At 35.9% G+C, this 72089-nt stretch overlaps 2 protein-coding genes and 1 long non-coding RNA gene across 5 annotated transcripts; 2 read left to right on the top strand and 1 right to left on the bottom strand.

The window, feature by feature from the left end:
• Positions 1-35258: 35258 nt before the first annotated feature.
• On the top strand, positions 35259-36462 carry LOC145108468 (uncharacterized). The gene has a single exon (XM_079045493.1). The coding sequence runs from the start codon at positions 35402-35404 to the stop codon at positions 36305-36307; it is 906 nt and encodes a 301-aa protein (XP_078901619.1). The 5' UTR covers positions 35259-35401; the 3' UTR covers positions 36308-36462.
• Positions 36463-45587: 9125 nt separating this feature from the next.
• On the bottom strand, positions 45588-47322 carry LOC145168898 (uncharacterized). The gene is made up of 2 exons (XR_013742161.1): positions 47150-47322; positions 45588-46616 (listed from the first exon to the last, which is right to left on the bottom strand). It is a non-coding gene; the product is annotated as an uncharacterized LOC145168898 (long non-coding RNA).
• Positions 47323-48729: 1407 nt separating this feature from the next.
• Positions 48730-53301, top strand: LOC145108467 (uncharacterized). Of its 3 annotated transcripts, XM_079045491.1 has the most exons (10): positions 48730-49177; positions 49267-49353; positions 49446-49676; positions 50088-50254; positions 51174-51313; positions 51396-51533; positions 51636-51763; positions 51962-52061; positions 52146-52302; positions 52984-53301. In XM_079045491.1, exons 2-6 carry the CDS (start codon positions 49299-49301, stop codon positions 51451-51453), a joined length of 651 nt encoding a protein of 216 aa, XP_078901617.1. In that variant the 5' UTR covers positions 48730-49177; positions 49267-49298; the 3' UTR covers positions 51454-51533; positions 51636-51763; positions 51962-52061; positions 52146-52302; positions 52984-53301. The 3 variants fall into 3 exon arrangements, with proteins under 3 accessions (XP_078901617.1, XP_078901616.1, XP_078901618.1); XM_079045490.1 differs by having other exon boundaries at positions 52146-53301; XM_079045492.1 differs by adding an exon at positions 50526-50689 and having other exon boundaries at positions 48731-49177; positions 51174-51533; positions 52146-53301.
• Positions 53302-72089: the final 18788 nt, after the last annotated feature.

The following is a 72089-nucleotide window of genomic DNA, read 5'->3' as shown; positions in this document are numbered from 1 at the left end:
ACATATGCAAATCTGTCTCTCTGCATCTTCTATCTATGTTATTCTTTCTACCTGTTAGCCATATGTTGTCTCCTTTGCGTGATTAATAATCCGACCTGGTACACAGCATATGCAACCTTCTGCTTCTCAATCCCTCTGAAATTCTAGTTAGTCATATGTTTCACCCTCTGCGTGATTGGAAGAGATCCGACCTGGGTGTACAGCATATGCACTCTAAATCAATTCTCTCTCCTAATAATTGTCTGTTCACCTAAAGTAAGGAGTATCTCGGAAGTTCTTGATTATTGGGGTATATCAGGAAGCGGGAAACACGTTCTAGTACAACTAAAATTGAACAATTATAGATTATCTGTAGATCTTGCTGCTCAACTTAGGTGGACAACAATATCCTTGGTCGTCGTCGGATGAATGGTCCTTAGGAAGTTTTATCTAGGAACATAGGATCAACTTGTCTTGTCACTTATAGCATGTCCAAAATTTGTCACAATTTTTCGTGTTTAAGTGGACCACAATACCGGCGATCGACCAGATATATTCATGAAGGGGGAGGTACCGATGAACGGATTAAGGCTGTCTAACAACTTTGATCCCAAATTTTTTTGTTTTTGTTAAATTTGTTCATAGTTTTTCTCTATGCACAAATTTAGGGGGAGTATTAAAAATCAAACAAAAATCAGAAAATTCAAAAATCAAACAAAATTCATAAAATTCAAAAATCAAACAAAAATCAGAAAATTAAAAAAAACAAACAAAAAATCAGAAAATTAAAAAAAAATTAGTGCTACCTCTATTTTATTACTTGTTCAGAAAAATCAAAAAACAAATTTCAAAAATATTGTGTGCTAACCTTGTTTTAGTTTTGTTTTTATCTTTTTGTTTTGTTTGTCTTGAAAAGTGAATCCAGGTGTAGATGAGACTCGTGGAGACTGTATTGAAAATTTCTGAGCCGAGGCTTCATCCGTGAGCATCGAAGAATTCTCATTCGAAGGAGCAAGAAATGAAGATTATTCTTTTGACATTCAATGTTTCAACCCCAGAAGCAAGGTGAAGCTGCACTTGAAGATTATGTGACAGATTGCATTGAACCCTCCTCAATCAATTTGCTGCTATCTATGTACCTGCTGAAGTGATCCAGAAGATTATTTCTCTCTGTTAGTTCTCTCTGAAGATTCTCAAGCTGAAAGCGCTATCTTTCAAGAATCAGTACATGAAGCTTCCTCACCCAATGTGCGTTCAATGTCAAATCTTGAAGAAAAGCCCAACTGCTCCAGATGAAGTCATTCATTGAAGATTCATCAAGATCATCTTGACGTTGTGAAGAATTTGAAGATAATAGCTGAAGCCAAGCTCCCAATGAAGATTGAAAAGAAGTGCCAGCTACTTTTTAGGGGGGGCTTGTTGGGTCAATTAGAAAAGAAAGCTATAAACCAAGGGGGAGATTGTTGGGTCAAAAATATGGTTTATACTTTGCTTTTCTAAGCATTTATTGTTTTTATTATTTGGGCCGAAAATAGTATAGGATTAATTGTAGCTTGGACCCAAAACCCATGTGTTTTCGGTCTAGCATTGGATTATTTGTATTTTGGGCTTGGCCTTAGGTCCATATATATATATATATATATATATATATATATATATATATATATATATATATATATATATATATATAGGGTGAGGAGTGCATGTGAGGGTAAGAGCCAAGGAGCTTAAGTGTGTGTATTCTAAGGTGTGAGAGAATATCGAGAAAGAAGAAAGTGTGTGTGAATCTTGTGTATTGTTCATCATTCCAATCTTGAATACATCATAGATTCATCTTCTTCTTCTCCTTCTATTCTATTAGATCTGAAATCATATGTTTGATTAGGATTCCGCACCATCAAACGGATATGATTCATACACAAGCAGATTTAGGGACTTTCATCATTATATTTACACATAAATGTTTTCTTAGAATATTCTAAAGTTCAAAGAATCTTTCAAGTGTTGAAACTTGGAAACTCCTCATCATCCCTTCAAATCACCCAGCAAGTTAATCAAGGTGAGCTTCATACCCCACCTTTTTCTATGTTTTTATTGTTTTTGGGGAGAATACAAGTCAAATCATGTCTAAATCCTTGGATAATTGCATGTATTTGTATGTTTAGTGTGTGAGTTGAAATATTATTATTTTATTTTGATCTTCATAAACGTGAAACTTCACAGATTTCATGGAAATTAGAAAAATATTTAAAAATCACCACATAAAGAATACTTTGTATACAAAAAGAGTCTCTCAAGGTTTTTGGGTGTGTCCAATATACCCCCTTATTCCATATCTCTATATCTAGAAATAAAAAGTTGCTAAAATAGACCTTATAAGTTGTCACTATTTCTAGAATCTTCAAAGTTTGGAACTTTATGCCCTATCAATGACTTCTTGCAAACTGTTAGGGAGCATTTTATGAATATTTAATATAAATATTTGTGCCAAGAAAATGTACGATCCGAACCTTTATGACAGAAATATTTGTGTGTCATAAAGCTTCTGTCATAACCCACACAAGTCTAAGTTGTATACAAATCATAACTTGGTATTTTCCGACAAATTGAGCCGCACTTAGTATTTTATAATGGAAAAAGGGTTGTTTGCCGGCTACGATTATATTGGGTCAATTTGATAAATATTCAAAGTGGAATGATTTCAACAAACGAAATGAACGACACGAACTATCTAGTTACAAATACAACTAATATTATTTATTAGTAAATAATTGATTTCAACAATTTACTCAGAAAACTGTTGGTATTCTAGTCAGACAAATCTTCACAGTACATATATTTCCATATAATAGTGTACGCTGAAAGTCCTGTAAGAGTTATAACCAGAGTCTCCTGGAGGGGGAACGGGAATTTGTGTATAGATCTATACGTGGTTGACACCCCGCACCTTCGTTGTTTGCTACAGCTAGACCGGCCAGTCTAGGGTGACAAATGTCTTAAACAAAACCGACGCCTGAAGAACATCATAACAGGCACTCCTCCATATTAGTATCGTTATAACGACTCACTAGAATATATCAGAAATGTATTTGTACAGATTTCACTTCTGGTTACAAACAATTATGTTTTGGTTTGTTCAAATGAAACTTTTCTATACAAGTGTTACGGATTTCAAAGCTACTATTTTTATATATCAGAAAATATAGGATTTTCTGGAGAAACAATCACATACGACTTTCGAAACCGACTAACTAAGACACACATGCAACTATACTCGAGTTGAAACAAGACATACAACTATTTGATAAGAAAATATTGGATTTTCTGGATTTCTAAACTATCGTCAAGTTTTATACAAAAATGCTTATGAAGTCACGAACATATTTTATGGAGACGCTTTTCAAACGACTTGTATTCTCAGGAAACCAATAAGCAGGTTGTGGATCGCAGACTCAAGATTATTTTGCTATATTTTGGATTTGTTTACTGATGTCTCTTTTGTGTAAAATTTGATAACATGAACATGATGTAAAACAACGTAAGCTTGCTATATTTATGTATGATGTTTGGATTTGCTATGTTTCAAGTATATACAATTGTTATGATACTGCACGATGACGTCACCCGCCTCCGGACGTTTCCGCCGTTCTGGTCCGGGGGTGTGACACAACTTGATAGTGGGGCCAACACCTCTTGAAGTGTATCTCTTGGTTTGAATGTTGGGTTTTTGATCTCTCTATTTTTGGACATCATACTTTTGGTTTTTAGGCTGGTTTGAACCTTTTTGAACATGTTTTCTTACTTCTGAATTGCTGTTTTGGTTTGGATATCTTACCCTTTGTGTTTTTATTTCTTTTTTTGATCTATGTTTTTGTTGTATTGATAGGCTCGAAGACAAGTTTTCTATAGATTCTCTTTTTCTTTTTACTCTCTATTCTTCTTAGGGCCAATACTAGTATGCGTTGTGCCCCAAATTTATAAGTAATTCAAGGTACTCTTTGTTGGGTTTTGTTCAAGTCAGAGCCTATTCGCTTTGGGACCGATTGTCGTTATGAATAAAGGTCAAGGCATTGGCCTCCAAAATCCACGAAGGTCAAAGCCAAGGGTTTTGGAACCATTTGTCTTTTTAGATAAAGGTCAAGGAATTGGTCTCCAGACTCTAGGAAGTTCAAATGCGTGGGCTTTAGAACCATTTTCCGTTTTAGAAAAGGTCAAGGTATTGGCCTTCTGACTTGAAGCAGGTCCAGCCATGCGATTTGGAGCCATTTTCCGTTTTAAATAAAGGTTGAGGCATTAGCCTCCAGACTCTAGGAAAGTCAAAGCTTGGAGCTTTGGAACTGTTTGTTGTTTTAGATAAAGGTCGAGGTATTGGCCTTCAAAGTCTTGGTAGGTCAAAGCCAGGGGCTTTGGAACCATTTTTCTTTTTAGATAAGGGTCGAGGAATTGGCCTCCAGACACTAGGCATATCAAAGCCTGGGGCTTTATAACCATTTTTTGTTTTATATAAAGGTCAAGGCATTAGCCTCCACAATCTAGGCATCTCAAACCCAGTGGATTTGGGACCATTTTCTATTTTAACACGTGTAGTTTCATAAGTATTCACTTTATTATTTAAAATGAAAATGTTTGCATTGGATGCATATTGTAAGGAGAATGTGATTAGTCCACTCTTGGTTACATGCTTTTAAACTTAAAATACAAACAACTTTAAGGTCACACCCTATGATATGATGACTCAAACACATCACACTCATCAATGTTGAGGTTCGAAGGTTGTGAGATGTAGAAATTATCTTTGTTACTTGTAATGTCGAAATTTTGGATTGTATGTTTATTTTAAGGAGTACTTTTGTAACGAAGCTTAGATGTCGAAGTCCTTATACTTTTTGTGCTTTAAGTTTTCCCTATAAATATGGGAAGGATACTTTAGAGGTTAAGAACTTTTCTGATTGTAATCGTATTCTCTTTCAACCTCTTGTATTCAATTGATCAAGCAATATAACGTGCCAAAACAGATGATATTTAGATTTCTTGTTCTAAATCATTTCTAACTCTGATTTTTTTTTTATTTACTCGATTCAATCGGATCTACATTTGGTATCAGAGTAGGAATCAAATTGTTTTGATCTGATTTTCTTCTGTTTGAAAAGCTTTTTGAATCTAATTCTAGATTCAAAAGTTTCCACACTTTTGATCCTGAAAATTTTTGTAGATCTTCAGTTCTGATTTGATTCTGCATTTCGATTGATAAATCGAGTGTTCGGTGTTCATTTGATGTTTGATTCGTCTTGTTAATCTCAAATTTCACAATCTTTGATCTAATTTGTCCGTACATCAATGGCGAACTTCAACATGAATACTATGACATCTTTCTCGCATTTGCTAGGATTTTCAACAAAAATTCCTATGCTTATTCCAGAGTATTATGATCAATGGGTTGATGGAAAGGAGGATTACTTGAATGGAATCGATGAAGAGTTATGGAAGTGCATTACTGATGATGTTCATCCACATTCATCTGTTTAAAGCATTGGTAGTTCTGCATCAACTCAAAGTTTTACTGAACAAACTGAAAGGCTACAGAAGAATGAGAAAAGATGCATGAGAGAGCATGGTGGAGCTCTTCCTCCTGTGGTGTATACATATGTTCGAACTTGCAAAACATCAAAAGAAATCTGGAATACACTGAAGGAAGAGTACCAGGGTAGTGAGAAGACCAAAATTTGTTCAGTCAAGCAATGTCTGATTGAATTAAGGGAGTTTAAGCATAAATATGGTGAATCGATCGAATTATATTATGATCGTCTGAACAAGCTCATCTACAAGTGTAATAGGTATGGAATTACCAAATCAGATATGGAATACAACCTTACTTTCATAATGGGGCTTCGCAAGGAGTGGAGGAATGTGAGTTTGATGATGAAGACACAACAAACCTTCGATTTTTTGACTCTTAATGATCTTTACAATCTGATAAAAGCTCACAAAACTGAAGTAAATGAAATATCTGAAGAGTCAAAAATCAATATGGGAGGTCCATTAGCGTTGGTTTCGAAAGTATCGGGAAGAGTAGGTGAGATGGAAGCTACTAAGAAGGAAAGCTCTGAAGACGAAGGTCTTATCGTCAACTGTGATGATGAAGCGGTGATTTTTTACTCCAACAACAGAGTAAAGAAGTTTTATAAGAAGCCATTCAATGGAGATGTCGAAGTTTTATAAGAAGCCATTAAATGAGACTCTTAAGATGCATGGGGCTTTCCAAGGCTCCAAAATCAGTCCCTTTCTGTCTTATAATCCCTTAAAGACCTTGGATCTGAAGTCTTAGCCCCCAACCATTCTTGCACTCATGATTGGTTACCAAGAATGGCTCCTAAAAGCCATAAATCACCCCAAAAAGGGATCTAAAACATGAAAGAACAAGGTATCAGCTTTATACCTCTAGAGAACTGCAGTGGGTGCACAAACTCGAACTCCTCTGGCCTCCTCTTGATTCCTCAAGCCTTTCTCTTCCTTCTTATGTACCAAAATCACCAAAAACCACCATAAAGGCCTTAGATCTTAACACAAATGATTAGGGTTTCAGTAGGACGTGTTCTGGGAGCAATAGGGACGAAGGGAGGCTGAATGAGATGCTTAAATAGGGTGCAAACCCTCAATTTTAGGGTTTCACTTAAACAGTACCTACTCGCCGAGTCCGTCTCCCGACTCGTCGAGTAGGTCACTTAAACTTCCCGCGGATCCCATCTCTACTCGACAAGTTGAGCCACCAACTCTTCGAGTCCCAGAGAAAAATAAAATTTGAATTAAAGACATACCAGGGATCGGGTGCTACACTCACCTTACTTTCTTCTTTATAATTTTATGATTCAGCGTATGAAAGCAGCCGCTGATGAGAATTCAAAAAATTTGTTTTGTCCCGTGATGTATTACACACACCTACCCTTTCTCTCCTAAAAAATCTTCTATTAAAAGAGTTGATGATTCACTGTATTAACCATACACATATGAAACTTCAACACTATATGCCGATGGGTACATTTCATATCGGAATGTATTACACACATCATCCTACTCTCACGTTGTATTCTTCTAATAAAATAAGCTGATGATTCAACATATGAAACCATATGCTAATGGGGCTTCAGACTACTATGTTAGTAAATGATGTTTCAAACCCATTCTATCAGGAGACATCACAATCTCACTACATTGTCAGTTGAAACTTTGGTACGCTGGTAGTATTATTCCGATATGCTGACTGCTTTCGCTGATATTTCATGTTGCTGACACTTTGTCTTACTCAATCACTTATCTCAATGGTAAGTTTTGGATGACTATTAAAGATTTGAAATAATTCCTAGAAATATAAGTTTTTTACGGTACCGCTTTCTCCAATCATGATTACGTAAAAGGAAGAACATTCAAGTATAAATTAGGAGAACTCTTTCTCTCTCTCTCTTAGGTCACTTTTACAATTTATTCAAGCAGTCAAATTCCTCCCAAAAAAATCTCTTGATCATCGTCTTCCTTAAGTCTTCATCATGTCGAAGGTTCTCCATGTATTTTCTCTTGGTGCTAATGTGGTTAAAGTCCCTCATGCTAATGATACTCAGATTGTCATTTAAGCAAACAATGTTGCATTCTTCGATGTTATCCCAATTCAGTATAAGAACTCATGGATTAAAGTCTTCATCAACTATGTCAAAAACGGCCCAGTTCGCTATGCTTTCGCTGATTTCCTAGAGCATTCTACCCTAAGCAAGTATGTGAGTTCTAGTATTCTTTCTCTGTTGATTCTAAGGATCAAACCATTAATGGAAATATCAGAGATGGTCATTCTAGGGTTACTATCAATGTTGCATCTTTTTATACTGCTCTTCGTCTTTCTCACTCAGAAAACTATACTAAACCCCTATCTGGAGAAACGTGCAAGGCTTTTCGTTTAAGATTGGGGTATAACTTCTCTCTTCAGGGAACTTCTCATGATTTAACCAAATACAGCCTACATCAATTCTATTGTGCAAGATGGAAGTATTTATACAGAGTAATTGGAAAATGTCTTGGACATAAGACGGGAAGCCTAGATTAGTTAAACCTATTTGAGCAACGAATCTTGTTTGCCATGGATTGCAACAAAAGACTAGATTTTTCTCAACTATTCTTTGATCAATTGGTTGAGTGTGTCACTGGGAACAAGAAGCCAACATACATTCCTTATCCTCATTGGCTTACTCTAATTTTTTCTTGTAATGGAGAAGGTTACAATGTCAATCATGGAGTCTCCATAACAATTCCAACTCTTTCATCAGAGATTATCAATGTTGGTCGCTCTGATGGTGATATGCATCTTACCTGGAGTATCGAGAATTGGATTAAATCCATATGTTGATGAAACCTATGAATCTGAAGCAGAATATAATGAAGAAATCAATGAACATGATGTTGATTATGCTGATGATGAAGATAGTGAGTTAGACGATGATGTGGGAGAAGCCTCTGTTCAGGGAATGACTAATTCTCCTCCAAAACTGAATTAACACATTCGCTTCTCCTCAATTTCTACTTCACCAACAACCCTCCTTGCAAAATATTTAGTCCAACATGGATCATCTCCACCTCAAGTGGAATCTATTGATCCAATAATTCAAGATGTGAATTCTCCAAGATCAGCGTCTCTTTCTCCTCAACCTGCAAATGTTTCTCCAATGCCGATTCATACTTTTGCTACCTTTCAAGGGGAATCTAGCTCCAACTTTCAAACAACGGTGCTCTCCCAACTCTCCCTCCTAGTCAAGATGACTCAGTCTCTTGGAAAAAGGCTGAATAAGGTTGAAAGTGATGTAAACGATCAATATCTTTGGTCAACAATGATGATGATGTATTCATTGGAGACATTCCTCTTGCCTCTCCAGGTGATGATCAACTTCCTCCATCACCACCCATAAATAATCCTTACCCATCATCATGCGAAAATAATCAATCTACTTCACCATCAATGAATCCTCCTCCTTGAACCCCCTCTCCACCTCATGACACTCCTCCCCAAACTGATGATGTCAAAAAGGGGAGAATAATTCATCACAGACTGATCAGTCTTAATCTAAATGAATAAGGGAGGATAATCAAAATTAAATGGTGGGTAATTAAGAAAAACGGTTGTTTTTCAGTCCGAGGTAATGAATGATGCACAACCCATTCCAAATTCTAATGATCAGTCTGAGAATGATGAGTATGAAGGGTTTCTTAACTTCGATTTTATGGCACAAACCACAGTTCCTTTAAGTATTATTTACCCCGATCCATATTCTAAGGGGAGATTCCTCGAGAAATTAACATCGACATTGAGTCTAAAAATGATCAGCTCAATTCTAGAAAAATAAAGGCTTCACTCTCAGGAAGAGCAAATAATGTTGAAGTTGGAAGTTCCTCAGCCACTGGTGACTCTTCAGCTTATCCTCCCAAGAAATTCTAGTTAATAGTTGATTTGGAAGATTTAGCTTTAGATTGGGGAATGATTATTGAGGAGGTCAGATAAATTATGTTGGAACATAATGCAATGGTTAGAACAAGAAGAGATGGATGTCGAACTATCATGCTTGTTCAAACCCTTGCATCTACTGATGCTCATGAGACAAATATGATAGAACATGAAAAGTGATCCTTGTGCAATCTGAAGGGGAGAAAAGTCTGAGATGATGAGTTCCGAAATACTGACTATTCCGAAGAAGAAGACTAGTCAGAGATGCATCTTAGTGATAGAATGTTTCTAAGCCTGTAATGAGCATTTATTGTTCCAAGTACTATTTTGTTATATTCTCATTGTTTGATAGCATAGTACATGATACAATATCATCATAAGAGGCTATGTTGGTCTATTGATCTTCATATGTCTGATAGTCCACACTTACTTTTTTAGTTGGTATTTTAGTTACTCCTTGGCTATTTTAGGAGTAGTTACCTTTGAATTAAGAAAGTGGAACATACATTTTTTTCACATCAATCTAGAATTATTCAGTCAATCATTCTCTCTTACATTATTATTGTTCTTATATTGCTTTACATTGTTTATACTTAATCTTTTTATAATTTTGAGCACTTTGTTGAATCTCTTAATTCTGATACAAGAATGGTTTACCAGACTTGACTAGATCCTTATTATTAGCAGACATTGATCTTAAGTTAATTCAAGGATTATATTCTCAAACCTTGTATGTGCACCCTCATTAGCATTCACAATTAGTATCAGAGCCTAATTGGTTTTCGTATTAATCCATTAGAACATATTATAGTTAGTTGAAGATTACCTTGGTATCTCAATCATTTCTGTGTTCAGGATAAAAGTTCTTGTAGATACCACTCTAGCTCTAATATCCTATCTTCAACGGCTGCTTCTAATTAATCTCAACAACTGTACTCAATGCAAATAGAAAATTGTGTGGGTTGCCTAACGTGTGCCCCACTTCTAGTTGTTCAAGAGTAAGATCACTGGAAAGCTAGAATGGAGATATTTTTACTCTGTAAAGAAAAAGGTGAATAAATATGGAGATCAGTGAAAGAAGGTCCTCATGCTCCAGCAAGATAAGTGGTTAGAGATGTTGTTTCCAATCTCATGGGTCAAGAAGAATCTCAACTATCACCACCGACTGCATCAGACATTGAGAAGCTTCATGCAGATCAAATCGCCTTCTCTGAAATGGTGTTTGGTGTACCTCCGTCTATCTTTAAGCACAATAAGTTGTGAAAATATGCTAAGGAGATTTGGGATACACTACAAGATTTGTTTGAAGGTTCAGAGAACATGAAGGATAAGTATTTAACATCTGTTGTAAATGACTTTGACACTTTCACTAAAAATCATGGTGAATATGTAGCTTCCGCATCAAATCAGTACAGGATCGTGGTGATCAGCATGACGACACATGGAGTAGTCCGAACTCCACTTGAGTACAACCTCAAGTTCATAAACAACTTTGGAAAAGAATGGGTCAATTTGAAGTCATGTCTTCAGATTAACAGATCTCTAAAGAAACTAAAGCTCTATCAGTTATTTGACGAACTGGAAGGTTACGAATCTAACCTTGCTCAAATGTTGAGAGAACTTTGTAGAGGTCCTCTCGCTTTAGTTAGTTCAGTGAAACCACTGATTCCGAACCCATCAGCCTTGGATCCTTTTGGATTCATCCCACCTATTCCATTTGTTCAACCTACACCACTTGTTGCACCAACCTCTCCAGTTCCAAACTATCCATTTGAATAAAACCTTGATCTAGATTGTGATGATTCTAAACCTCATTTCCAACATGATTTTGCACTTCTATCCATGAAGTACAGATACCCATGGAATCCCAGTCAAAGGCCTTCTCAAAACTGATTTAATCTCTTCATCAAAGCAATCCTCAACCCTATCCTAAACCCACTAAAAATCCACCTGCATACCGACCCAACATTCCGAATCACACTTTGGAACCTCAGGAAGTTCTGAACTCAGTCAAACCGAAGGTTTTATCTCACAAATTAATGGGTTTTGAGCATTCTAACACTCCTATGGTGTACATGCAACCCTAGAAACCTTGGATCTATGTTTGCTCTAAATACATGCAAATTTGATTTTCCAAGGTTTACTTCCTATCTAGCATGTCATGGGGAACTTGTAATTCAAATTCAAGTAGAATAACATACCTTTTAGAAGCTTGGATTCCTTGATGACTTTGTGAGCCTTGCACCCCAAATGTGATGCCTCAAATGCTTCACACAACACCACAATTCTTGGAATAACCTTGAGAGAATTACACTATACTCAAAAATCGGCTAGCTCTCTTACTTGCTTGTAGTAGTGTCGATTTTGCCTGCATAAGGAGTCTTTATATAGTTGTGACACAAGTAGGGTTACACCATGTAAACCCTAATTGTCATGGCTTTCCATATTCCATGATCCATGGGTTTGTAACCTCCATGGACTATCCATGGAGCACCTTATGGGTTTTAATCCAATCCATACAAACCATGGATCATTAGCCCATTATACAAGAATAGATTATTTACACAATCAAACCCATATATTTAATTAGTCTCTCTTTGATCACTTATTCAATTCAATATTAATTCTTTGATCAATACTAAACAAATACTATTATTAATATATTAGTACTAATAATACTATTAATAAACCTTAAGTGTCCTTTCTCTCATTTTGGTCTATCCAAGTATTACAATGCCATGCAACCTGTAACATCCAGATTTTCAGGGATATTATTGTGTATGTTAATCTTGAGATTGAAGGAGAGACTCGACGAGTAGAGGGTCCAACTCGTCGCGTCGAATCGAGTTGCTCGCGTGGATTTAATGAATGGACTCGACGAGTCAGAGGAGGGACTCGCCGAGTAGGTACTGGGCAGAGAAACCCTAATTTCCCGGGTTTGGGACCTATTTAAAGGCACTTATAGCCTCATTTGCGACTACCCTTCCTTGAGAGAAAACCCTAAACATACATAGAGAGCCATGAGAGTCTTGGAAGCTAAAACTTGGAGTAGACTAGTGCATCTCTTGAGGAGAAGAGGAGATCATCCAACAAGGAAGCTAGAGAATCAGTGGATCTGGTGTAACTTCGTGCAAGGGCTTGAGTAAGAGGTAAAAGCTTGCACCTTTCTTTTTATTTTGCTTAGATCTTGTTGCTATGGCAGATTAGGGTTTCTTCCACCATTGTTGGGACTTTGAATGCATCAGGTCCCTTTTGAGGTCTAGATTTCAGATCTGGACTCTGTGAGGTCCAGAGAGTCCAAAGATTATAGCTTTATTTAGTCATATAAGAGTTATTGTGGTTAATTGTAACGCCCGCAGATCCGGGCTAGTCAATTTAGAGGCAATAAGTGTCGAAAATGAATTTTCGACAAAATATTATTTAATCTTAACCAAGTTGTAGAATATGTCTCAAGGGTTCCGTACACATAAATAACACCGGAATCCGAGTTATAACGAAGAAGTTATGACCCGTCGAAGTTTTACGGCAAAACCGGCATGGCACCGGGAGACGTAAATAGTGAATTTACGATAGAGGACTTTTTAGCCTTAGTGATCTAAACAAATATTTTAGTATACGTTAAACCGAGAACATACAAAAAGAAGAACTCCCAAATCTGACTTCGTATGAGGAAGTTATGAATTTTCTAAGATTTGGCATAGCAGTGCACGACCCAAAACTCGAACTTTAGTTCGAGCGGTTTTTGGCTTACGCGACCTAAATGAGAGTTAAAGGTCTCATTAATAGGAACTCAACGGTAAAAAGACAGACGAAAACGGAGTCCGTATGAAGGAGATACGAATTTTTCGCGGTTATTTAACAGTCTAATCTCCTCCTACTGTTAAATTTAAGATCGGTCGAGAATTAGCCGATGGAGTCTAAATGAAAGTTGTAGATCTTGTTTTTACCTATGTGTGGAAAAAAAGAACGTCGAAAACAGAGCTCGTATGCGAACGTTACGAGGTTTAGAAGTCGGCAGGGTGCTGCTGCAAAAGGGGTGACGTGGCTGAATATGGGCCAAGGCTTTCTCCCCAAGAAAATCCATCAGGTGATGACACATGGCACTGACTCGGCGAGTCAGTGAACCGACTCGGTGAGTCCATCAGGATTTCACCCTTTAAATAAAAGTGACGGGTTTCATTCCTTCTCACACATTTCCTCTTCCACTTTCTCTCTATATACTCTCTCTCTCTCTAGCCCCCAACCCCCCCCCCCTAAGCCTAGGTAAACCCCCTAGCACCCGAAGGAAGCCCCGACGCTCCAAAAGCCCCGAGAAAAGAGCCTTTCGGCTCAGAAACGCTGCTCCAGCGAAGCCCGGTTTTGAGAAAAACCTGCTGTTTTGTCAAGGGAAAATTGTTTCGAGATAACGAAGTGTTGTCCGAGTACCGAGTCACCACCATATCAGGTGAGTGCATACTTAGTTTCATCTTCCACATAGATATGAAGTATTTTATATAAATTACATGCTATGTGTACATATTATCTGTGTACTTGTTATCTATGTTAGATGAACGATTTTATACATGTTTTAAATGATTTGAACTGTATATGTATTTTATATCTACGAATATGTTGGGTAAAACATGGGTAGATGAACGAGGAGGGATGAAAGAGGATATAAGTAAACATTGGCGACTATGAGACTTAGTGCCTAGACCCTGGCGACTATGAGACTTAGTGCCTAGACCCTGGCGACTATGAGACTTAGTGCTTAAACCCTGGCGACTATGGGACATAGTGCCTGTTGTATAAACCCTGGCGACTATGAGACTTAGTGCCTAAACCCTGGCGACTATGTGACGTAGTGCCTGTTGTATAAACCATGGCGACTATGCGACTTAGTGCCTATTGAGTAAACCCTGGCAACGATGGATTTCGTGTCGATTCCCTTGGACGATCCTTAGGAATGAATGAATGAGGAATAGCTAATTCTTAGGGTAGATCCTTAAGAGTAAAGAAGATAATGGGGACGGGTAATTGGGTTGATTGTTTGATGTTAATAATTATATTATTGTGGGTTGAAAACCCTATATACTCACCAGGTTTCCCAACCTGACCCACTCGACAAGCTTATTTGTATCACAGGTGTCGATATGAAGCTACTTTACACTGAGGGATTTAAAAGAGATGTAGATCACTAGTGATAATGAATGTAAGTTATGTTTATGCTTATGTTTCTGTATTGACGATGGCATCCCAATGTTTTAAAACGAATAAAAATACATTTCTTCGGAAATGCTTTGATAACGTATTTATCATGTTTTTCTGGGAACAAATTCCGCAACATTTTTATTAAAAGAGGTACTCTGATTTTTATAAAGCATAAACAAAATCGGTCTTTTCTGGCCGTGAAATAGGGGATGTCACAGTTGGTATCAGAGCATTAGTTTAAGCGAACTAGGAATAAGGATTTATTTCTAGACTTAAACTTAGAATGCTAAGCGATGATAGTGAGGAGTGTGTCTAGTATATTTAGATAATACACCTTAATAGACAAAAGCACTAGCTTATTTAGGGAAGATGCCTAAAATGCTTTTCTGTGCTAACTGATTTATGATGTTAAATGATGTTATTATTTGATCGGATCTATGGTCTATTACCGACCGGATCTAGAAACTTTATGTGTTCATATTTCTAAACGTTTAAATACGGTATTAGAACTGGCATGTAACTTTTCGAAGTAATAAGGAGGATTATGCGTCTAAATCTTCTCTATCTATATTCTCGTCTCGATGTGCTGAACGCATGCTTCCGTAAATGTAACGTCATGGTGAAGGCTCGTAGCAAATTGAGTAAATGGAGGAAATGAAAAGGATTATGATAGAGAATGACACTTATCGGAAGATATCGTAAGAGTGGTATCTTGCCTTTAGAATATGTATGATAAAATAACAGTGTGTTTAGGAGAGTACGGTACGTCCGAAGTACCCCTTCGATTGGCGGGATGATGGAACGATTGGCATAAGTCCTGAAGTTGTCCCATCGTATGGCATTTCCACCACCAACCAAGTTGAAGCAGAATTGATGATTGAAGATACGAGTGGAAGAAGTCCTAGTAGAGTCTAGGGAAAATTATATGATTGTTTGGACACATCTGCATGTGTTAAAATTGTTTTTTGTGATGATGACTTGGAGAACTGCGAAACAATACTTGGGACGAGTATGAGTATGTGTGAAAGGTAGTAGATGCATACACTACCGGAAGCACAGGACTCACACTTGGATCAGGGAAAGTCACAAGGTTACCAAGAAGCTAGTAATTGATTCTGTTTTATTCAAGTATGTCGTTACCATCATTTCGATAATGACTAAGAAGATGATTGTTATTCCGACCCTAGTGGTCATATCAAATTGAGTCTGACTACGCTGAAGATGTAATGTGGTTCAGAGAACCATGTTCGATGTAGCACCTGACATAAGTCGGAAGATTGAAATAAAAGATAATCAAAACGATCAGTAGAGGTATCGCGAAAAGTTGCTTGTAGCTAGAAGTGCTACCTTTTAAGATGTGATTATATCACATTAGAACATGAAGGAAGGTATAGTCTGTTCTAGAATTTGACTCTAAGAGACCTGAGTCTAAGCATTTCAACATACAATGATACGTGATTAGAATATGACACATCGGTCCATGTTAGTAATGAAAGAACTTATCTTAAGATTGTTAAGAAGAAGAAAGAGTCTCCAATAAGAGCCGAGATTGTGACAGGAAGGTCATGAATGAAAGCCTGGTACGAGACAGAGTGCGGGTGCAAGATCAAGCACTGCCTGCAGTCAAGAAGTCGAACAGTCAGATACTCGAAGCATATAGGTTACTGTTATTACCTAGGATGAAGAGATAACATATGGAATCATTATATAGCGTTGTTTTGTTGATGATTCCGGGACGAAATCGTCCTAAGTGGGAGATAGTTGTAACGCCCGCAGATCCGGGCTAGTCAATTTAGAGGCAGTAATTGTCGAAAACGACTTTTTGACAAAATATTATTTAATCTTAACCAAGTTGTAGAATATGTCTCAAGGGTTCTGTACATATAAAGAACGCCGGAATCCGAGTTATAACGAAGAAGTTATGACCCGTCGAAGTTTTACGGCAAAACCGGCACGGCACCGGGAGACGTAAATAGTGAATTTACGATACAGGACTTTTTACCCTTAGTGATCTAAACAAAAGTTGTAGTATACGTTAAACCGAGAACATACAAAAAAGAACGCCCAAATCTGACTTCGTATGAGGAAGTTATGAATTTTCTAAGATTTGGCATAGCAGTGCACGGCCCGTAACTCGAATTTTAGTTCGAGCGGTTTTTGGGTAAACCCTGGCGACTATGCGACCTAAATGAGAGTTGAAGGTCTCATTAATAGGAACTCAACGGTAAAAAGACAGACGAAAACGGAGTCCGTATGAAGGAGATACGAATTTTTCGCGGTCATTTAACAGTCTAATCTCCTCCTACTGTTAAATTTAAGATCGGTCGAGAATTAGCCGATGGAGTCTAAATGAAAGTTGTAGATCTTGTTTTTACGTACGCGTGGAAAAAAACGGAGCTCGTATGCGAAAGTTACGGGGTTTAGAAGTCGGCAAGGTGCTGCTGCAAAAGGGGTGACGTGGCTGAATATGGGCCAAGGCTTTCTCCCCAAGAAAAGCCATCAGGTGATGACACATGGCATGACTCGGCGATTCAGTGAACCGACTCGGCGTTTCCATCAGGATTTCACCCTTTAAATAAGAGTGTCGGGTTCCATTCATTCTCACACCTTTCTTCTTCCACTTTCTCTCTCTCTATACTCTCTCTTTAGCCCCCAAACCCCCCCCCCCCCCTAAGCCTAGGTAAACCTCCTAGCACCCGAAGGAAGCCCCGAGGCTCCCGAAGCCCCAAGAAAAGAGCCTTTCGGCTCAAAAACGCTGCTCCAGCGAAGCCCGGTTTTGAGAAAAAACCCGCTGTTTGTCAAGGGAAATTTGTTTCGAGATAACGAAGTGTTGTCCGAGTACCGAGTCACCACCATATCAGTTAAGTGCATAGTTACTTTCATCTTACACATAGATATGAAGTATTTTATATAAATTACGTGCTATATGTACATATTATCTGTGTACTTGTTATCTATGCTGTATAAACGATTTTATACATGTTTTAAATGATTTAAACTGTATATGTATTTTATATCTACGAATATGATGGGTAAAACATGGGTAGATGAACAAGGAGGGATGAAAGAGGATATAAGTAAACATTGGCGACTATGAGACTTAGTGCCTAGACCCTGGCGACTATGAGACTTAGTGCCTAGACCCTGGTGACTATGAGACTTAGTGCCTAAACCCTGGCGACTATGCGACGTAGTGCATGTTGTATAAACCCTTGGCGACTATGAGACTTAGTGCCTATACTCTGGCGACTATGCGACGTAGTGCCTATTGTATAAACCCTGGCGACTATGCGACTTAGTGCCTGTTGAGTAAACCCTGGCAACAATGGATTTCGTGCTGATTCCCTTGGACGATCCTTAGGAATGAATGAATGAGGAATAGCTAATTCTTAGGGTAGATCCTTAAGAGTAAATAAGATAATGGGGATGGGTAATTGGGTTGATTTTTTTATGCTAATAATTATATTATTGTGGGTTGAAAACCCTATGTACTCACCAGGTTTCCCAACCTGACCCACTCAAGCTTATTTGTATCACAAGTGTCGATATGAAGCTACTTTACACTGAGGGATTTAAAAGAGATGTAGATCACTATTGATAATGAATGTAAGTTCTGTTTATGCTTATTGTTTCTGTATTGACGATGACATCCCAATGTTTTAAAATGAATAAAAATACATTTCTTCGGAAATGCTTTGATAATGTATTTATCATGTTTTTCTGGGAACAAATTCCGCAACATTTTTATTAAAAGAGGTACTCTGATTTTTATAAAGCATAAACAAAATCGGTCTTTTCTGGCCATGAAAATGGGGATGTCACATTAATCATCCTTGTTAGAGTTATATTGGCATTATGAGCCCTATTTACCATGTTGAAACGTAAAGCTTGCAGCTTTACGTGACAATCAACCCTTAGGATGGTAGATCTAGTGTTTGGGGTGATGGATCTGCCTTAAATTGTTGGAATGAGGAATCTGATCGAAGGGACTCGCCAAGTCCATGGACTGACTCGACGAGTCGGTTAGGGTTTGTCCCGATGAGTTTGATCATGCGATAACTCGGCGAGTTGGGGGTCAACTCGACGAGCTGAGCTGGACTTTCTGGAGACTTCTGAGGAAAAGAGGGGACTCGACGAGTTGCATGAGTGCACTCGACGATTCAGGTCAAACATGGACTATTGACTTGAGTTTGACTTCTGTTGACTTTAGGGTTTAGTCAACGTGAGTAATGGAGACCATGGAGGGGTAGAATGGTCTTTTATCCACTTCAAGAGTTAGACAGAGAAAGAGGGTAGCCTTTTGGAATATGCGAGTATTAATAGAGCATTAATTAGAGATATTTATCCTATGTGATAGGCGGGGGCTAGTTCGAGATTTCCGAGTACGATACGGTTATTTGCTGGCTTGCCAGGTGAGTCTTCTCCCTATACTTTACCTAGAGTGGTAACTATGTGTGACCAGAGGGTCTTATGTGCTTACTTGAGATTATGTGCATTGTGATTTATGTATGCTATGTGATATTTAGACCGGACCGGAGGGTCCAGCGACTTACGAGGCCAGAGGGTCCTCAACCAGACCGGACCGGAGGGTCCAACGATTTAGACCGGACCAGAGGGTCCAACGAGCTAGACTGGACCAGAGGGTCCAACGAGCTACGGGACTGGAGGATCCCGCTGAGACACATTGACCAGAGGGTCTTACCGAGTTATAGCCTCGAGTGGCTTATGTGTTGTATGTGGTATTTTGGCGAACTCACTAAGCATTTATGCTTACCGTGTTATGTGATATGTGTTTCAGGTACTACCGAGGATCGCGGGAAGGCGCCGGCATGATTTGTACACACTGGCAGAGGATTATGTTTTTGAGATTCTGGGATATGTTTTATTGTGATGACATTGGATACACATGAGATTTTGAGAATATTATATGAGTTTTATTGTGTTTGGAAAATGAAAAATTGTTTTAAAATTTACGTCATTACAAGTTGGTATCAGAGCCTTGGTTTGAGGGATTCGGATGCACCTTCGGGTAAATCTGGACTCAAACTGAGGATTTGAGAAAAAATTTCAGAGAAATGATTTTTCTAAAGCGAGAAAGAGTTTCTAAGAGAAAACGAGGAAGAGCAGTGTGTACAATCAGCCAGAGCCCGAACGGTGATTTCCCAAAATGCCCTTACTTTTGTATTATGAGATATTTATGAGATATGTTATGAGATATTATGCATGCTAGAGGCAGGCTAGGTATTTCATATTTTAGGACTAGAGTGGCCTGATTTGTGATGCCTCAGCCTAGGAGTTGCTGTTATCTGTGATGTGCTTCCGAGTATGTGCTGAGTAAGAGTATCCAGCAGGAATCCTTTTAGAGAAGGATTTGAGTAGAGGAGTAATCTAGGAGAGATACCTAGATGAGCATTTGTTGAGCCTATTGAGAGAGTAGTTAGATACCCGCGAGGGGTAGAGTTGCTGAGTTCGGTGATATCTTTTGAGTATGAGTAGAGCAATTGGAGTTATCACCTAGAGTGGGTTTTATGTGTTTATTCGATGCCCGAATGTTGCTTGCTTCGTGCTTTGTGGAACTTTCAATGATGGGAGTCAGCTACCAAGTGAATATGACAATATCCAGGAGGTAGATGGTTGGCATCATTAGGCGTACTTCAGCAGCTGATGGCGGAGAAGTGTGAGGACCTAGGAAGAGCCTAGGAAGTGACATTAGTCAGATGAGTACGCTGACAGAGTAGAGCATTTTGCTGGGAAGCGAGCACGCGTGACGGGATTAGTGATTGAGAAGGTTGAGCAGCTACTTAGGGACTCTGGGATGGTCCGTATAGAGAGTATGGGTAGATGTGGCAGGTAGTATGGGCCCGTACTACTGAAAGCAGAGGACCCATACTCGATGCAGGGAGTATTCCGGAGGATCTAAGTAGCAGATCGAGAGGTGATGTCATGGTTCGTGTACCATGATTTGAGGCGGATTGAGAAGAGAGAACATGGTTCGAGTACCATGATTCGTAGCAGATTAAGAGGAGATAACATGGTTCGGGTACCATGATTCATAGCATATCGAGAGGTGGTCACATGGTTTGAGTACCATGACACGTGGCGGTTAGTGCTTCTGGTTTTACCGGTTATTCCGTGGTGATTGTCTAGACTGAGATCAGATGTGAAAGAGTTTGAGGCCAGAGGGCCATGATGAACTAGTTTTAGTGGAGCATCCCATGGGAGGGAAATCGAGTTAGCTCCGAGGGATTGTTGGTAAGATGCCAGTTGGAGTTGCAAGACTCAGAGATGAGTAAGGATGGTGCGTTATGGGAGAATACGGTCTGGGCTGAGCGACCGGCCGATAGTGGAGATGTCACTTTTTGTGGCCTGAGTGGTGCTACTTCAGTTTTCTACGGGAAACAGGAGAGATACTGAGTTTTTGGTTCAGAGTTGAAGGTAAACCCTGTGGGGTAGCAAGCACGGTGACCTTTTCACCAGAATGTTTGGGCAGTATGTGCGAGGTATTCTTATACCAGGAAAGAGTCATTAGTGGGACTAAGACTGATGAGAACAGAGAGGTTCCTTGTTGGGGAAAAGGTGTTGTTATTAGTAGTTTCCGGTGGTTAAAAAGGAGTATATCGGGGCAGTGGCCCTCATGGTCTACATTGTGTATCAACAGTGAGAATGAGGTATGTGCTTTTCTGATTATTCCCGTTTTGGGAGGCGGGTCGAGGAAATAGAGTCGAAGTGTGCGATAGGGCACTATTTCCGGATTAGAGACAGATTGGATTCGGAACAATGGGGTTTCTGGCGGTGTGTCAGTCTGAGCCTTCAAGGTGACTAGATGCAGTCATGTGGGGAGGATTCCAAGATTTTGTTAGGGACGGAAATTGGAGAGTGTTTGGTTTCCTATGGGAAGGCCCTGGGATGATTGCGTAATACTTTTAAGAGTCAAGTGTGTCATGACTGGTGAGACAATCTTCTGAGTAGGTTGTGTATGTGCCAATTGGTGATTGTTCGAACCCTGAGTGGGGGTGAACTGGTTTTCCAGTTAGGGGACCAGTGATCCATTCATGTGCGATCAGAGAAATGGTTATGGGAATTTGCGGTGCGGACGCATGAGCCCGAGGAGGAGGCGAGGTGCCAGATGGGAAGATGTATGAGTTTGTGTTTAAGAAAAGATGAGTGGATCCACGGCAGGTGGCCGTGGATTGGAAAATTCATTGTGGCCTCTGATTTTTGGGGTTAACATATGTCGAGTTCAAGTGCGATCGGGTCGCTGGATTGCGGATGCAATAGCTGAGATTTGCAAGTGAGGGTATAGATTGTAATTTATACCCCTGGAAGGGCAGCAATTGATTCGTCAACCAATTTCAGGGTCGATATGAGTAGTTCCGTAAGGGTAGTGACCAGTAGAGGGGGAATTTCGGGTTTTCGACAACATGTTCTGGGCCATTGGCGATGCCTCGGTATTTCAAATTGGGAGATGGAATACTCTGAGGTTACAAGTGGTGCGAGAGCAAGATCGGATGAGAGATTATGAAAGAAAAATACGGTATCCAAGCATGGTGTCGTGAGTATGAGATCAGTGGATTGGGCAAAACATCGTGAGATTCTGTGTTGGTGTACCGAGGTATCCGGGTATGATGTCCTCATTTCTAGATTATTCTGAGTTCTGAGTTGAGAGATGGCAAGTGGTGTAGCAAGTATCTATGGTTCCAGTGGGAGCACTTCGACTAATTGATGTTAAACGGAATTATTTAAGAATGAGGATTGCAGTGAGAAAAGGAGTTTGTCATGACGGTTGCCGTCAGGAGTAATGACGCTTATTTTTGGATGGGTATGTATGCATCTATCTATGTGGGCCGTGGAACGTGGGTTAATGGATGCAGTGTGTGGCGTCGACTTGAGGACGAGACCGTGAGTGGTAAGAGAAGGTGATGTAAGGCTGCAGGGAGCTGCAGTATCCATGAGTTAGCAAAGGGGTGTGGTGATACAACGGGGAGTCGTAGTATTCACCAGTCAGTGAAAGGTTGTTGTGATGTTGCGGGGAGCCGTGGTATTCACCAATCAGTGAGAGGTTGTTGTGATGCTGCGGGGAGCCGTAGTATTCACCAGTCAGCGAGAGGTTGTTGTGATGCTACGGGGAGCCGTAGTATTCACCAGTCAGCGAGAGGTTGTTGTGATGTTGCGGGGAGCCATAGTATTCACCAGTCAGCGAGAGGTTGTTGTGATGCTGCGGGGAGCCGTAGTATTCACCAGTCAGCAAGAGGTTGTTGTGATGCTGCGGGGATCCGTAGTATTCACCAGTCAGCGAGAGGTTGTTGTGATGCTACGGGGAGCCGAAGTATTCACCAGTCAGCGAGAGGTTGTTGTGATGCTGCGGCGAGCCGTAGTACTCACTAGTTAGTGAAAGGTTGTTGTGATGCTGCGGGGAGCCGTAGTACTCACTAGCCAGCGAGAGGGTGTTGTGATGAGTACTCTCTAGTCAGAGCAAGACGCAGAAGATTTTTAGGCATGGGTAGCCCTAATATTTGAGTTCTTGAGAGCCTGGTGGTCGAACCAGGGGCGAGACTGGGGTCTCCATATTTGTCGGGAATCGTTATGCTCTGAATTGAGTGGTGGTTGTCGCAACCCAAGGGAATTGGAGAAGTGGTATATGCGTGAGTTGCGGGTCATGGGTCATGAGTTGAGTGTTTCGTTGGGACGAGTGGTCCCAATTCTGTGTCGGACCAGACTCTCGAGTTGAGTTCGATTCCAATGGTGTATTGAGTAGGCAGAATTAGATTTCAGATTCAGAGATGAATTTCATTTTTGAAGGGGGTATTGTTTTCATCTGGTGTCTTAAGACCTGAGTGGGTCAATTCGTCGGTATGGGAAAACCACGAGACGCATGAAACTAAGGAGTAGTAGATGACAGTGGTAGGGGTGAGACGACTTTCGTATTCGCTTGAGGTAAAGCGAAATTCGTGACTTGTGTGTCACACTAGGCCGAGATAGTTTTTGTGAGAAGGAAGTCAGTGAGACGTTTTGGGACATGCAATGGGTAACCTTTGGAGGTTCAATTACTGGGTCGGGAGATGACCTAGTGCTCAGTGTTGAAAGGGGGATATTTGAGGGGGGGGGGGGCTGGGATTTATGTTTGTTAGATGTTGGAGGATACTGCTGAGTAAGCATGATCATTTTACTGTGTCTAAGGACAAGGTTTTGAGAGTTCATTGTTCGGATGGGTTCTGATAGCAGTTCAGTGGATGAGTCCCTGGTAAGGTGCGAACCCCCCCCCCCCCCCGCTTTCCGTTCCTTAGAGTGTGATTCAGATCGTTTAGTATGTCTGGTATAAGTGATCGGTAGCCGATTGTTGGATTTTGTTTTGTGAGAATCAGAGGGGCGGTGAATTATCAGGGTCTGTTATTCGAGGAGCGAATAATGTGGTGACATCTTGAGTGGGCGTATCTGGCTGTGTGGCAGGCCACTAGAGTTTCCAGACTCTAGAGAGTCAGAAGGGGTAGCGTAGTGGCGGATGGGTCTATCCTTTTTCCAGAGGGAGTTCCTGTATGGATTCAGGTGTCCAGAGAGGAAGATAGTTGTGTGGTGCGAGATCCTTTCGATGGTGTTGTTCGGTTATTGGATTAGTATTATATGTTGTTGAGGAGCGATTTCGAGGGCGAAATCTAATTCAAGTGGGGGAGAATTGTAACATCCAGATTTTCAGGGATATTATTGTGTATGCTAATCTTGAGATTAAAGGAAAGACTCGACGAGTAGAGGGTCCAACTCGCCGAGTCGAATCGAGTTGCCTGCGTGGATTTAATGAATGGACTCGACGAGTCAGAGGAGGGACTCGCCGAGTAGGTGCTGGGCAGAGAAACCCTAATTTCCCGGGTTTGGGACCTATTTAAAGGCACTTATAGCCTCCTTTACGGCTACCCTTCCTTGAGAGAAAACCCTAAACGTGCATAGAGAGCCATGAGAGTCTTGGAAGCTAAAACTTGGAGTAGACTAGTGCATCTCTTGAGGAGAAGAGAAGATCATCCAACAAGGAAGCTAGAGAATCAGTGGATCTGGTGTAACTCCGTGCAAGGGCTTGAGTAAGAGGTAAAAGCTTGCACCTTTCTTGTTATTTTGCTTAGATCTTGTTGCTATGGAAGATTAGGGTTTCTTCCACCATTGTTAGGACTTTGAATGCATAAGGTCCCTTTTGAGGTCTAGATTTCAGATCTGGACTCTGTGAGGTCTAGAGAGTCCAAAGATTATAGCTTTATTTAGTCATATAAGAGTTATTGTGGTTAATCATCCTTGTTAGAGTTATATTGGCATTATGAGCCCTATATGACATGTTTAAACGTAAAGCTTGCAGCATTACGTGACAATCGACCCTTAGGATGGTAGATCTAGTGTTTGGGGTGATGGATCTGCCTTAAATCGTTGGAATGAGGAATCTGATCGAAGGGACTCGCCGAGTCCATGGCCTGACTCGACGAGTCGATTAGGGTTTGTTCCGATGAGTTTGATCATGTGATAACTCGGCGAGTTGGGGGTCAACTCGACGAGCTGAGCAGGACTTTCTGGAGACTTCTGAGGAAAAGAGGGGACTCGACGAGTTGCATGAGTGCACTCGACGATTCAGGTCAAACATGGACTATTGAATTGAGTTTGACTTCTGTTGACTTTAGGGTTTAATCAACGTGAGTAATGGAGACCATGGAGGGGTAGAGTGGTCTTTTATCCACTTCAAGAGTTAGACAGAGAAATAGGGTAGCCTTTGGAATAGGCAAGTATTAATAGAGAATTAATTAGAGATATTTATCCTATGTGATAGGCGGGGGCTAGTTCAAGATTTCCGAGTACGAGACTGTTATTTGCTGGCTTGCCAGGTGAGTCTTCTCACTATACTTTACCTAGAGTGGTAACTATGTGTGACGAGAGGGTCTTATGTGCTTACTTGAGATTATGTGCATTGTGATTTATGTATGCTATGTGATATTTAGACCGGACCGGAGGGTCCAACGACTTACGAGGCCAGAGGGTCCTCAACCAGACCAGACCGGAGGGTCCAACGATTTAGACCGGACCAGAGGGTCCAACGAGCTAGACCGGACCGGAGGGTCCAACGAGCTACGGGACTGGAGGGTCCCGCTGAGACACATTGACCAGAGGGTCTTACCGAGTTATAGCCTCGAGTGGCTTTATGTGTTGTATGTGGTATTTTGGGGAACTCACTAAGCATTTATGCTTACCGTGTTATGTGATATGTGTTTCAGGTACTACCGAGGATCGCGGGAAGGCACCGGCATGATTTGTACACACTGGCAGAGTATTATGTTTTTTAGATTCTGAGATATGTTTTATTGTGATGACATTGGATACACATGAGATTTTGAGAATATTATATGAGTTTTATTGTGTTTGGAAAATGAAAAATTGTTTTAAAATTTACGTCGTTACACAACCCAAATGGACCATGCCGGGTCGGGTCAAGTACATACCAATTATAGTTATGGACTTAGACATTATATCCAACACAAATGTGGTCCCAAAAACCACTATGCTAAGGACAGTTTGGCTGAAATTCCTCAAAAACCAAAAGTGAAAGATTCTGCCTATTATGCTCGTCGAGCACAAGAACTTGAAGATAGTGAAAAGGAATTTGTCGCTATGGTTTTTAGAAATGTTGATGGGTATTGGTCATCTGGGGATGAAGGTGATGAAAATTATATAGGGAACTTGTATCTTATGGCAAGACAATTAATTGAGTGTGATGATGGTTACTGGTCCTTTGGTTCAGAAGCTGATGATGATGATGTTGAGCTAAACTATTGCTACATGGCAACAAATGATCCACATGACAGAAGCATCATCTAGCAGGTAAGTCTATGATTACTGATGATAATTTTGATTTATTTATTTGTGAACCGTATCTTACTCAAATTCAATCAGATATGACAGTTATCCATAAATCATATGAGTCGGCCACAGAAGTTAATGATAAGTTGGATTGTGAGTTGACTAGACTTAGATTACGTTTTGAAGACCACAAGCTTAAGATTGAATCATTGTGGAGAGAACTTGTAATGGATAAGGATGAATGTATTATTTTGAATGAAAAATGTGAAATTACTCCTAGTGAAATAATCATCTTTGTTACTGATAATACACGTCTTAATGTGAAAATTGATGCTTTGCATAATTCGCTTGATGTTCTTGAAGCTAATGAAAGAATGACTCACAATTTTCGTCATCCCTGGTCTAAAGCACTTGGTCTCTGAAGTGAGTTTCCGAAGCCAGTTTTTTGTCCCCTGAAGGAACTTCAAAACCTAATGTTCATTGGAGATATTCTTAAACACACTTATTCAGATACCCATGTCTCACCATTAGCTTCACTTCAAGATACCTCTAACAAATATCAATCATTGATTCCTGAGTTCAAACCAATCACTGTTAAATATCCTGATTCGATGCATCTTCCACCGCTGATATCCCTGGACCTAAATCAGTCTTCGGAATCCTTAGATAACATAGGCATTACTAGAGTTTGTGCTCTCAACTCCGGTCCTCCGAAACATTTTTTTATCGAGGAAATCATTCCTAAGACAAATGGACATGACTTAGAGCCATTCAACTCCTTTTAGGTTTCCTTTGATAACTCTAATGTGGTCTCAAAATCGACTCTATTTCCAATTAAGCCTCATTTCAGCAATCCATCAGTTGGACAGACTTCCAAGTCATCATGTGAAATTTGGAACATTTTCAGAGACAGAAGGTGTTCAAACTTCAAGTACTCAAACTGTTGTGGTGGCCGAAGAACACGTGGTGCCATCAAGACCAAATCTCAGTTCTTCATTTGAAGTTTCTGATGATGATGATGATGATGATGATGTTGATGATGATGATGATGATGAGAGTGATAGTAATGACGATAGTATGGATTTTCATATGTTTGTACCGTCGAATGAGCCAGTCAATGAGGTTGTGATTTCTCCGGCTGAGACAGAAAAGGAAATCAACATTTTTAAGCAACAAAACGATCCTACGCCCGAACAGATGGAAGCTCTTATTGACAAATTACAGTCAACTGCAAAGAAGCCTCCCCAAGTAGTTTCTATTACTTCTGAGTCTCCATCTGGGAGTGATAAAGATAATTCAAAAGCATCCATGCTGCCAAGAAAGCGAAAACGTAGAGATCCAAGGTCGGGAATACTTTCTACTGAACCAGTACAACAACCTTCTCAGATTGTTGAGCCCGCTCAAGTTACTCATGATGTTCAAAGTCCGATTATTGAGCCCGCTCAAGTTATTCAAGATGTTCAAAGTCCAATTATTGAACCAGCTCAGGTTCATCAAGATGTTCAAAGTCAAATGGCTAATGAGGAAACAATTGCTTCGGGAAGCTCTTCTGCCCCACCACCCCCAGAGCACGATGTTGTGTCTGTCAAACTAGCCAAGTTACTTGCATTTCAAGATTCCATTTCTCAATCCAAAGGAAAAGGAATATCTATTGGCTCCAGGCAAGGAGGTGATGAAGACTCCCATCAAACCATCTCTGAGCTCAAACAAGAGATTATGTTTTTGAAGCAGGAGTCCATTGAGAAGGACTTACTGATTGGTAGTCCGAATAGGAGAGTTTCTAACCTTGAATAGGGGAACTCTGTTAAAGATGCGAAGATTTCCGAACTTCAATCAAATCTTGGTGGTCTAACTGCTTTATTATTTGACCTGAAACAACACTTACATCAGAGGTTTGGTGATGATTTTCAACCGTTAGGCGCTGAAGGCAAAAAGATTTATGCTTCTAGTTCTGATCCAATCATTCCACCTTCTCGACATGCAAGTGAAAGAGTTGTTGTAACATCCCAATTTTCAAGTCCAAAAATTTCTTTTTAATTAACTGTCTCATAAAAACATTCATAAGAAAATACTGTGAAAACACATCATCTCATAAAACAATGTGTCATGTCTAAAAACCCAAGTCATAAAATAGTAACATATCAGAGTACAATCCCAGAAGACTCCATGCGGAAATCATGTGTGTGTGTGATGCGCTGCTACACTGTCGGCTCCTTCCCCTTAGACGAAGAGGTACCTGAAACCCAAAACTAAAACTGTAAGCACAAAGCTTAGTGAGTTCCCCCATCATACCACATACCATACAGACATATCGCATTCATACTGCCGGGCAATTCTGGGGTGCCCGACCTACCCAGTACGGCCATTCTGGGGTGCCGACCTACCCGTGTCAAGCCATTCTGGGGTGCTGACCTACCCGTGTCAAGCCATTCTGAGGTGCTGACCTACCCTTCGGTCCTATCAACCGAACCTCGGGGACTATTCCACCCCCTACTGCTACTATCACATATATCATAACGTAAACATACTGTCAGACGTTTTTGGGGTGTTCGACTTACCCTTCGGTCCTAACAACCGAACTTGAGGACTATTCCCTCCCTACTACCACTATCACATATAACATAACATGCCAACATATAATCATATTATCACATACTGTCAGACATATCTGGGGTGTCTGGCCTACCCTCCGGTCCTAACAACCGGACTCTACTACTGTCACATATACATATCGTGCTAGCATATAACATATCAGGTGGTAGCAAACCTAGATGAATATCACAAAGACAATCATCCAATCATACAACTCCTACTGGTGGGCCGGCATTGTGGCCGTAGACCCACCGCTACTGGAAGGTAACTCACCTCGTACAAGTAGCTGATAATCTGTGCGGGAAACCTCTGTCTGCTGCCGCTCCGGAAATCCTCCGGCTACAATCCCCACAAAATACTTAATCAGAATCTGATATCTATTCTTAGGGTGAAATGACCATTTTACCCCCAACCAAGTCCAAGTCAAAGTCAACTTCCAGTTGACCCGGCTCGCCGAGTTGGGCCGTCAACTCGTCGAGTCCCTTCCCTTTACTCGTCCTTATCCACGACTTGACTCGTCGAGTTTGGCAACGACTCGACGAGTTCCCCTTCTTCACGAACATCAATGGACCTTCATCCGACTCGCCGAGTCGGATGAACACTCGTCGAGTTCACCTTCAACTGATGAATAAGTCCTGACCTTGACTCGCCGAGTTGTATGAACAACTCGTCGAGTTCATCTTCAAACATAAGAAGATTTCCTTGGACTCGCCGAGTCTGTTCTAGCACTCGTCGAGTCCCATGAACTCCAGGTCTAAAATTAAGTCCAATGCGTTGGGTCACTCTTTCTGTCCTGCTACAACCCTTCTAACACCCAACTGAGTCCTTTTGACCCTCAACAGATATGGGACTCAAAGCCTTGGACTCGTCGAGTCCCAAGAACGAACTCGCCGATTCGATAATATCCACACCCTAAATCCTCGATTTCTGATGTACAACACTTGACCAAATGATAGATCCAAGCCCCTAAGCTCGATCTAGCACGTAAAGTTACGAACTTTACGTGCATGCATGGGACTTTTGAGCCAAAAAGGCTCTAAAATGGCTCTAGTGTTGCATGGAGCCTTCCTTGGGTGCAAAAGCAACCCAAATCTGCCTTGTGACCCCTTTAAAGACCTGATTCCAAAGCCTCAACCCCCAACCATGTTTGCAATCATGGTTGGTTACCAAAAATAGCTTATAAAAGCCCTAAATCTCCCCAAAAAGGGATTTATCAAATGAAAGAGCAAGGTACAGACTTTATACCTCTCAAGAACTGCAATTGATGAACCAAACTCGAATCCTTCAGTTCCCTCTTGATCCTTCTATGCTCTTCCTTCTTCCTTGTGAACAAAACCACCAAAATCACTCAAAAGCCTTAGATCTTGCACCAAAACACTTAGGGTTTGCTATGGAGGGTTTCTGGGAGAATAAAGGGGCGATGGAGGCTGCATAAGGTTGTTTAAATAGGGTGCAAACCCTCAGATTAGGGTTTTGTCCAGTCAGAGACTACTCGTCGAGTCCATCACTTAAATCTCGCGCCTCATCCCGCTTCTACTCGGCGAGTTGGTCCTTCAACTCGCCGAGTCCAAGGCCAAAATGCAAAAATTACTTAAATAGAATACTTACCAGGAACCGGGTGCTACAGTTGTAATACCTGCTCCAAACGCAAATTTTGACACATTTTTATCTTCTGGTCCTTTTTCTGCTCAAGAAAGAAGAGAGGAGCAAGCTCGAATTGAGCAGCTGAAAGGGAAGATGTTAGTGATGAAGCATTCCGATAAGAATGTTCCACGTGATCACCCTGAAATGTTTTTAAGGGAAACTGGGAAGAAATTTACTGACAAGTATGGAGATCGCTCTGGCATTTTGATGTGGGGATATGATGCTGGCAAGAAATGTGGATCGTGAAGCGAAAGAGCAGTCGAATAGAGTTTTATGAGAAGCCAGTTGACTTTATGTCCTGGACAAAAGTTGATCTTGCTGAACTTATTCATGCTCCTTTCAACAATCCAACCAATGATTTCGCGGCCTGGGATTTGAAGAGGTTTCTTGAGGATCAAGCTAAAAATAAATTTAAAGGCATGAAGACTGCTTCATCGTTCACGAAAAAGGCTAAGGATGCCATTGATCCTCACACAAATAAAACCTTGGTGAATGTTATGTGGCCTCCCACATAGCAAGCTAAAAGGATTCCGCTTCCCAAACGTTTACCAGAAGGCACTTTGGACTCAAGGCAATTATGGGTTTATGATGAGGTTACCGCATCGGCGGTGATCAAGCTGAAGAAGGGCTAGTATCGCATTGTCGATCCCAAAGATTTGTTAAAGTTTAGAGAAAGTGATATTCATACTTTGTCACATTTTCAACTTATTGTAAAAAATGAATTATTTGAAGCTGCTAGCAAAGCTTTCACCGGAATGGTTGCCACTATAAGTGACAAGAAGCTGTGGGTTGGGACATTCGATCAGTCTGATGTTCATCTTGTAGACAAGCTGTAAAAGCAGCCAGCAATAAACCAAGGGGAAGATTGTTGGGTCAAATGTTTTTGGTTTATGTTGGGCTCATAATGTTTATTGTTCTTGGGCTTAGAATATTATTTTGTTAATGGGCTTGTATGTGTTCTTGGTTAGCTGGACCGAAATCACCTAGTGAATTTCGGTCATGCATGGGCTTGGGCTTTAATAGTTTTTGTATTAGGCTCATATATATATATATATATATATATATATATATATATATATGATATTGCCGTATAGGTTTTGAGTTGTTGATCATATTGTTCTCGGCTGTATCAAGTTCTGGTGTACCAGATAATTTTTCTTAATAAAATCGTGTGCATTTTAAACGAATTTGTGTGTTCTTGAATCATTGCTTAATTAACATTCTGCATTCTTTAACCAATTAAGATTGATATTGCATAAGATCCATAATCATTGCTTAATTAACATTCCATATTCTTTAAGCAATTAAGATTGATATTGCATAAGATCCATAGTTTTAGGACTTACAAATATATTAATTGGAAATAGATAATTGATTAATTAATTTGTTATAAGATTAATAAATTAATATGAGAGCAATAGTTAAATAATTGATTTGTTAATTTTTATGATTAATAAATTAATATGAAATCAATTAGAATTGATTAATTATTAATCAGAATTAATCTAGAATTATTTTGAGATTAACTTGAATTAATTAAAGGTGCAAGAGGTGATTTGTAATTGGTCAATAATTGAACAAAAGAGGCAATTCTAGAACATTCCAAGGGTGGACAGTTTTGGGTGCTCTTCTAAGGTTTCTATAAGTCTCCTCGATGTTGATAGGGAAATGATTTGAATTGGATTTAAACCCATTCTTTAATTAATTCAAATCTTGCTTTGTCCCTAAGTTACCTAGCTATAAATATGACCCCTTTAGACCTTAAATTAGTGGATGCTCTTTCCAAGGACCATAAGAACGAAATTTATACATTCCTCCTATCTCCTCAAGTATCTGCTAGTTATAGGGTTTGGATTTGAGGCATTAGAGGCATCATCCTTTTGGAGTTTTAGCTTTCCAAGCTATTCAAAGGAATGATTGAAGTGATTTGTTTGCTACAACAAATCGAAGGTATGTAAACCTTTAACCTTGATTTTTCAATTTCAAAATTGCTAGGGTTCATGTTAGTTTTGTGATTTAAAGTATGTTGCCTTCAAAGTGAAAGATATAGATCATTTTAGGTTGCATGTGTCATTTATTAATTACTAAGTGTTTTTCCGCATTGTGCATATTGTTGTAACCTAATAAACCCATCGATATTGTCTGATAAATATGGTTTCCATGTATTTCAGGTTCAAGTATCAAGCCTTAAAGGGAGTGGGTTTAGAATCATCAAGGACATTAGATTAGACTAGACTTTTGTTTCATTATGAGTAAATTACACGAATGGTCCCTAACTTCTTTTTTTAACTCGGAAGGTCCCCTAATGTTTGTTTTTGTTACGCGCTTGGTCCCTACTATTTGTTTTTGTTACGCGTTTGGTTCCTATCTTACGTAAAAAGACTATTATTTAAATAGAGAAAAATTGTGGGGTAGTTAAGGTAAGACGAGTGGGATGGGGTTGGGAGTGTGTTTATTTAAATAAATTAAAAAATCAAGGGCAAAATAGTCCTTTTAGGTAAGACAGGGACCAAGTGCGTAACAAAAACAAACAGCAGGGACCTTCCGAGTTAAAAAATTAAGTTAGGGACCAAACGTGCAAATTACCCTAAACCATAGGGATCATTCCTGTAATTTACTCTTTCATTATTTATTCTTGTTGCTTTAATTGTGGTTAAGATATGAATTGGTAACACCGGTTAATGATTTCTGAAAATACTTTTAAAGAATTTTTGATACTCTGATATTTTCTATAATTTGAATGTTAATTATATGAGCAAATACGGGTCGTTACAAGACCAACTTTCTACTGAAGGCCAAAGGGGCTAACAAACTTTGGACTAAAGGCCAATGTTTGTATGCTTGCATGTATTGTATTGTTTATGGTATTTTGGGGAACTTACTAAGATTTGGCTTACAATTGTGAGTTAAATGTTTCAAGTAATTAAGATGATTGTGGGAAGGAGAATGCATGAGTGTACACACTCACGAACAACTTTTGTATTTTTTGATTCTGTGTTACTTATCATACTCTGATTATGGGATTATGTCTTTTGAACAAATGTTTTTTATTGGTTTTTTGTTATATGAAACTGACAATTTTTCTTATTTAAAAATGAAAATTTATGTTGAAAATTGGGACGTTACGAGTAGCAACTGTTATGACGTCATAACGGACGCATTTACCGTCAACGATAGTGGTGGAGTGCGCCCTAAACAGAAGGATGTAAAGAGAAAGTGAAGTTGGTGGCGGCCATTTTAAACAATGATGGTGGCTAAGAGTGGCGGTGCAAATTATGGTGGTAATGGATGTATTTGTATGACAATGATTGTCCAAGTTCTATCGGCGGATATAGGGGTGATACGATGGTGTTGTGAGTGAGGTGTAGGTGGCAGCCAGAAGTGGTGGCCGATGATGGCGCGTGACATATGAGGCCATCTGTATTAGAGATTAGGGTTTTAGTGAGAAGTTGAGGTTGATGAATTTTTGGAGACACATGAGATAATGTTTTCTTTTTTTGCTTGAAAGGAGGTGGGGGCTAAATTTCAATACACATCTAACCCAATCTAGACGTTGTATACTTAGGCTATCCGGATTGTGAGCCGTATGTGCGTTGTGGCGTGAACACCACCCCAAGGACGGAGTGGTGGGTGTGGTTTTAGTTTGGTAGATGTTCGCACCACGATTGATAACGTTTCTCTTTGCCTCTCTCTTTTCTCCTATCTCTCAATCTCTTAAATTTACAACACATAATATATACGGTACAAGTATTGTAAGGTGATGTGGAATGGTTATCATTTCTTTAGTTTATGATATGGAAATGATAATGACATGGTGACGATGTGATGAGATGACAACTATTTTAGAGCGACTCCATGGTGAACTGATAGCCGTTGGTATTAAATTTGAACGGCCAATTAGTCATTATTATTTAAAAGTTAATATACACATGATCATTTGAAAGTTAATATAAACATATATTTCAAATTGTTATACTCTATATTAACAAGAGTTGTTAGATGTGACAAAGTTTTCACATATATAAACATGCACTAAATGACAACGGGAGTCAATTCTTTTATTTTTGTATGTCTTGATATAAGTATAATATATTAATGTCACCCTTCTCATTTATCGATAATTGATAATAAGAATCTTGTTATCTTTTTGGTTAAATATAAGATATAAAAATATTTCTAAAACATCATTTTTTTTATTTACATTAAACTTTTCGTATTTTAATAATCCATTTACTAAAATATCATAATAAACAGATAATAAAAAATACGTTTTACTTTCACGTTTTATGTTTATCAAATTTCTCCTTGTTTGTCGGCTTGTCTTTAATTTAATTCTAATATTGTCAGCTTCTAGGCCCCGAAATATATAAAATAGTAAATGAAATTTCTTGTCTTTAATATAATTCTAATATTGTCAGCTTCTAGGCCCCGAAATATATAAAATAGTAAATGAAATTTCTTCGCTCAGCAGTTAACAATGACTAACACGAGTAGTATTCATACTCACACAAACCGACGAACGTTGTTCCAGAAGGAAGCACCAGACGGCAACTCAGACCTACCGTTTCGAGTCAACTTTATCTGGCTGACCCCTACCCCCACCTCTCCCTTCCACCCTCCTTCCTCTCCCTTCCTCTTTCTATAAACTCCCACCGCCTCCCCATAACTCCAGCGTTCTCAAACCAGAGAAACGACATGGAGGTTATTCTACCCCTCAGTCCGACAAAGGACTTCGACTTCAATTCTTCGGCATACGCTAGCGCACCCTCGACTCCAAGACTTCTAGGCGACTGCTACTTCAGTGCTCCGAACAGCCCTATACGAGTCACAGAGTTACACCGTGAGTTTGATGAGCTCTTGGTTTCCGATGGCGCACAACGATACAATTCTCTTGCAACTGTTCCTTTCGCCTGGGAAGAAAGGCCTGGCGTTCCAAAGTCATTCATTAACGTCTTTGACACTGATTTTGCGTTTGATGTGAGTGGTGAACTCTATAGGGATTCATCAGCCACGGCTGAAGATCTATTCGACGCTGGCGTCATCAAGTCTATGGATCCACCGCCACCTGTTCGTGAAATCAAGAACAGAGAGATTAAAACGTCGAGGGGAAGAGAGAGAAGCTCGTCTGGTTTAGTTTCATCAAGAAGTAGAAGAACAAGATCGCTTCCTCCGGTTAGAGGCCTAGAACAACCACCGGTGAGACCTACGACGGATTCAACTTCCACCGCTCTTTCCTCTTCTGGGTCCGGAAAAGGGTCGAAAAAATGGAGCTTTAAGGATCTTTTCTTGTTCAGAAGTGCTTCAGATGGTCGAGCCATGGATAGAGACCCTTTGAAGAAATACTCGGCCACCTTCAGGAAACATGATGAAGATCTTAGAAACTCGAGCATACGGTCCGACAAGTCCGGGTCTGGATCCGGATCGACCAGAAGGGGACGTGTATCGGCTCACGAGTTGCATTACACGGTCAACCGAGCTGTTTCGAATGACATGAAGAAGAAAACGTTCTTGCCGTACAAGCAAGGTATTCTGGGAAGACTAGCGTTTAATCCAACAGTGCATGCACTCTCAAATGGATTCGGGTTTTCTAATAGAGATTAAGTAATATGTTCAAGTAAATCTCTTGATCTTTTTTTTTATATAGGAATGAATGAATTTGTTTGTTGTATAAAGAGAACTGTGTTCCTAGATGTTTTAGCCATCATGTAATCATGAAACAAATGTTCATATGCAACCAAAACTTTATATTCTTTTAATTTCAGATGCTTAATCTGTTCATGAAATCAAATGGTAACACCACATGGTTTCTTTGTTTCTGCTCAAAGATCAAGTAGCCACCATAGAATTGGAAATATCAGCTTTAAGTATCTGTAATAGATTAACCTCAATCAATCTTTGGATATGAATAATCTAAGAAAACAAAATATCCACACACACTTGTTGATGATCTCACCAAATATGAAAAAGGAAGTCAAAATAGGTTGCATCATCATATTCGTCACGTTTATAATTAAAACAATAAACCCAACTACCATTCATGATAAGGATGAAAAAAATAAATAAAAAACAACCATAGAATCGTACACATAAAAGAGAATATGCATGTTTGATCCTTCTAACTTTGTCTCACTCGTGGTAGTAGCTTACTACGCAAAATGCGATTAAATGACCGTTATGCCCTTGATATATATGATAGTATACGCAAGTTAAACAATAAACCCAACTACCACTTGTTAACTAACGGGCCGCCGTCAGACTTGGGCGAAAAGTCATGTATCAAATAAGACAAGTAATTAATTTCGATGAATAGTAAACATCATGTGGTTGAAGGGAGAGTGAAGGCTTTGGTCAACCTAAAGGTGCCATGAGAGAGCCTGGTGTAGTTGTAAATAAGCCATGCACCTACATGAAACAAGAGGGGGGAAGGGTGCTAGTAGATAAAACAACTAATTAATTGCCACTGATAATAAACATCGCGTGGTTTAACTGAAAGTGAATCCTTTGGTCAAGTTAAAGGTATTGAAATGCATACTTACGTATAATCATATTTTGGAATAAATCAAATTCTTATTTTTATCTTTTGATCTTTGGCTGTTTTCTAGCTGTAGGAGCAGTAGTTTTTCCACGTCTTGTAAGATTGTTGCGGGCTAAAATAAACCACAAGAAAAGGGGGCTAATATCAAGGGGATAACCAATTGGTATTCCGTTGGAGAAGGGTGTTAACGATAGATTTTTGACAGAAGTTAGTTTATTGTATATTGGTTTTTGGGTAAATGGCACCGATAGATTTCCAACCGAAAGGTTTGTCAAAAAAGTACCGACAAGAAAATATCACCAGCGGAATATTGACCGAAGTACGTTTGACTGGGTTTGACCATTTTACCAACGAATTTCCAACAAAACATTTTAGTGACGGAAACTCCATCAGTAATTTGATTTTTATTAAAGAAAATAATTTTTTTGAAGTTCTATTTTTTTTTTTTTGTCAATGTGTAGAAAAAGTTCAATACTAAGCCTATGATAATTATAATATTCAAACACAAACCTAATTAAATATTACTATAAAAATAAGGGTGAACATGGTATAGTACTATTGATTCGTTTTTTTTCATAAACTGAGTGCCGTATTAACTAAAAATTGTGCAAAAAAAAATTTATCACTATCTTACCAAATATACTTAATACTAATATGTTTTTCAACCAACTAATTTGGTTAATACAAATTATTAATGCTATATACCAACTATTTTAATTTACTATTGTAAGATTTAAATATAAACAAAGAAATCGAGTAATTTTGATGTCTAGTAGATAAGTTAGTTACCTATTTTTTTTTAATTAACTAAAGAATTCTACTAAACTAATATTAATGTAAGGTTTTAATTTTGTAAGTGAACGTAGTAATAACTATTTATTAATGTCGCCAAATGACTTGTATCATGTTCTTAAGACTGTAAACACTAAATACAATTAACAATTGAAATATACGATTACGCTTATATATATATATATATATATATATATATATATATATATATATGATGGACCTTTAGCCTAGTGGTATAGAGTGACTCTTTCATTTGAAAGGTTATGGATTCAAGCCTCGCTTAATACATAGGTGGTGATTATTATTAATAGATAATAAACCAAAAACATTGCTATTATTATGATAATAAACTAAAAACATTGCTATGATAAAATTGATAATAAACTAAAAACATTGTTATTAAGGTTTAAAAGTTTCATAATATGTTGGTTTATGGTTTAAGTTGATAATAAACTAAAATACTACCAAACTTTTAAACCATAATAGCAATGTCCTTGATTTTATTATTATTTTTATCCATAATAAAACACACTAATTCAATTTTAAACCATACTAGCAATGTACTTTAGTTTATTATTAAAACATTTTCTTAATCTCTAAATATTATTAAAAGAGAACCTTTAATTCACCAATGAAGCAATCAGGGTCATTGATTGTGTTTTAATCCTATATTTTTCACCATTAGATCAACTGCTGACATCATCTTCCTAAATAAAATTCAAACACAATTACATTTAATTATAGAATCTGTAATATTATAGAATCTTTAAATTCAATAATTATTTTATCAATTGAAACATATCATTCTATTTATATACATGATATCAATTTCTCTAATTAATATTGTTCCTAATTTAACTATCTTATTTATAGCTTTTAATTTCCAAATTCAAACCCGTTTATATTTTATTATTTATTTATTTTTTAAAAAAACTAATTAAACAAAAATATCAATAATTAAAGTATTAACCTATAAAATCTAATCTAATCCCATTAAATCAGCAAAATTCAATAATTAAAATTCAAACACAATTACATTTAATTATAGAATCTGTAATAATTATAGAATCTTTAAATTCAATAATTATTTTATCAATTGAAACATATCATTCTATTTATATACATGATATCAATTTCTCTAATTAATATTGTTCCTAATTTAACTATCTTATTTATAGCTTTTAATTTTCAAATTCAAACCCGTTTATATTTTATTATTTATTTTTTTTTAAAAAAAAAACTAATTAAACAAAAATATCAATAATTAAAGTATTAACCTATAAAATCTAATCTAATCTCATTAAATCAGCAAAATTTAAGAGTCAAATTAAAGTCAATATTATTTATAATTTATCTCTCAATATATCTCACATAAAATGAATCAATTTGAGAGTATTGTTTGAATTTTAAAACTGATTAAATAAGAAAGTCAATTAATTTGAAGTTTTGAATTAATATAACTGATATCTTTTTTTTTCCAAATGAATAGCCGAAAATCTCCAAGATGATATCTTAAGATCCCAATTTTTTTAGAAGATAATGATTTCCTTCTTCAAAAACACCCTATATATACGATTACACTGAAGTGGTTATTCTTACGATTTTGGATTGAGTCCTATGATTTACAGTGTTCTTCTTGAGCAATCTTTTTCTCCAATTCTTTTTTTCAAGCTCTTACTTTACTCTATTCTCCTTATTCTTCTTCAATTTATTGCGTTTACTATGTTCTTATTATTTGTTATTACTGTGTTCTTGTTGAGAGGTCATAAAAAAATAATCAATATACTTTAAACATATTAGTTTCATTCATTTAGTTACAGAAACAAAATTACACCTGTTATATCGATTTTTTAATGTGTTGACCTATGTTTGTCAAGAGAAAGCCATAAAAGTCGTTTTAATGCATGATGACAAAGCTAGTGGAACGGATCAAAAGCAAGATAAAGAAGTTTTTTATTGTTACACTTCAACTTGCATGAACAAAGATGTATCTGTTGTTCCAAGGTTTTCAGTAACTCTTATATATATATATATATATATATATATATATATATATATATATATAATATATATATATATATATATATATATATTATAATCTTCGATTAAATTTTCAAATTTTATATTATTGAATTTGTTTATTTCAATGGTTTTAGTTTCAAAATCACCATTATAGTACAAGACTTTACCGGCGTGGTGTCACTTACGTTATTTGATCATGACACAAAGAAACTTCTGGAAAAAAAAACACACACAAGAGTTGCTTCGAAAGTTTAATGAGGTTATCGGTATTAACTTCATTTATATAAAACTAATTTTTATTTTTTGTCTGTCTATTTTATAACCGTTAATTTTTCCATTTTTAGTAGGGTAATATGAAGATATATCCGTCTGCTTTGAAATTACTTTTGGATAAAAAGTTTCCGTTCAAAATTCAAATTTCTCATTATAATTTGAAGATCAATGTTGATGGTTATGCAATCTCAAACTTCAATGTTGATAATAAAATCACTGTTGAATTGAAAAAAAAAATTAACATCGAACATGTAACATTCTTTTACGAAACTTACTACAAACACTACACTTATTAGATTCATTTTTTATATTTTAGTTGATCAACTAACATATGTCTATGTACTACAAATATAGGCGTCGTAATCCGATTCGTTTAACGTTTTATCGGCGAAATTCGGATGTCAAGACACATTAAATTTAAAGGTTTTAAATATAATATAACTAAATCTAATATTTTAAATACTTTAAAATATTATTAACTTTTAGATTGACATATGAATTTATTTTCTATATTTAGGATGCAGTTTCGTTTACTGGTGATAACGTCACACTGACTTCGAATCTTGATAAAAGTATTGTAACAAGTCCACTAACTAAGTGGACATCCTTTAAAAAAGTGTCTAGACATGAAGAATTAAAACACAATTTGGAAGATGTTTACGATGTTGCTAATATGGAAACAATGTCCTCAACCAAATGATCATTAACATCAATGACATATCGTACTTCTGGAGAAGGCAAACCAAAACTGATATCCAAAGACAAATAATATATGATTTTCATGATTTTATATGAGTAGTTGGGTGATTTGAGTACGGTTGATTTCATATTATGTTTACTTACTATTTGGTTTTTGGGTTTGTTTTTTGATTACTTTGTTTCATACTATTCGTTTTATGGGTTAGAATTTTGATCATTTAAATACATTTTGGGTTTTATGAAATGTTGAATTATTCATCTATTTGCCTTTTGGGTTTAAACTTATATGAATTTAGAATTTTAATCATTTTTACTCTATTATTCCGTTTGAATGTGAATTTGTCAGTATTGTTACAATGTTATTCATTACAACTTCAATATAAATATTAGCAAACTACACCTTTTTATGAAATTATAAACTTTTGTAAATCTTTTAACCGTTCTAAAACAATTATTTACAATTCCTTGTGAATTTATTGAAAAATTTATTAGTAAACATTTACCATTGAAATATTATTATTTTTTAGATATTAATGATATCCACAATTTTACAAATTTAAATAATAAAACCCATTACAATGACGCTAGAGAGAGGCAAAGACTAAGACTTTTACATTTTTTTTTGGAAAGGGAACTTCCCTAACGAGGGTTTCCGGGCCAGCTTTCACGCACCGACTAATCCCCCACTGCGAACATGATGCTATGCCTCATGACACAGAGTTACTGCAGGCGAACCTCCATAGCCAGAGAGGCTGAGTAGTGCTAGGATTTGAACATGGGTCAATAGGTTATCCACCATATCTTCCACATGTCTTACTAAGTCACCGCAACCCAAGTGTAAAACATTTACATATACAAAATAAAAGATTGAATTCTATGTCTAAAAGAGAAACTTTATTTCATCATCTAAAGCAATAAATATTTTTTATTGAGTTTCACTTATACATTTTCCACCCTTAGATCAAATTGTTTACGTCATCTTAATCAATGTTTGGTCAAACACGTTGTCTATCAATGTTTCCGCTCAAACCTTCACCAACTTCTGTTATCCCTAAATTAAAATTAAAATCCTCCCCAAATTTAAAGCCATAACTTATGCACTAACCATCCTATATGTTTGCAAATCAACGTGATATATCTTTTTAATTATTCTATTTCTTTCTTAGTGTACATCGATGGTACCAAAATTCATCAAGGGCAAAACAGTCACCTTGTATTTAATTCTTATTAATATAGTAAATACTTCCAATTTTGAATATAATAATCGGTCTCATACATGTTAAATTACAATTGCTCGATTTCCAACTATCTAACTCAATAACTTTATGTAATTATTCTTAAACTTACCGTTTTCTATAACGTTATTGATTAGATTTACTATAATTAAGTTTAAATTGCAAAGATTTTTACTTGAAAGTGATAAGCATTAGTTGATGTTTTTATTGAAGCTTGAGGATGATGCAAAACTCAAAATCCCTTAGTGGTAATATCCTACATACTTAATAATTGATTATTTTGGACAAAAATACTTTCCTTTAACTTTGATAACAAATTTTTTGAATTAAACATATTTTTATGATTATAAATTTCTTTTCTCTACTCACTTGTACTTATCATCCTGAAGATGAGAAAAGATTAACCATGTCTATATTGAAAAGTGCCAAAAAGATCTTATTGGTCATACATTTCTGACATGATCTTCAAATGTTTTTTGTTTTTTATTCGTTTTTGTGTATTCGACTTTTTTCTTCAAGAAACTCAGTTTTCTATTAATTTTGATAACAAATTTGTTAAATTAAGTATACTTTTATGATTATAAATTTGTCAATTTTCTATTGTTAAATCAAGTGTAAATGAATTTGAACAATCGTTAAATTTCATATTCTATAATGTAATTTATGCACTAATTAATCAAATAATAGTACATATCCAAGTGGTCGGGTATCTCCAAGACAATAAGCAAACATGTAAATTATATGCAATTTCACAATATTGTAATTTTTTTACTGGATTTAAATGAATAATTACTTCTTTCACTTAATTTAGATTCTTGATTACTTGTATAAGGTTGTAATAAAATAAAATTCTGATAAATTGAAAAAATTGTTCAGCAAAACCTTAAATTTTGAAATTTGTTGGAAATTTGGTTATATGCCAAGTTAGGCTTCTTTTTGTGTTGTCATGTTTGTTGATTTGGCTATTTAGGGTTCATTTGAAGTTCCATTTCTCTACAAGAATTTTAATGTTCACATCCAAGTGGAAACAATCAAAACTGGTAAGCATTCTAAATGATTTTTTCACTTACATTAATCAAAACAGTTATTTTAAGTGGTGCGTTCTCATGGATGCCACACCGGTTGTCACTATATAGACCTTCTAGCGGTCTATAGAAGAATCCTAGCGGCCTTATGAAGAATTTTGCTACGTTTTCAATGAAAGTATCACTCTGTTAACATTCTTCTCTATAGTTCTTTCTTTTATTTTCGATATAGATGCGTGTCACAACAATAAGGCAGAAAGAGGTGTGAGTGACCATTAAAGCTGAAAATGTGATATATAATTTAAGAATAATATATAAAGTGTAAATTGTAGATTTATGATATTTATTTCAACGAAAAATATGTTGTTTGATTGTTAGGTTACATATTTGTTTTTTTTTATAATTTGATTTTGACAAGTTTGATCTAAATTTGATAATTGAAGCAGGTAGGAAAGATATGTGCTAACGATTTTGAATGTGTATTGCCCTATAGAAACCAACCGTAGCCTCACAGACCATTCCCTCATATCTCAGTAGGTCTTAACATTTCCCAAAATTCAGTTACAAGAATTCATGGATGCACTTCTTGAATCAATTCTCTAAACCGAATTTCATTTGTTAGTTGGATGTAGTGACCAAAATGCAAGATTTATGAAAGTTCATTATTATTTATTAGTGTTAACCTTTAGCAAATTATGAAACTAATATTATATTTTTGTTAATAACATTTTTTTTGTAATAATTTATTTGATCGGAAGATATGTATATGTGATTGGGTGTAGCCTGAAAAATCATATTTTAATTTTTATAAGGAAAAAATACTTTGAAATCGACCAAGTTACAATGTCTGAATTTGATGTTTATGGTTATGACAACTCACTTTATTTGTAATGTTTATTGAATTTATTTGCAGAATTTAGTGTTACTGGTACATGTAACAACTTATTGTTACTTTTGGTTTTACATGGCCAATATGAAAAGAGCTATATGAGCCTCCATGGGGTTTGGTACACCGAACATAGTCAATTCATAAAGCTACTAGACAACATGTTTTAATCAAAAAGTCGCATTAAGTTGTGATAAAACAAAGATCACATAGATCATTTATGTTAAAAATTACTGCATTAAAAAACCAAATTGCTCTCTAATAAGTTCGGTTCAAAAACTCTAAAAATGAATCTAACTAACATTTTTTTTATTAAAATTCAACCTAAGACAAAGCCACCTATTAATGTGATATGTATTTAATTATTGTCCGCGTTTAACGCGGGTCATAATCTAGTTTAACCTATAGTAAAAACATGTTATATACTTTTGAACCATAATAACATTAATTTACTTTATTATCAGCTTTATCCATACTAACATTATATTATTTAACTTTTAAATCATAATAATAATGTATTTTAACTTATTATTATAAAAACATGTTCTCAATTCAATCCATAATAACAACATATTACTTAACTTTAAACCATAGCAACATGACTCTTGTTCTAATGCGTCCGAATGGGTAGACAGAGTAAACATCGACTAGGAAGATGGTGTCGTCGAAACCATAAAACTAATATCTAAGGCTAATCTTATAGGTACCTATTGGTCCCTAACCAACATATTTAACAAGAAATAATATGAATATGAGCAATACAAGAAGTAATACTAAAACCAAAATATTATCTATTAAAAAGTTTCAATAATTAAGTGGTTATTAGAGAATAGACTTTGATTATGTACACACTCTTGATTGATGACCCCTTACAAAATAGGTTATATATATATATATATATATATATATATATATATAAAAGAAGGCCTAAAGTTCTTTCCGAACATAAAAAAAATAGATAAACATGGAAATGCAATACCATACAAAGTGGGAGTATTTTGTTATTGTCACGCAATCTTTTAGCAATCCTCGGCACATAAGGATGTTATCTTCATTCTTTAGGGCTTGGATATTTGCTAATGGAATATGATCCTATAACATCTAGGTTCTTGGAGGTATTTAAAATTTGTGTATTTTGGATGTTAGGTAGTGCCACGACGTGGTGAAGGCATCCCACGACATGGTGAAGGTAGTTGTGTCGCAGATTTTAAATGACTGTCACAGTGTGGCAGCCTATAGCCACGACGTGGCAGCTGTTTAATGAGAAATCCTAATTTTAGGGGTTTGTTTTTTAATTAATGGAATGTGATGGATAGGGTTTCTCAACCTCAGCCTCCATCACACTCTCTCAGCCTCCAAGCAAAGCCTAACCACCATTGTTGCCCTCTAAGTTTTTTGTGTTGATTTTTGGAGATTTAAAGAAGAAGTATGTGACTTCTAGACTTGGATTCAGAAAGATAAACGTTGTAACAAATAAATCAGTCATGTATGCGATCAACATTCAAACAATCAAAGAAGAAATACCACATGCTTGTTGCTTTAGCCGGCACATCCTTTCCATTCTGACCATTAAAAACATATCGCCCATATTGTAAGTGGTCATCACATAACTTAAAATCGTAAAGAAAGAAGGAATATTGTTTTCCTTTATTTTCACGTGACACCCATTTCATTTTGTCAAGATCTATTTCATGAATCTTGTAAGGATGTTCTGAAACTGTAATATCTATCAAATAAAGATTTTCACCAGAAGTCACAAATCCGGGACGTTTGAAATTTGGTTCTGAAAAACTCTAGGTCTCGAGTAACACCAATTTAGGGTTTGGATAGAGTTTCATTTCACATAGCCTCACTTTATCTGATCCATGAACAGAGTGTGCAGTATATATCTTCCCCTTGAAAGCAATTAAATCATGAATGGGGTAAAGGTCGGTGTAGACAAAAGTCCATTCTCGTGTACCCGCTATACAAAACCATATTTTATGATTATAGCATCGATTAAACAGAACAAACACGTATCCGGATATTGATGGTGAATAGACTAGGATACCCCTGTGATTTCCAGGGCAATGAAGTAAATCATAGGGGATATCAGGGAAATGAAGGTCATGGCTTGTGATAGGATTCAGAAGCCAGAAGTCGGAGGTTTTCTCGCCAAATAATATTAAGTAACCACAAGTTACTCCAACAATTGTCCTGCCAACAAGATTGCAGTCCTTATCGTTAGGATCATTAATAGTGAGAGATACGCACATTGGTTCTCTGGAGCCCAGAAACTTTTTCTTGTTAGAAACTGCCAGTGATCTCCATGCCTTACAAACTCTGCTGAATACAAGAAACTCAACAATTCCAAGCTTCATCATAACTAATAAAAGCACATCATGAGTAAGATCTGACCAAGGCCTGATCGTATTCCAATAAATATACTTCTTTTTTCCCATTCCTACACTTTCACAAAACAAGTAAACATCAGTATGCAATTTTCACATAAGCTACTATAATTATAAAGTATAAACAAACACTACCCTTTGAAATAATCCAATTTTACAAAAACACACCATAGTATATTATTGAATAGTACATTATGTTGTTTCATACTTACCTTACACACAATTCACCCAATAAGTTCAATTTTGTTTTGCTAACTTTCACATGTAAAATCACCAAAAAGGGTATGTTTAATTATCAAAGACAACAGAATCAACCATTCTGTATACAAAAAGTTTCAAATAAAACCAACACAAAGATGCTATTAGGTATGAAATCAGACACAATTCCATACCGTGGGAACCTAATTGCAGAGGTAATAGAAACACAAATCTAAGATATTGGTAATAGAAGAAGAAAACAGCAGAGGTATGAAATTACTTTCAAAAGTTTGCAATTGCACGCTAATTGCAATTGCCGAAAAAATCTAACAGATTACAGAGCTCCAATCAAGCTCCTATCAGAGCTAATGAAAAAACAGAAGCATACCTGTGTTGGAGATGGAGATAGCAGGTGTCGGCGTTGGATATGGAGGCAGCAGATGGCTTCGATCAAGGTCGACCGGAAAATATAGAAGCTCTCGATAGCAGCTCCCACAGAGAAGAACGAAAGAAGACTGGTGAGATTTGAGCGGCTATATGACGAGAGGAAGAAAAGTTAAGGGTTTTAAAAAAGTATAAGGTGTTTTAAAAAAATACCTCAGGTATCCTTAAATAGGGCGTTCATCAGAGGAAATTTAAAGGTTATATATATTGGATTTCGACTCTTTCACCAGATTTAATTTAATTTAATTTTATATATATATATATATATATATATATATATATATATATATATATATATATATATATATATATATATATATATATACTAGATGTAAGACCCATATATTATATGGGTTCATTTTAAAAAAATACAAAAATTCTAAACATTTGAAAAAGTTTGAGTTTACAAGAAAAATTAGAAAAAATATTGAAATATTAAAATTAAAGTGTTTTTTTTTGTTTTAAATTTAAACAAATAATTTAGATAAATAAACAAATAAAACTAAAGTTTTAATTTAGAAATGTTGAAATTAGAAAGACATTTAATTCTTGAAACTGATATGCATTTATTATTATATTTATTGTAATTATTAAATTTAATATTATGTGAATTTAATAAAATGGAAAATCACAAAATGCCATGTGGAAAAAATTTAATTGAAATTAACCACAACACACGTGGCCAAATCAATATAAGTGTTACATGTGGCAAAAAGATTTTCATTTATTAGAGTATATATATATATATATATATATATATATATATATATATATATATATATATATATTAAATCCAAAGGAGCTTAGCAATAGTAATGTTTTTACCTTTAGGTTTTTGCCACAAGTATTTAGTGAATTTGACACTTTTAGTCCTTAAAGTCAAATCTTTTACATTTTATGTTTTGATTAAGTTTTTGTGACTTTAGGTTTTTGCCACAAATTTTTAGTGATTTTGACACTTTTAGTCCTTACAGCCAAAAGTTTTACATTATGGTGTTTTTGCCACAAATCTTTAATGAATTTGACACTTTTCGTCCTTGTAATCAAAATTTTTACATTTTGACATAAAAAACACAAAAAACTTCATTTAGAATTTTGCCACCATATTTTCCCAACTTTAACATTATCACCACAACATTTTTGGATTTTCTCCACCAGTGTCCATTCTTTTAGTTGTATACTTTTGACATCTAATTTTAAGGGTTGTCGATTTTCTCTCCTATTTGTGGTTATTTACAATTTTAGTACATATCTTTTAAAGTTTGCCAATTTATTCCATATTACCCCAAAAGCGGCGTAGCCGCGAGTACTTTGCTAGTTATTCATTAAAACTGATCCAAACCAATTAAAATTTAATTGGACATTTGATTGGATTTAGTTTATTTGTTGGATATATCTTTACTATATTATTAAAGATATCGCCCATTTCTTGAAAATTAGGAGTTACAACATATATTACCTCATGTACAATATATTAAGCATTATACGTATTATACTACACGCTACACGGATCATATACTACACCCTAATACAAGGAATCCCTAAACACACTGCCATCTAACCTATTCACATCGACACCACCAAAGATGCCCCTTTCCTAACTTCATACGGAGGCGGTGATGAACAGATCAATCAAACCTCTGATTTTTTAGATCTGTAACGGAGACTAATGCTACTCAGCATCTTCGATCCTCAACTAATGGCTATCAATGATCCCGAACACAGAGAGGAGGAGGAAGCGGCTGCTGCTGACGACGAAGACACCGCCGCCTTCGATTTTCACCCTAACAGACGCTCTCAGGTCTCAGCATCTTCGATCCTCAACTATAATGGCTATCAATGATCCCGAACACAGAGAGGAGGAAGCCGCTGCTGACGACGAAGACACGGGGGCTCAGGTTGCTCCGATCGTCAGGCTTGAAGCAATCGAGGTCATTAACGGTGAAGAAAACGAGGATGCAATACTTGATCTGTGAGTATTCGACCTTTATCCGAGTTTACACGTTTGTATGGTTTATTATATAACCCTTTTTCTGATTCCTTCCATTTGAACCCAACAAGGAGTTAAAATACTGGAAATAGCAAACACAGGAATGGCTACTCTATCGCCTTCTTCTCCCCCTTCTTCCCCATTCATCACCATTACAGGTTCTCTCGAGGTTGCTCTTCGTTTATCTTTGTGCAATTAGTTACTCGATTCATTGGATTATGCATTTAATCATGTTATTTATTGTCCTTAGGCAATTTGACGACTCGTAGATTAATCCATTGTGCTGTCAGAAGCAACTGTGGTAAGCGCATTTCACGATTTAGGAGCGGTGTGATTGTAACAATGTCGATGGAGAAGAAGAAGAAGAAGGAGGTATGGATATGGACGGAGAACAAGCAGGTTATGACGGCAGCTGTTGAAAGGGGTTGGACCACGTTCATCTTCTCTTCTATTCATCGCCAGCTCGCTACTGATTGGTCTTGTAAGTCTACTGATATTGTTAGTTACTTGCTTCTAAAGGGAGATACACTCGGGACTTCAGTTGTCATGTAGGAAATTTTCATAATTATATGGATCGATTTGTTTTTATATGGATTTTCCTCTCAAAAGCTTAATCGGATGCCCCTAAACAGCTTTCAGCGTAGGTTAGATCATAGATGCTAGCAACGCATTATCCATTTTAGCTTAATTTCTATAGAAGCTCTTATAGGATTCACCATGAGTTACTGATTGCTAAACCTTTATGTCATGTTCTAAATCTTCCCATTCCTTTTCCACACCTACATTGACATTTCCCACAAATCACATACTGTGAGAAGTTATGAACATATGAATGTGGTAAAATCCAAGAAACGATTTTCATCCATCCTAATTTTATTGTTGCTACACGCAGCAATAGCATTGATAAATCCCATCTTCATTGAAGACAAGAGTCTTTTTGACAACAAGGCTAAATTGGTTGCCACAATTTCTGAAATATCTTCTCCCCAAGAATTGGAGCAACTCCAGTCAGCTTATGAGCATGCAGATAACATTATTGTTGATCTATTGGATTGGCAGGTATATATGCATCATCCCTTTCAATCTTATTCTATATGTCATCAGCAAGATTGCAGACAATTTATGTCATTTACACTTGTTAATTTTATATGTTTTATACGAACATATATTAGTATAAGTGGTCTATATGGAAGCTTAAAGATCTTAAGAGTAATCCTTACTTATTTGCAATTTATGTAGTAAAATTAAAAAAATGGTCCCTGTACTTCCTTCTTTTTACCTTGTTTTGTCTGAACTCAAAACCTTTTTCACTTTTGCTCCTTATTTCAAGGTTTCATGGAAAAGTTACAATTTTGGACTGAGCAAAGTAAAAGTAAGACAGCACAGGGGCCATATATGTAAAAGTGGTAAAACTTATATTTTAAAGTATCACAATTGAATGGATTTGGACCAACTGCAAATCTCTTATTAGAGGCTTACAAGCTGCTCTTAAAGGTAAATTACTAAATTACCCTTAATAGTCTGTCAAGTATCTAAATTATCCGTAAATAATATGCAAATTGAGAATGGAATTGAATTATGTTGGAACTTAAAAAATAACCCAAAAAATTTACATTGATTTTTGTGTAAAATTATAGTTATTTTTATTATCTTATCAAAACTCTCTATTTAAAAAAAAATATATTAACAATTTTATAGAGATAGTATTTCGATTTGTGTATATTTTGATTATACCTTATTATACATGGTCAAGTAAGTAAAACTGAAAATCAAGATAACTTGATTTTTTTTTAAATGTTGTATTGTAAAGTAATATTTATATCTTATAAAACCTCTGTATTTGCAAAAGAAAATAATTTTATTAACATCTAAAGAATTTGTAATTATTAAGTCATGTCTTGTTTTAAAATCAGAAATGTAGGACAAAGTCAAAATTTCCATTTGTTACACTATGCCTAAACCAGATGTACTTGTGTAGGCTACTGGAAAAACAATCCCTTTGGCGGTAGGATTTATTGGTCAAGTAGCAGCAACAAATGTTGGTGGCCTTGTAATTGATATGACCCGCCAAATAAAGATGGCTGGAAGGGCCCTTTGTTTGCTGGACATTCTTGTAAAGTAAAAACTGCCCTTGCCCTTGGTATTTCCCTGTGGCAGGATAATTGTTTTCAGTTATAACCATACACATTCTAATACACAGAGCAACAGATGAAAATGAAACAGAAAGAAATATAGAAAAAAAGTACCTGATATGTTGAAGCCGATGGAATACAAAGAGGAAGAAGAAAAAGACAGAAGATGGATGACGAATGTGAATGTTCTTCAATTCGTACTGCAGGTTTATATGTGTATATTAATTAAATATGCAAAATCGTCCCAAATCTAGATAATATTAAGAGATATTATCATTATCACCTTAGTGAATGTTTTGATAAAACAGGCTGTTGATGGCGTAAGTAAGATAAAAGACGGATATAACCCTGCTACCTGGATGTTGAAAGTTAGTACTTCAGCTCAAGAACTTACACTCGGAGGTGATATCTCGTATGGGCAGTTTCTTAGAGATAGGTAAAATTACCTAATTGTCCATTTTCAAATTTTCATCATTCACAAACTGTTGATTTATAAAAATTTCACTTATTTTGTCATCACTGAAGGGTATAATAATTAGATGATTAGAGTAGTTTAAAGATAAAATTACTTGTTTGCAAAGTATTGTTGTTATGGAGGGGTATTTTAGACAATTCTCTTGGTAAACAAATGCAGCAAGGGTATCCTTGAATCACTAAGGAAGAGAGCACACAGCCACACATGATGACATATGGATTCAACAGTTGCAAAAATGTTGTTTGTAATTTCACAGAAGGTTAGCCATTTTCCGATAAAACTGTTCTCTGACCTCATATTTCTTGATATTAATTCTTTCTTATTTATTTAAATTTGAAATCAGGCGCCATGTATTCATTCCCACAAATAAAACTACCCCCAAACGCAATTGAAGCTGCAAAAAGTGCTGGAAAAGTTCCTAATGTTTTCTATTGCCTCAAGCTCTTGGAAGCCACTGGCATTTCTACTGTCCCTGGTTCAGGCTTTGGCCAAAAAGAAGGGTAGCTTACTTTTCTCCTTTGCCATTTATACCCTTCTTGTTTATTTATTTATTTAATAAACTTAGTTTTGAAGTCCTGGTAATATCTTTTTTTTTATTTCATTTATTATCGAGTTATTTTTTTACATTAAGAATTATTTTGTTTTGTTTGGTATGATGGAATCGGAAGAATGGAATGGAATTGAGCATTCCCAAAGGCATTTGAATTCTGATTCCTTCCATTTTGTTAATTTTCATTCCGTCCTGGATTGGAATGAAAATTGTAATATAACCCTTTTTTATTTAAATTTTTTTTAGTATTTCATGATATTAATTAAATGTTACTAACATTTACAGTAATTTCAGCTTCTAATATATATTTTATTTTTAGTATGATATTATTTTAATGAAAATATGATAATAATATGATTAATTTTGGTATGATTTTTGACAGTTAGTATTTATGGTATGATTTAAAATATTTTTGGTATGACTTTTGACGGTTATTATTTATGGTATGATTTAAAATATTTTTGGTATGATTTTTGACATTTACTATTTATGTTATGATTTAAAATATTTTTGGTATGACTTTTGACAATTACTAATATCCGAAAATACATCATATGATACATTATTCTGTCTATAAATCTAATATATTATGTTCTTATTTTTTACTTTCACAACACAATTCACCAATAAGGAATCGGAAATTAGAAGATTACTTCATTGCATTGGATTACATTTCGTGACACGAATTCAGGTTTTCTTTATTTCTTCTATCTGTTTGATGAATCTTCTTCTGTCTTCTGTCTTCTTTACTTCTTCTACTTTACTAGATCGAATTTGGTGTAACCATTTGAATTGAGTTTTCCTTTGTATCACGTTTGTCCCTGTGTTGCTTTGTTCCTGTTCCTGTGATAGTATAATCATCTTAATGTATTTTTGTCCCTGTGTTGCTTTGTTCTTGTTCCTGTAATAGTATAATCATCTTAATGTATTTTTGTCCCTGTGTTGCTTTGTTCCTGTTCCTGTAATAGTATAATCATCTTAATGTATTTGTTAGATCTTTATAAGACATACACAGAATGTAATAGTATAATCATCTTAGGCTTTATGAATTATTTGTGTTATTTATGTTAACCATATATTTTGCACATCCTTCAAAACAAAACAAAATAATAATAATAATAATAATAATAATAATAATAATTATATGTAATGGTAAAAAAAATGGTGTTCTGATCCATGTGAATGACTGATAATGGTTTGTGATCAAACTTTAATCCAAGTTTTCAATTATTAATATGTGAAAAGAGATCTCAAATATTTTATATGTTTGATTAGTCAATGTCCTAACAGCGTATTCTTTAAATTATTATATGTTATTTCCTTATCATAACTTGTATATACATATAATTTTACCTTAGGGTAGATTACTTTAGATTGTTTTAAAACTGATTTGACTTGTGTACTTGGGTACATGGATTCAAGCATTATAGCTCTTTCAACATGTTTTCGTGAACCCAATCAAATGGGTGAATTTCCACATTACTATATATTGTCAAGTCTCTATCATTGGACAATCATAAAAGCTTAGCCCAGTTCTAGAATTTGGAGCCATTTTGGTACAATTAACTATATAAATATAGAATATATTGCACTGTATAAATTTCAACACACAAAATGAACAATACACAGATCCCATAAAATTGTAATCTGATGGATAAAGTCTTATCTCTACCTAGCTATTTGTAAAGGAAAATACAAGAAGATAATAAAAATATTGTAAAGTATTAATTAAAGAATACTAAAACTAGAGACAACTAATAGTAAAGATCGCATATTTCAACATAATATTGATATATTCAACTGGATCGAGATAATAATTGATTCATATTAGGTCCATTATACGACCATATTTTCTTTTTTGTTGTTGTATATATATGCTTTGGTTTTTCTGTAATATTTAATGAATAAATCATGTAATAAAAACTCTTATTGCTTGGATATTTCAAATTTACAATACATATGTTATTATACTTTGGGCATCTCAAATCGACATAGTTTTTTATATAAATAATGATGTAAATCAATTCTACATCAATCACATATGACTTTCGTTTTGTAGAATCATGAATGGTCACATTTACGTTGATGCATTTTCATTGCTACTGAACTTCCATTTGTGGTATATTTTGACACCCGTTCGTGTGGATTTCATTTGGAGGGACTCAAGAACCAACAAACTCTTCATTGTTCTCATTGATCAAAATGTATGTTTAAAAATTATTTATATCTTATTGGTTTTTCATAATTTATCATAAGTATTTTGTTTATAAAAATATTACATTTTCTATTAGAGAGAGAAATTGTTAGCAGTTGTTTCACAACAAATGATGCGTTTTATTTATGGAGGGAATCTATTGGGTGATGTGTTATCTTTAAACCATTTCCAAATCGAACCAACCTATGCTGAGTATCCGAGGTATCAAGAATACAGTGTATTACGTGGCGATTTGATGATTAAGATCAGCAATAACACACGGTTTAATCGTTTGGCCGATGCTATCATATCATGGTTTTCGGTTTTTCCATTGGTTCCCTCGATAAAAAGTTTAGTAGAGGATCGGGCAGAGAGAAAAATGATGATCGGTAAATTTAATAAATTATATATATTTTTAGCATTCTAAAGTTTTTAAAATAATAACAAGTTGTCCTTTTAATTATCGTTATTTTTAGATATTGTTGGAAAAATCATCAGAGGCAAGCGAAACTATTCCCGTTACTCTGGTTTACTGACGTTAACTTCGTCCACTTTATATCTCCAAGATAGGCCGTAAGTGTTTATTATTATTATTATTATTATTATTATTATTATTATTATTATTATTATTATTATTACACTAAAACAAAATTTGGTGACTTTGGAAATATTTGATTATAAATAGGGGGAGTATAATAAAGATGAAACTACATATAACCGACCGAACACGCCATCAGATTGTGAGGACTGTCTATGCGATAAAGAGAAAGTATATAATATTTGTTTCTCGGGTGAAATTGGTTCATTTGGATTCAAGTAAGTTTTTTCTAGAAAATTATAATACTTGTAGTGATATTAAAATAACTAAATCAATACATTTTAATAGTTTTTATTAGGGGTGAGCATGGTGCGGTTTGGTGTGGTTTTAAGGGAAAACCGAACCGCAAACCGCATGGTGCGGTTTTTGGATTCTTAAAACCGTTGGGTGCGGTTTTTCAATGGTTCGGTTTTGCGGGTTTTAAATGCGGTTTCGGTTTGTATCGGTGCGGTTTCGGTTTTAAATCGTGTCTAGCCTTTGGTGCAATTTTTTTTTATGTTTAATGGTGTAATATTTTTGATACCTTGAAAACTGAAAACCATGTTCATTTACGCTTGTATGGTGTGACTTCTTTTCATTTTTGAAACCATTCATTTTAGCCCAAAACAAAAGTACATAAGCAAAAATTGTAAGTGGCTTAAAAAACAACAATGCAACTGTAACTACTCTCACAAACTAATAAATTAATAACTGAACTTTGGTTGAATTAGAATTTGTTATAATCATATAAGACACATTCAATTAGTAAGTTTGGCTAATGTCCTAATGATATGCAATTCCTTTTGCAACCCACATAGTCTTACACAAACACAAAGTACAAACGAACAGGGAGAATGGTCGGAGGCTGGGAGTGATGTCGCAACTCGCAAGACGCTCATAAACTATTATGATTTCATGTGTAACAGAAGCCAAAAGGTAGGAGGCTAGGAGCGAAGGTAAAAAAAAAGAGTTAAAAACGACGGGGATTGAGCCTAGTCGGTAGTCGCCTGAAGGTAAATTTGAATTCCTTTTCAATATGTGGAATATGGATTAAATTTTGGGTTTAAGTTTTAACCTAACCTCAATTTGTCAAACTCAAGTCAACATATTATATATATATATATATATATATATATATATATATATATATATATATATATATATATATATATATATATATATATATATAGGGTGAGGTTCAATAGGGAACCATAATTAACCAAGGAACCAATCTTTTTTTCAACTTTTAGAACTTATTTTTTATCAAAAAAAAAACTAAAAATACAGAAATTCATAATTTTTTATCCTTTTTCCAATGATATCAAATTCATTTTTTTTTATGTCAAATTCACAATGTGAATCTTTGAAAATTCACAATGTGAATCCGGATTCACACGGTGAATCCGAAAAATATTTTTCACATTCACAATGTTAATATATGAATTTAGATATTTTTAGATTTTTTTTTTCGATAAACAATAAGCTCTAGAAATTGAAAAAAAAAGATTTGGTTCCTTGAAGAACCAATAATTATTGTTCTCTATTGAACTTTTCCATATATATATATATATATATATATATATATATATATATATATATATATATATATATATATATATATACACCTATAGTGCGGTTTGGTTTTGGTTGACCGGTTTTTGGATAAAAACCGCACCGCACCGTTGACCTTCGGTTTTTGCAAAAACGAAATCCGCACCATTGGTTTTTGCATCGGTTTCGGTTTTCCGGTTGCGGTTTATTGCGGTTTCATCGGTTTTTTTAGTTGGTTCGGTTTTGGTCACCCCTAGTTTTTATCTTATTTTCAGTGAACATTTTGATATCAACCAAACTAAGCAACGTAGAGTTCCAACCGCAGATGCCAGAAGCATTTAACATCATAAATATGCCTAGAAGAATTTTTAATTCCGTGTGAGACATTTGGTAGTGTTTTTTTTTGAAGTTTTGACAACTTTTACGAGTGCGTTGCTTTTATTGTTGATCTACATTATTGTTAGACATATTGTGGTGAATTCTTTCATGTGTGGTTTATTTTTCTTGTGTTGACTTATGAATTGATAAATAATAATTTTTGGATATCTATGGAAATTTTCTTTTAACTATGTATAAGTTTCTTCTATTGTGTTTTTGGATTACAAGTTTTTAGTATAGTTGGTTATTTATTAAGGGTTGTGTTACACATACATGACTACTAAATCACATGGTCTACATTACAAAATGTTACATTCTTGATTATATAATATGTGCTTATTCTTAACATTTCCATTATAGTGTTCAATGAGGACCGTAGATAAGGGAAACGAAAACTGTGATGATTCCCAAAACCCGATAGATATAGAAAAAGGTATGTCGTTTATATGAGTATATATTTGCATTTATAATATATGACTATTTATCCAAATAATATATTTGTAGAAAATCGAAAAAGATACAATAGAAACTATTATGCACGAAAAAAGGAGAAAAACAAAATGAGAAGGATAGCTAACATGTCCATTCCATACGCTGATAAAACTAAATCAGTGGACGCTCTGATTGATGCAATATTTCCTTCTTTGCAATCCAACGGCGCCGATTCAAAATTTATCATTTCGAGGGCGATATTGTCAACTAAAAATGAAAGTGTTGATGAGATTAATAATAAGTTGATCGAACGATTTTCTGGCGAGCAAAAAGTTTACTATAGTTTTGATGAAGCGGAAGATGACAAAAATAACTTATATCCGATGGAATATTTGAACTCGCTAAATGTTAGTGGTGTACCCCCTCATTATCTTCGGTTAAAAACTGGGTGCCCTGTAATACTTTTGCGAAATATCGATCCTTCAAATGGGTTATGTAATGGCACCAGATTGATATGTCGAGCTTCCCAACAAAATGTCATTGATGCAGAGATAGCTGTTGGCCAACATGCTGGAAAAAGAGTGTTTTTACCAAGAATTCCTCTATGTCCGTCTGACGATGAGATGTTCCCATTCAAACTTAAGAGAAAACAGTTTCCAATTCAACTTAGTTTCTCTATGATAATCAATAAAGCTCAAGGACAAACAATTTCAAATGTAGGTGTTTATCTACCAGAATCGGTATTCTCACATGACCAGCTTTATGTGGCGTTGTCCAGAGGAATATCACGTGTCAATACCAAGGTATCAGTAAAGCCGGAAAAAACGTTTGATAATGATGGAATCTACACATCAAACGTTGTATACAAAGAAGTGTTATGTGATTTACAAGGTACAATCAACAACTTATTATTTTACAATTTCTTCAAATATGTATCTTAGATGCTTATTTGATGTTTAATGCAGGGCTAGCAGATGAAGCAACATGATTGCAGATTGGTGTAGTTTATATATTGGACATGTTATAAATGTACAAAACTACATGGTTGCAGATTGTTGTTATTTATATATTGTAAAATCAAGTATGAACTATTAGATGAATTATTTGAGATGTAGACTCAACTTTTGTCGTATTGTATGACTATGCACCTAGCAAGAAACTATATGTTGAAATGAACTATTCGACACAAAATAGTCTACTAAATGGCCGCAATGAATAGCTCAAATCTAAAGGAAACTAATCATCACATTAAAACTATCTTCCGAAAGAAACTTTTTGCCGTCCGGCGCTTAACGCGGGTAAACGGCTAGTATTTTTTGATTGACATTGTCCAACCGATTTTGATCCAGTTTATTTCAATTTAAACAACTAAATATTATAGTGAAATTAAAACCGTACAATATTACTTTAACTAGACTAGCAAAAGGCACTTCAAAGAACAATGTTCAAAGCTGGACTTATTACAATGTATACATTTTCAATTCAATTTCCTAAAGTATTTAATGGAATTGCAAACATCATACATACAACGTACATCATATATAACCTTTTTACTTCAATATACTAACTATTAGTTGAATTAGTATGTTAGATATTAGATGGATATTATATGAATATTAATTGGATATCCATTGGTTATATTTTGTTGGATATCCAATGGATTTATATGACCATCCAATAACAGGTCCAATCTTATTGGATACTGAAATTTTGAAACCAATCAAATCCAACTTATGTTAAATATCCGATATTATTGGTAGGCATGTACAAACCGTTTTTTTTTTCCAATTTGGTTCTTAGAACCAGTTCGGTTCTAGTCAAATAAGTCAACACCGGTTCAAGCATAGACCGGTTCGTCATTGAAAATATCCGATCCTATATAAACCGGTTCGGTCCATCTAAACCGGTTCATCAAACCGGTTCGAAAAAACATAGAAATATTTGCTGGTGTAAGAAGATGATCATACTCTTTGTAGGTTATATTCCTTTATAACCTTACCTGTAACAGAAAAACAAGAAATAGATACAAAAAAACAAGAAATAGATGTGTTTGTGTAAGAAGATATTGCTTTGTTCTTGATGTGGGTTGCCATAAAATATAATTATATAAATATTCGTTTTGGTGGTATGCATGCAAGGAGAGAAGCAAAAGTAGAAAACAAAGAAGTGATCTGTAGCAGACTAACAATTCTAAATATTCATGAAGGATTCATATAAAGCATAGAAGAGTTTACGTCTCTAGGAAGAGAGGGAGAGAAGAAACCTATCCTACATATTTTATATATATTCTAAAAGGTGGAGTTGTGAGTTGTCACTATCTTCTTTGTCTATGATACAAGAAACGTATCCTACTTACTTTTGCAGACTAAAAAAGCTGATAGAGACAACAACAGTGAAAAACAGACATGCGCATGCTGTATCCTACACCACCCAAATCAGTCTTAAACCGGTTCAACCATACCGGTTCTTTAAACCGGTTCACCCCATACCGGTTTCAATGGCTATATATACGAACTGGTCGGAACTGGCGGTTCGGTTCTTAAACCGGATTGGTTCATAGTGAACCGGTTTTCCGGTTCATGAGGCGGTTCGGTTCCTGAACTGGTTTTTTTGTGCACGCCTAATTATTGGTCGTTTGTAATTGGATTGAATGATTTGTATTGGACTGAACTATTTTTCCACACTGTTATCCTTAACCAGGGCCGGCCGAAGGGCGAGTTGGGTAGAGGCCCAGGGCAGCAAGAAGAAGAGGGGCATAACTTTAATCCATCATTTTAATGTATTAGGTATTTGGCCCAAATGATTTCAGCATCTCCGATTGACTGTGTTGCTTACTCGCTCTAGTTCCCGTCTTCCCAGTGGTCTCCTAGAAAGACGAAAGGTCCGGATGTAGAAGACAAGAAGTTCATTGGTTTTTCCAAATGGCTTCTAGCCCAGCGGTATAAGGTGGTGCTCTCCCTCTTTGAGGTTGAGGGTTCAAGTCCTCTTGTGACATATGTGGAATTAGGTATTAGTTTAGGAGGAGTAGATTATATATTTGTATTTGCCAGTTCAAAAAAAAAATAAAAAAAAAATCAATTGGTCAAGAGGCTCTTATTTGGATACATAATGGATACCCTCTCCCGCTTTCTTTCTAGTACACAAGAACAACGATTTCTACAAACTCTGATCTCTTGTCTCTCGATTTCTCTGAACTCTCTTTTCTTGTCTTTTTTTTCGGATACCATTTCATCTTCTGATTTTTGTGACTCTCTTGATATTTATCTTCTCTCTGATTTGGAACTCATCAGAGTTGTAATGGAAGTATTCTCCTGTTTGGGACGATCGTGCCCCTGTTGCTATGGAATTGTCTGGTTCTCAATGTGTTACTTGGCTTTTCTAGATGTTACGCTTTCTCATATGATGTTACTTTTCTGGCTTTGGAGTTTTACCCAGTTGCAGGGTTATGTTTTCCTTGTTTTGGTCTGTTTGGATTTTAAAGGTGCCTCCCTGTACATATTGATTTTTTTTTCCGGTTTGGACGATTCTACCCTTATTACTCTAGCCCCTTATCATAGAGGTGTATTTAGTTTTTGTTTTCGATTTCAAGTTATCTCGAGTTTGGTTTCAAAGCCTATTAAGGGATAGCTGGTTGGACGATTATGTCTTGGAGTTGATATCTGAAATTCTAAAATTCCTCGTTCTCAATTTTGACAGTGGATTATAAAAGTAATTGTTTCAATTTGAGTTTTTGTTATACATATTAAGGTAGCGACATTTTTGTTTTCCAATTTTGATATTTTATATAGTGTCATAAGAGGTAGTGTATTTGTAAATGTATCTAATTTTTGTTTTCATGCTTCACAGTTCACAGTTTTGTTTGACACAACAATTTTATTTTTGTTGCAAATCATTTACAGGGGTAACTCTAAATCTAATGAACTTGTTGAAAATAGTTATCTTAACTATGATATATTAATTATTTTGATTCAAAGAATGCTTGAAGACAATGTTTTAATGATGTTTGCAACTTTTAGTTATATGAATATGAATTTGTTTGAAAAACACTCTAGTTGCATTTTGTTTTATAAATCAATGTTGTATTTAGATTTAATACAAGTATTGGGGCATTATTAAGTTGTTCGGCCGGTATAGTAAAAACCTATGAAACGACCTTGTCTTTAACTTTTAAAAAGATCCTGACTTATGAAAAGTAGATTACAGAAATCCTTTTTAACATCCAAATACTTTTGGAAAATTTGATAATTTACTAAGAGGTTTTATGGAGTTTTTCATTTTTTCATTTTTTTATTTTTAAATCGTAATTCATGGCCTATAATTAACGAGCCGAATTCTTTTGGGCCAAAATTACATGAAGCCTGGATCTCTATTATCAACTTTGTATGCTAGTTCATGCTTTGAGGATTTGGAATTAAGACACTGGACAAAGTGCCTTAAAAATCTAATTGTGCCCGTAAGCAAAGACTAAAGTTAATGTTTTTATTATTATTATTATTATTATTATTACTTTATTTTCTTCGTCCTTTGGTTTGGGTTTTGTGAACTCATTTATAAATTTATAGGTTCGCGATCTTGTCTCGTAAATCTCCATTAGAACACAATCAAGACGGGTTCTCATTTTTTTGCCCTAATCATTTAAAGTTGATATATAAATTTAATTAATTAATAATATTAGCAAATAAATAAATAATTATCATAAACTAAAAATAATGTGACGGAATCTTAAATAGAATTATAGGATGACAAGAACGGTTAGGAATAACAACCAGACACTTTATAAGTTTATATATATATATATATATATATATATATATATATATATATATATATATATATACTAGTGAGCTTATAAGGGCCGTGATAATCACGGCCCACGAAGGCTTTTTTGGGAAGTTATAAAAAGAAAATGAAAGTTCGATGCTATAATAGACTTTAGATAATTAAATAAACGTACATTGTTATTCCTCGTATTTACAATCACAACTGTATTATTTCTCAATAGTACACAGAGAAACACACAAATAGGTACCTACATATAAATTGAAAAAATAAACGTCAAATTGCAGAAAATAGCAACATATTTTTTTCTTGTTACCAATATGTGCAAGGTACTTTAGGTAAGAGGTTGTTAGCACTTCATTTGATCTTAGAAATTACTATATATTTGCTCACTGTGTATGTATTTGCTGTACATAAATGGTAAAAAAAATTCTGATAACAATCCTCACCGAGCAAAACTTGGGTACTGTAAAAGAAATGATTTCAAACCTCACCGAGCAAAACGAAAAAAAAACTTTTAATTTTGTAGGGTTTTAACTTGAAAGAGTAGATAAAATTCACTAAATTAAAATAGTTTTGGTTACCATGTGAATCCCGAGCAAGAAATGGAGGATCATGAGTTACTATATGACTTTGTAGGGTTTTTTTTTTTTTTTTTCTGAATAGATAAACCCTTAATGATCTTTCATGCTTACCATAACTCTCATATTACCACCACCTGAAAAATAAAATTAAATAATATAAGGTCAAGAAAAAAGGTAAAAGTGAAAAAAAAAATTACAACATTGTAATCAAAATTACTTGCCAATAATTAGATACAGAGCAACTTTCTAATGTTTTGTACATTGCTTTTTTCCTCATTTAGCCCAGGTCAACATTAAATTGGAATGCAATGGTGGCCATGTGTTCCTCAAATAAGAACCATAAACCACAAGCCTTCCAAGGGCATCCTTAGAACCTCTATTACAACAAGAAGTGCTTCACTTGTTGTGCCCTGTATTGCACCACCACCTCGACCTGTAAAACTTGTTGCATTTTAAGGTATTCAATAGTAAAATATTAACATTTCACTTGTCTTAACAAGAATATTAAATACATACGCTAATCACTTTTACTCCATTTAGAAGGGAAGGGGTTGTCACGTTGATCAAAGCCATTCCCCTTATCTATAAAATTAAGCATAACCCTTATTTGTTCTTTATTATCATGTGTTAAACAAGTGACGATTGAATCTAATGTTACAGAGCAAAGCTACTCTCCAAGTAAGCTCAAGTACACATCCACCACACAATGACATAATAAAGGCAATCCACATTGTCTTAATGGTGAATATGGCATTATACATCCATATAGGTATAAAAAGTTGGAAATTAATGTAACAAATAGAGTTTAGAAGAGTTTTGACAATGCTCACTTCAATGAAATATACAAACACATAAACAAACAATATATTAAAAAACATGGATATTTAAGAACCAAAGCAATTCTATCCTTCACATTTGTCTTCTATACCAAACGTTCCAGTCAAAAACAGTTTTACAATCTGTAAATGTTGGTTCCAATCAACCAGATTGTGGATAATCCATCACGGCATCACCTATGCAAGTTAATCATCTTTATTGCTCATTTTAATTGGGGTTATGATATTTATTTTTGCCATTGATGTTGTCTACTATTGTTTAGTAATCTTATTACCAAATTTGCATGTCCATATATAAAAAAACAAAAAAATGGAAGATTAAAGCAGTGATCAAGGTAGAAATTCACACTAATAAAAACGCTAACATACATTTTTGTTGGAAATTTGGTGTACAGAAGTGAGAATCAGATTTTGGTAGGAATCGAAATCCAGCAAGCAACTCATTATTCATCTGCATAAACACAAGCATCATATCCCGCTCTCTCTCTTCTTGTTAGACTGGAGGGAGTGGGAGGGAAGCTTCCCTCACTTTTTGTGGGCCACACCAGGGAAAGACTTCTCTCACTATTTTTTTTAAATAAAATTAATTGATTTTAATGATAATTGGAATATAAAAGTATAGTGTCTATTTTGTAATTTTCGAAAACTATTTTTGTGAAGAGAATTCAGAGCTGGGTGTATTCTGCCATAAGACCAAAAAATAGAGGCCAAATAATATGCCATTTCCAGAAATTCTTCCTTCTTCCTCGTTAAAACCTGCAGACTCAAAAACAAAAAAGAAAAAAAAACAAATTGCAGCCACTAACAAGAAGAGAGAGAGCGAGAACCCCTCCCTCCCACCTCCTCCCCGCGCCTCCTATCCCGCACCGCCGGTGCGGTGTTCCTCCGAGCGGGAATGGCTCCCGCACATCCTTCCCGCTCCACTCCGTCCGGCCTTAGTGGCTGCAATTTGTTTTTTTTTCTTTTTTGTTTTTGAGTCTGCAGGTTTTAACAAGGAAGAAGGAAGAATTTCTGGAAATAGCATATTTGGCCCCTATTTTTTGGTCTTATGGCAGAATACACCCAACTCTGATTTCTCTTCACAAAAATAGTTTTCGCAAATTACAAAATAGACACTATACTTTTATATTCCAATTATCATTAAAATCAATTAATTTTATTTTAAAAAAAAATAGTGAGGGAAGCCCTTCCCACCCATTCCTTGGGTTTTAGGTGAGGGAAATGAAAGTGAGGGAAAGAGTGGTGTGGCCCACAAAAAGTGAGGGAAGCTTCCCTCCCACTCCCTCCGGTCTAAGTAAATATAAAAGAGAAAAAAGATACATTTCTACAAGATAAATTAAGAAAGTTAATAGCTTTTACAAAGATGTAGTTGAAGATATTGATATATATTCTAAGCGAGAGCATTCTATAAGTAGATAAAAGAGATTTGTCGATTTTTTTTTCTTTACACGAGCTCCATAACCAAACCAAATCATACACGTCTATGATCTATTTTACCAGTTCTTCAACAAATAAGTGGAAAAACAATAATTTATTTTCATTTAACTCATTTATGATCTATTTTAACAAACCTACTTGGGATGTTAAGTTATTCGTTATATAAAGCCACTTATGATTGTAGTTCTGTCATGATCATGGTGCTTACTTTTTGCATCAAAAGTACAAGGGTGGTGTTTTCTTTAATTTCTTGTCATAAAACTTTTTCCACCACAAGACACCGAATTAAGCACATCCACTTGTTATAACCATGTGTTTGAACTTTGAAATCACAATCCTCACTTTCGAAATTAATAGACATCTGGTCGTGATTTCAGTGCTCATTACACGTCTCAAAACCAATCCTTTCTCTTCGGTTTGCTGAAAAATTGCTACCACACCAGTCTAATAAAAACCCATTTAAATGCAAAATGAAACGTACAAACAAAATATCTTTGATCTAAATTTTAATTTATTGTTTGATAGAAGTCGGTAACTAAAGAATACACTAAACACATCGTTCAAACATAGTTCAAAATTAAGATCTTCAATTTGATACTTCCAGTAATCAATCAATGAAACTTCCTACTCGTCCAAACACTTAATAATGATCACAACCCAAAAAACAATTCTAAAATATTAAAAAAACGTAATGGAATGAGAATGGGATAATGGAAAGCAGATGGAGAAAGGGTTAAAGATCAAAATGGAAAATAAGTTTAATAGGAAAAAATGAAGAGAAGGGATATAACATACTTATGCTCAAATCACCATCACCAGGATACTTTGATAATTAAAAGCCTTGAGCATGTTAAAGATCTTCAAATTCATAAAATGGTTACAATATTTATGATATTTCTTTTCTAAAAAAAGAATATGATTAAGATGTTGATCTTGCTGAACATCAGCTCAAAAAAAATATAGAAATCGAACGGGTCGTTCTTGAAGCTACATAATCAAATGAACACGGAGATTCCACAAGCTACAAATTGAAGACAATACATACAAACACACACATATAGAAACATAAAAGGAGAGGAATAGAGAGATACATAATGGAACTCTTCTGCATTCTGAAGAAGATCGTGCTTGTATTTTTCTCTCATTTCCCGAGGAATCACTTGGTTAGGCACCAAAATCTGAAAAACAAAAACCTAATTTCAATACCAATGACTAAATATTACAAACAAAAATAATCAAATTATAAAGGCTGATTGGTGACAAAACAAAGCGAACCAAATCAAAAATCGACATAGGCCTAAAAATTAAAAAATAAAAACACATCGATGAACTTGAATAGATGAAAGCCAAAAGTACACTTAATTAGGGATAAAAAAACAAATTACAGCACACCTATTTTATGCTTCCAAATTACTGAAGCTTGTGGCACTTTTATGCCAGTTTTCGTTTAGGATCTTCATGAGCCTGTTAAGGAACCTATCCAGATTCGTTGAAATTTTTTAAGTAAAAAACGATTTATGAAGAACAAATAAAACCAAGATCCTAGGATCTGGTTAGAGTGATGAAACGAACATCACCGAAGAAGCAAATTTTGCAAAAAAAATATATCAACCATAAACCCATTAATCTAAATAATAGAAAAAAAATATCCATGCCAAATCATAAGGGAAAAATACCCGATGATAGATGCTCGGTGGTGCATAGATGTTGGTTATACTCGTATTTAACACCCAAACATCATGGAATCGAACACCTCCATTGCAAAATTAAAACAATATAGTGAAAGTGAAGATCAAATTAAGATGCAATTAGGGATTAAAGAGATAGAGGTGCAACAAGGATGAGTTCGGAGAGCAGTACCAGCGATGTCAGCTGTCCTAGAGAAGGTAAGGAGGGCGTGGGGGAATCTTAAGCCGGATAATTTTAGGAATGAAAAAAAATATGAACAAAATATAAGGTTTTTATACAGCAGATGTGTATACTACAAGCTATCCAGAATATAATGACTGACCGGTAATTGAGAAGAGTAAGCCAAGTGGCCAACAACTGTCTGTTTTGAGCAGAATACTAATGACTCAGCCGGATAGAAATTTGGAGGAGAAGGAACAGTTTCTGATTGGCTTAAAAAGCAGTTGTTTTGTGGAAGATATGCATTGGCTTCGGAGGCAAAGGAGCAATGCAAAAAAGACATGCGACTGTAATTCACGCGCTAACCACATTGTATCATGTAGGGATGAGCATGGGACGGAACCGGTACCGCCGTTTCCGATTTCCCGAATACTGAATTTGATCGAAAGTTAATCTCGAGTACCGAACCGAATTTAACATCACCAGTACCGATACCGGGAATGGTATCGGTACTCGGTACTAGTACCGGTACCCGCGGTACCGATTCCCGAATTTCATGTATTTGGAGTACCAAGTACCGTCCCATATTTTTAAATTAGGTATGGTTCGGTACCGGTTCCGGTACGGTATCGGTACGTGATCGGGATTTAGGACAAACTGCTTATCCCTAGTATCATAATGACCTGGAGCTTTGAAAAATCCACAAAAATCCTTTCTAAATTCCTAGAAAGTCTTCCTTAGTTCTCAAGGCTTATGGAACCTTAAAAAATCCTCATAAATCCTTAAAAATTCCTCCTTAAATCCCAAAAAATTCCCCATTAATCCTCCCCACCACACTTTCCTCAAAATCTAAGAAAGGCAGTTTACTTATATATATATATATATATATATATATATATATATATATATATATATATATATATATATATATATATATATATATATATATAGGGAGTGGTTCAAATGAGAACCAAAAAAGGTTAAGAACCTAAGAACCATTTTTAAATGTTTTCATTAATGGCATTTTGGACAAATTAAACATTAATATTATATTAAACAAAAATTTTCACTCCCTAGTTTACAACTAATTGCAACTTATCATGGGACCACTACCGGACAACCACTAGATCACCGTTGGACCGCCATAGGACAACCATCAGACCACCGTGGGACCGCCACCGGAGTAAAAAATTCAGTGACATTTAGGGCTCTAACACTTAGTGCAAGTAGTCCCAAGTTCCTAGAGTGGTTCTCCATCACATTTAGTGGTGAAATACCTCCATTTGACTCCTTTATGTGTCATTGCATGTAATTTAGGGTCAAATCGTGTTCAAGGCTTCACTTGAACATCCTGCGTTTCGTATCGATCCTTCATTCAAATCACCCGAGGTGAGTTCATACCCCTACATTTTTCCGTGTTTTTAACGTTTTTCAGGGGGAGAATACAAGCAAAAGCATAAGGAAACTTGTGCTCAAAATATGTTATTTTGTTTAAGATAATTATATTTTCAGTATGCTTTTAACAAGGAAAACAATTTTGCCAACCGATTAAGAAATCAACACGTAGAAACAGTTTTCAGAACTAAGGCAATAAACTTTTGAATCATATAGTAAAATGCATCATTTTATAAAGGATTCATGTTTATCATAAATGGATTTTCAGTATGATTACTTGTAAGTTTGTTAGTCTAAGTTTGAGACACGTCCTTGGTAACACTCACCACAAGAAACAGAGTGTAGGACTAGCACTTGTGACCAGAGTCTTTTGTAGGGAGAGTGTGGCTGTTGTGTATAGATCTATACGAGACTGACAATCCCGCACCCCGCTGCTAGCTACAGTTGGACCGGCAGGTCTACGGGTGACAAAGTCATTGAGGATACCGGCCCCGTTACGTGCCTTATCCAGTCAGTTATGGTCATGAAACTCAAAACCTAGATAACAGGAATTTAATTTTGTAATAATGAATCAAATTAACTAACCTCAAAGTAATAACCGATAGATTACTGGAGGGTATTAATAATACCTTCAGGACTTAGTTCATCACGGTTTTCTTTTATTTTAGTTTTATTTATGTAATAAGGCTAATATACCTCTCTGGGTGTAACCAGGGATTTTAAAAGAAAACTGCTTTTATCGATACGAGTATGGTAGATACTTGCACACCTCAGTTTAGAACGGATAATCAATCATCAACCCTTAGGGAAAATACAGGATTTTCCCGGGATAACCCGGCTATTCAAAAACAGATTGTTTAACATGTAATCAATGGATATTCATATTCCTTCCACGACACCTTGGATTTTACATATCTTGTATAAATCTGGAAGTCATGGAAGGAATGGGTTTTTCAAACACGCTTTTCATAAGAAAATATAGGATTTTCTTGAGGAACACTTTTCAAAAGGATTCAAAGAACACTGTTCCACCTAAACTAAATGCGTATGAACTCACCAGCTTTATGCTGATATTCTTTCAAAACTGCTTGTATTCTCAGGGAATTAGTAGACAGGTACTTCCAGGAGTTCGGAGAAGTCGAAGCGTTAGAGTCGCGTATTTTTATTTTACTTTTGATATGAACAAAAACTATGTATTAAACAATGTAAACCTTTTTCATATATGTATTCAATGTCTGGTTGTGTTTACTACGCTTGCTATGATACAATTGTTGTGATACTACGCATGATGTCCTCCGCCCCGGAACGATTCCGCCATCACGGTTTCGGGGTGTGACAGATTGGTATCAGAGCCCTTGTTTATAGCGAACTAAGTATACCGAACCTTACACAGTAGACAACTATAAATATTAAGGGGCCTAAGCGCTCTAAACTAAAAGTATACTTTCAAAAATACGAGTATTTTTATAAAAGTATATAAGTATACCCGAGTATCAGAATCCGTGGCATAAGTAGAACCAAACAAAAGTATTTGGATGTTGGACATCACGGTTAAACCTAGGCAGTTATGTAATCATGTCTATGGTCAATATAGCCTGATCAACTATATTCATTCGAGACATGACCAACATGTGCTTGGGTGTGGGTGTGGGGTTACAACAAGCCTAAAACTTACCTAAATACTAGGAGAGTCCTAGAGCCAAACATAAAGATTAAAATACTATAGGAGAATTTTAGGATGCTGAAACTTACCCAAGAATCAATTATGTAGCCATAATATATTGGAAGTATTATTAGATCCGATCCCTATTAATTATTCCTTTACCATCACCTCGTGTAGATAGCATGGCTGGATTCCATCTTCCTGGCGACCCGTACTTTCCTAACCAAGGAGATGAGGGATGGATCGAACTAGAGCCAGAAGGAAACCATGAAATCCCTTTTGACGATGGCATTGCCGAACCATTTCCTGAAGAGACTGACTCGGAGCCAGAAGTCGAGGACTTACCCCCAGTGGCCCCAATACCAAATCCCAACCCTCAGTTTGTACTCGAAGGCCCAACGCCTATGTGGGTCGGAAGCCTGGATAGGTGGAGTCACGAACAAGTCCAACCTCGCCCGTATAATAGGGATCGCCGCTTCTACAATGTGGACGGAGGAAGCTCCGCAGATAGAGCCCTTCCCATCATAGTCCGCCGAGTGGCCCACAATGTCGAAATGAACGTGGCGGCCATTCACCAAACTGTGGAACTCGAGGCAGACTTGGATGCCACCACAAACCGTATTCGCAGTCTCGAGGTTGATCATGGGAGGACTTTGAGAGACAACGAAGCCCAGCAACGAGAGCTAGCTACAACTCGAGCTGAGGTCGTAGAGATCCGAGCACGCCAATCAGTATACGAGAGCCGCCTGCTTGACATGGAGCGCCAGCTGGCTAACTTAAGGTTCCGCCCAAGGAGTGCCCGTCGCCAGTAGGAAATATTCTACTTGTCCTTCCTCTTGGGTTAAAGAATAGATTTCCTATCTATGTTCTAAGTAGCTCCTTTCTCTGTAGACATTCTTGTCTTGCAAGTACCGATTCACTAGTTCTTTATGTTGTTAAATTGTTCCTCTGTTGGTATGTTGTAGACCTACTCCTAGGTCAGATTTTCCAAACTCTGTGTAATCTTAATATCGACGATGGTGGCAACTATCATATTTCAGTTAAAGATTTTCAGTGTCAAAAGTATATCTTAGATCGATAGCATGAAAAGTAAACAACTTTATCAAGGTCCCATCACTGTTTTGTCCTCAAGGCATGAATCGTAAGATGCACTTAGATGATTATTCCTTTTCCCCATCAATTTCATACTAGTTTCCATAACATCTTCGATATCCAAATCGGAACGGAATGGTTAAGCCTCAAATCGTGTTGATATCCTTTGCTTCGAGAAAGCAATTCGTCTCAATCTTCCCTTCGACGAAATCCTCACTGATCTCAGTAACAAGATTTTTCGAACCTTCGTATCATTTCCTGCGCAAGAAGTTAAGGACCTCGAGAGCATCTCCGAAGTCCGCAACTTTCCTGATGTCTTCCCCAAAGACATTCCAGGGATTCCTCCCGAGCATCAAGTTGAATCTTGTATCGACTTGATTCCCGGAGCTATTCTTATAACTGACCCTCCATCTCATCTGGAGCCGAAGAAATGGGAGAGTTACTCAGCCAGCCCGACGAGCTGAGCAACCAGGAGTTCTTAAACTTATTGTATGCAAACTTTGTTGTGCTCAAATATTTTCTATTCTTTGCTAAGACCACATCATGGGGATGAGGGTCGAATCAATGAAAGTCAGATAACAAAACGGGGAAAAAATCTCAATGCATAGATAAACATTTGGGATATATCCAAAGGCAACCATTGTTGCTCACAAGCTTCTTTTCTTGACATGTAGCAGAATCATGCCTCCGAAAGAACGTACCCAACCCACCAGTAAGACACTAGTCCTTCAGATGGACTCAGCTACGTTCCAAGCTACTATCACAGCAGCCGTAGCAGCCGCCCTAGCTGTTCTTAACGCTAACAACGCAAATGGGAATGGGAACAATTTCCACCTCTCGAACTGTAACAACACACCGGGAAACCAACAAGGGCTTATCCAGGAGGGTACTCAAACTCCCAAATCTAAGAACGCAAAACGAAAATTCTGGAACAAGAGGGAGCGCAAATTGTCTCAGAAACTTGCCAAGAG

The sequence above is a fragment of the Lactuca virosa genome, chromosome 4, assembly GCF_052849685.1.
Source record: "Lactuca virosa cultivar CGN04683 chromosome 4, Lactuca_virosa_CGN04683_v6, whole genome shotgun sequence".
Lineage (NCBI taxonomy): Eukaryota > Viridiplantae > Streptophyta > Magnoliopsida > Asterales > Asteraceae > Lactuca > Lactuca virosa.
The sequence above is the reverse complement of the archived record's forward strand: the minus strand, read 5'-3'. Positions and strand labels throughout refer to the sequence as shown.

Coding starts and splice junctions, on each gene's coding strand:
- LOC145108467 (XM_079045491.1), top strand. CDS start 49,299: ATGGCTACTCTATCGCCTTCTTCTCCCCCTTCTTCCCCATTCATCACC. Junction 50,255..51,173: donor TTGATCTATTGGATTGGCAG/GTATATATGCAT, acceptor GTACTTGTGTAG/GCTACTGGAAAAACAATCCC. Junction 51,314..51,395: donor TTGCTGGACATTCTTGTAAA/GTAAAAACTGCC, acceptor TCTAATACACAG/AGCAACAGATGAAAATGAAA.
- LOC145108468 (XM_079045493.1), top strand. CDS start 35,402: ATGGAGGTTATTCTACCCCTCAGTCCGACAAAGGACTTCGACTTCAAT.